The sequence below is a fragment of the Fomitiporia mediterranea genome (genome assembly GCF_000271605.1).
Source record: "Fomitiporia mediterranea MF3/22 unplaced genomic scaffold FOMMEscaffold_6, whole genome shotgun sequence".
In the NCBI taxonomy this organism is placed as follows: Eukaryota; Fungi; Basidiomycota; class Agaricomycetes; order Hymenochaetales; family Hymenochaetaceae; genus Fomitiporia; species Fomitiporia mediterranea.
Window position 1 is genome coordinate 1 of NW_006760391.1, and position 59,247 is coordinate 59,247.

General features: G+C 38.6%; 16 protein-coding genes across 16 annotated transcripts; 7 read left to right on the forward strand and 9 right to left on the reverse strand.

Annotated features, from left to right (window-relative positions):
- Positions 1-14,911: 14,911 nt before the first annotated feature.
- On the reverse strand, positions 14,912-16,033 carry FOMMEDRAFT_167777 (uncharacterized protein; the record flags this gene model as incomplete). The annotated part of the gene is made up of 2 exons (XM_007266199.1): positions 14,912-15,731; positions 15,792-16,033. 2 exons carry the CDS (start codon positions 16,031-16,033, stop codon positions 14,912-14,914), a joined length of 1,062 nt encoding a protein of 353 aa, XP_007266261.1.
- Positions 16,034-17,733: 1,700 nt separating this feature from the next.
- FOMMEDRAFT_19869 (uncharacterized protein) lies at positions 17,734-19,051 on the forward strand. Its single transcript, XM_007266200.1, has 2 exons — positions 17,734-18,441; positions 18,493-19,051. The coding sequence occupies exons 1-2, from the start codon at positions 17,853-17,855 to the stop codon at positions 18,948-18,950; spliced, it is 1,047 nt and encodes a 348-aa protein (XP_007266262.1). The 5' UTR covers positions 17,734-17,852; the 3' UTR covers positions 18,951-19,051.
- A 117-nt stretch (positions 19,052-19,168) lies between these two features.
- Positions 19,169-20,368, forward strand: FOMMEDRAFT_140517 (glycosyltransferase family 2 protein; the record flags this gene model as incomplete). Its single annotated transcript, XM_007266201.1, has 6 exons — positions 19,169-19,320; positions 19,407-19,506; positions 19,561-19,595; positions 19,652-19,727; positions 19,780-19,805; positions 19,863-20,368. The coding sequence occupies 6 exons, from the start codon at positions 19,169-19,171 to the stop codon at positions 20,275-20,277; spliced, it is 804 nt and encodes a 267-aa protein (XP_007266263.1). The 3' UTR covers positions 20,278-20,368.
- A 362-nt stretch (positions 20,369-20,730) lies between these two features.
- FOMMEDRAFT_53760 (uncharacterized protein) lies at positions 20,731-21,291 on the reverse strand (the record flags this gene model as incomplete). Its single annotated transcript, XM_007266202.1, has 1 exon — positions 20,731-21,291. A coding segment is annotated over one exon (561 nt), but the record flags the coding sequence as incomplete, so codon positions are not given.
- Positions 21,292-21,564: 273 nt separating this feature from the next.
- FOMMEDRAFT_107466 (acetyl-CoA synthetase-like protein) lies at positions 21,565-23,838 on the reverse strand. The gene is made up of 7 exons (XM_007266203.1): positions 23,681-23,838; positions 23,356-23,607; positions 23,065-23,293; positions 22,812-23,005; positions 22,127-22,756; positions 21,980-22,064; positions 21,565-21,925 (listed from the first exon to the last, which is right to left on the reverse strand). Exons 1-7 carry the CDS (start codon positions 23,745-23,747, stop codon positions 21,640-21,642), a joined length of 1,743 nt encoding a protein of 580 aa, XP_007266265.1. The 5' UTR covers positions 23,748-23,838; the 3' UTR covers positions 21,565-21,639.
- Positions 23,839-24,711: 873 nt separating this feature from the next.
- On the reverse strand, positions 24,712-25,857 carry FOMMEDRAFT_140519 (acetyl-CoA synthetase-like protein; the record flags this gene model as incomplete). The annotated part of the gene is made up of 3 exons (XM_007266204.1): positions 24,712-25,083; positions 25,137-25,221; positions 25,284-25,857. 3 exons carry the CDS (start codon positions 25,855-25,857, stop codon positions 24,798-24,800), a joined length of 945 nt encoding a protein of 314 aa, XP_007266266.1. The 3' UTR covers positions 24,712-24,797.
- Positions 25,858-26,797: 940 nt separating this feature from the next.
- Positions 26,798-27,016, reverse strand: FOMMEDRAFT_133855 (uncharacterized protein; the record flags this gene model as incomplete). Its single annotated transcript, XM_007266205.1, has 1 exon — positions 26,798-27,016. One exon carries the CDS (start codon positions 27,014-27,016, stop codon positions 26,798-26,800), a length of 219 nt encoding a protein of 72 aa, XP_007266267.1.
- Positions 27,017-29,021: 2,005 nt separating this feature from the next.
- FmMnP7l (manganese peroxidase 3) lies at positions 29,022-30,383 on the forward strand (the record flags this gene model as incomplete). The annotated part of the gene is made up of 5 exons (XM_007266206.1): positions 29,022-29,132; positions 29,193-29,888; positions 29,946-30,112; positions 30,175-30,248; positions 30,316-30,383. The coding sequence occupies 5 exons, from the start codon at positions 29,022-29,024 to the stop codon at positions 30,381-30,383; spliced, it is 1,116 nt and encodes a 371-aa protein (XP_007266268.1).
- A 1,105-nt stretch (positions 30,384-31,488) lies between these two features.
- On the forward strand, positions 31,489-32,709 carry FmMnP9l (manganese peroxidase 2; the record flags this gene model as incomplete). The annotated part of the gene is made up of 3 exons (XM_007266207.1): positions 31,489-31,599; positions 31,655-32,591; positions 32,645-32,709. The coding sequence occupies 3 exons, from the start codon at positions 31,489-31,491 to the stop codon at positions 32,707-32,709; spliced, it is 1,113 nt and encodes a 370-aa protein (XP_007266269.1).
- A 1,828-nt stretch (positions 32,710-34,537) lies between these two features.
- On the reverse strand, positions 34,538-35,882 carry FmMnP3l (manganese peroxidase 3; the record flags this gene model as incomplete). The annotated part of the gene is made up of 5 exons (XM_007266208.1): positions 34,538-34,605; positions 34,669-34,742; positions 34,799-34,965; positions 35,021-35,716; positions 35,772-35,882. The coding sequence occupies 5 exons, from the start codon at positions 35,880-35,882 to the stop codon at positions 34,538-34,540; spliced, it is 1,116 nt and encodes a 371-aa protein (XP_007266270.1).
- A 1,238-nt stretch (positions 35,883-37,120) lies between these two features.
- On the reverse strand, positions 37,121-39,532 carry FOMMEDRAFT_122540 (P-loop containing nucleoside triphosphate hydrolase protein; the record flags this gene model as incomplete). Its single annotated transcript, XM_007266209.1, has 6 exons — positions 37,121-37,277; positions 37,342-37,440; positions 37,504-38,105; positions 38,158-39,190; positions 39,247-39,369; positions 39,434-39,532. The coding sequence occupies 6 exons, from the start codon at positions 39,530-39,532 to the stop codon at positions 37,224-37,226; spliced, it is 2,010 nt and encodes a 669-aa protein (XP_007266271.1). The 3' UTR covers positions 37,121-37,223.
- Positions 39,533-39,917: 385 nt separating this feature from the next.
- Positions 39,918-40,650, forward strand: FOMMEDRAFT_155847 (uncharacterized protein; the record flags this gene model as incomplete). The annotated part of the gene is made up of 3 exons (XM_007266210.1): positions 39,918-40,183; positions 40,254-40,326; positions 40,390-40,650. The coding sequence occupies 3 exons, from the start codon at positions 39,918-39,920 to the stop codon at positions 40,648-40,650; spliced, it is 600 nt and encodes a 199-aa protein (XP_007266272.1).
- A 1,174-nt stretch (positions 40,651-41,824) lies between these two features.
- Positions 41,825-42,833, reverse strand: FOMMEDRAFT_167784 (heme oxygenase-like protein; the record flags this gene model as incomplete). The annotated part of the gene is made up of 3 exons (XM_007266211.1): positions 41,825-42,201; positions 42,267-42,710; positions 42,783-42,833. 3 exons carry the CDS (start codon positions 42,831-42,833, stop codon positions 41,914-41,916), a joined length of 783 nt encoding a protein of 260 aa, XP_007266273.1. The 3' UTR covers positions 41,825-41,913.
- Positions 42,834-43,099: 266 nt separating this feature from the next.
- On the reverse strand, positions 43,100-44,343 carry FOMMEDRAFT_155850 (Homocysteine S-methyltransferase; the record flags this gene model as incomplete). Its single annotated transcript, XM_007266212.1, has 3 exons — positions 43,100-44,045; positions 44,098-44,240; positions 44,296-44,343. The coding sequence occupies 3 exons, from the start codon at positions 44,341-44,343 to the stop codon at positions 43,100-43,102; spliced, it is 1,137 nt and encodes a 378-aa protein (XP_007266274.1).
- A 666-nt stretch (positions 44,344-45,009) lies between these two features.
- FOMMEDRAFT_28309 (Pkinase-domain-containing protein) lies at positions 45,010-47,238 on the forward strand (the record flags this gene model as incomplete). The annotated part of the gene is made up of 3 exons (XM_007266213.1): positions 45,010-45,348; positions 45,399-46,037; positions 46,093-47,238. 3 exons carry the CDS (start codon positions 45,010-45,012, stop codon positions 47,236-47,238), a joined length of 2,124 nt encoding a protein of 707 aa, XP_007266275.1.
- A 535-nt stretch (positions 47,239-47,773) lies between these two features.
- Positions 47,774-49,337, forward strand: FOMMEDRAFT_19878 (ribosomal protein S2). The gene is made up of 3 exons (XM_007266214.1): positions 47,774-47,823; positions 48,177-48,951; positions 49,005-49,337. Exons 2-3 carry the CDS (start codon positions 48,177-48,179, stop codon positions 49,118-49,120), a joined length of 891 nt encoding a protein of 296 aa, XP_007266276.1. The 5' UTR covers positions 47,774-47,823; the 3' UTR covers positions 49,121-49,337.
- Positions 49,338-59,247: the final 9,910 nt, after the last annotated feature.

A 59,247-nucleotide genomic window follows, 5' to 3' on the forward strand; every position in this document is an offset into this window, starting at 1 on the left:
CCAAGCCTAACCCTAACCCTAACCCCTAACCCTAAGCCTAACCCCAAGCCTAACCCTAACCCTAACCCAAGCCTAATCCTAACCCTAACCCAAGCCTAACTGTTTAATATAACTTTTATTATTATACTCTAATTATTAACTAATACTAATATGTTAGTATAATATTAATATTTTATATTTACATTACTCTTTTTTAAATAGTATTTATAATAAAAAAGAATAAAAGTATTATTAAACTATTTAATATAGTTTTTATTACTATGTTTTAATTATTACTTTATCTTTATAAGTTAAATTATATATATATATAAGTTGTAAAATTGTATAAATTATAAAGTTACTATTATACTTATAAAACAAATTATAAGAATAATTAACTAAAAGTATAATTATAAGTGTTAACATTAGTATAAATAAATAAGTAAATTAAAAAGATAAATATACTAGAATAATATAAAGTAAGTATAAATAATATACTAAAGTTAAAATTTAAAGTGTTAAACAAACTAATTTAGACTATAAACAAAACTATGTTTATATACATATATTATATACTTTAACTATATTTTATAATTAAAAGTATAGTAAGTTAAATAATTATAAATAGTTATAAAAGTGTATTTTTAAAAGGTTCTAACTTAAAGAGAGAAAGTAAAATAGAAAGTATAAATAAACTTAGTAAAAGAGTAAATAGTTAGTTACTACTTTTATTATTTAAAATAGTATTATAAATAGTATTAGAGAATATAAAAGTATATTAAGTATAAAATAGTAAATAAAGAAAGAGAGTATATATAGTATTAAAAATAAAGTAGTATTATAAGAGTAATTGTATTTAAACATTATTATAAATATACTTATAAATTATTACTTATATTATAATATAGTAAAAAGTATATAAATATATAAAGTTATTAAAAAAGTTATTTAGTATTAGTTAATAATATAAATACAAATAAAAAATAAAGGTAAGTATAAGAAAAGAAGAACAATAATAGAGAAACAATACAAATAGTAGAATAAAGAGTAAAAGAGATAAAAGAGAGATAAAAAGTTAAGAGAAGAAAAATAAGTAATTATTATATAAGTTATTATAAAGTAGACTAACTATTTATACTTTATATTAAGTAGTAAAATGTTAGTACTATATTAATATAGTATTATTAAAATGTTCTAACTTAAAGAGAGAGAAAGAAATAGAAAGTATAAACAGACTTAGTTTAGAAAAAGTAAATAATAGTATATTAGTATAATACTAATATTAAAATAGTTTAAAGAGAGAAAGTAAAGTAGAAAGTATAAATAGATTTAGTTTAAAAAGAGTAAGTAATAGTATATTAGTATAGTACTAATATTAAGATAGTTTAAAAAAAGAGAATAAAGTAAAAAGTATAAATAAATTTAACTTAAAAAAGGTAAGGAGTAATATGTTAGTATAGTACTAATATATATAAAAAACATACATATTATATACTCTAATATTAGTATTATACTAAAATGTCTTTTTTAAAACATTCTAACTTAAAAAAAGTAAGTAAAATAGTTATACTACTTTTTATACTATTTTTTATACTTTTATCTATACTTTTACCTTTTTATACCTTTCTTATATTTATACTTTTTAAAAAAATATTAATAATACTTATTAACACTTATAATACTTATATAACTTAAACTAAGTTTAAATATAAATATATATATATTAATAGTATACTTATTTTAAAATTATAATATAAGGACAGAATTCTTATTTAAATATAATCTTATATAATTATTTAATATAAATATAATATTATATAAGAGTTAGACAAGAATTATAAAATAAATATAAAAGTTAAATAAGAATTATAAAACAAATATAAAATTAACTAAGTATTCTAATAATATTAAAAGTTATTATAAGTAAGTAAAAATTATTATAATTACTAATATTATTCTTAATTTCTTAAATACTTAAAAGTTTTTTCTATTTAATAAAATAAATATTAGAAAATTAATAAGTTTATTTTTCTATTAATTAAAATAATTATATGTATATTAGTTTTTACTTATTTTGTTTTATTTTACTTTTTACTTTTCTTTCTCTTAATATTTCTTACTTTCTTCTTATTATTTCTTTCTTCTTTTTTATAATTAACTTTTATTATAAAGTTTATTATTATAAGAATAACTCTTTTAATATTTATTATTATGTTTAATATAATTTACTATTTTACTAAATAATTATATTATATTTATTATATTTAAAAACTTATACTATAAATTATTATAAAATTAAGATTTACTCTAATAATAATATATATATTTTCTTATTTCTCTTTATTTACTAGTTTATTTTTATTATTCTGTTTTTTATTTTTTATACTATTTTCTTATATAATTTACTTTATTATATTAACTTTATTTTCTTTTATAAGTATTAATAATATAAGTATAACTATTTAATAACTTTTCTTAAAACAAGTTATATTTTTAGTATTTTTATAATATATTATATAAGAATTATAATATTAGTATAATATATTAACTAAATAATACTATTATATACTTATTATAATTATTTTAATAAAGACTAATACTTATTTATTTTTTATATTTCTTTTACTATTAGTTATTAACTATTAACTATTAATAATTATTTTATATATTATACTATTTATTTATTATATATTTTTAGTTAGTATATTAAAATTATTTATAATATATAGTAAAAGAATAAATTGTTTAAAAAAGTATATAAGTTAAAAATGTTATATTCTATAAATATAATAGTAATTATTTTTAATATATTTAAAACTATTTTATTATATATTTTGTGTTTCTATTCTTATATACTTACTTACTCTATTTTTAGAACATTATCTTTCTACTTAATATTAATAATAATATATTAATTCTTTTCTTTATTTAATATACTTTAACTATTTTAAGAGTAACTCTTAATACTAATTACTAATAATATTAATAATAATAATACTATTATAAAGAAACAAACTAATTATTATATAAAGTTATACAAATATTATTTAACTAACATTAATAATATAGTTTAATAACACATTTATATATATATATATATTTTATGTTTTCTTTCTTTACTATATACTTTACTTACTAGTTATTATAGTTAGTCCTTTTTTTCTAGTCTTTATACTAACTATTAACTTATTATTTTATTTTTATTTATTTTTATATTTTATTTTGTTTACTTTATATAACTACTTACTAATACTTGTTTACTCTTTTTATACTCTCTTTTATATACTTTATTATAGTCTCTTAAACAAACTATATAATATATAATATTATATTATATTATTTATAAATGTATTAACTCTTATATGTTTAATAATTACTTCTAATGTATTACTCTCTTATATTACTCTTTATACTAAATTATAGTTACTATAGTTTATTTATTTATTCTCTCTTACTATTATTCTTTTACTCTTACTCTTTATACTTAATTATATAGTTATACATTTTACTTATATTATGTTTTACTATATAATCTTTATAAGCTTTCTTAGTTTCTTACAATACTTATATGTGTTTACTTACACTTTCTATTACTATTACTTTTATAGTCTGTCTAATTAGTATACTCTCTATCTCTTTATTTATATATTATGTGTTTAGTTTAGTTAACTTATATTGTTATAATGTTCTAATATAGTTTTTTCTTACTAGTTTAATAAGGAACAAGAATCTAAACATTTAGATAACTTTAGTAAGTAACTAAACAATAGTACTTATAATAATAATAATAATAATAATAAAGGACTAAGGCTCTTAGGTTCTAGAAACACTTTTTTAGCTAAATAGTTTAGTAAATCTTTTAAAGGAACTATAAAAGATAATATAAGTATAAGTAAAAGAAATAAGAGTAGTATAGAATTTAATAATAGTTCTAGTAAATACTTTTACTTATAATTATTTATTCAAGTATATTATATTTGTTTTCTAATTTAATAATAATAAAAAAGAATAATTATTATATAAAGTATTTATTGTTTGAGTAACTCTAGTAAGAGCTTGTATTCTTACTCAAGTCTTATATACTTACATAAGTCTTATATACTTACACAAGTTTTGTATACTTATATAAGTCTTATATACTCTAATAATTTATAAAAGTATTATAAATTTTAGAAGTCTTACAGACCTTTTAAAAATATGTCTTAGTAGTAGATACTAATGTAATAATTATTAACAGACTTCTATATCTTTTATATATTATAGTTATTAGAATAATATACAATGTATTAGTAGAAAGTGTAGACAGACTTAACTTAGAAGGGTGAGAGGTAGTATATTAGTATAGTACTAACATTAAGGTAGCTTGAAGAGAGAGGGTAAAGTAGAAAGTGTAGACAGACTCAGCTTAGAAGAGTAAGAGATAGTATGTTAGTATAGTACTAACATTAAGATAGTTTAAAAGAAGAGGATAAAGTAGAAAGTGTAGACAGACTTAGTTTAGAAGAGGTAAGGAGTAGTATGTTAGTATAGTACTAACATTAAGATAACTTAAAGAGAGAGAGTAAAGTAGAAAGTGTAGACAGACTTGACTTAGAAGGAGTAAAGAATAGTATATTAGTATAGTACTAACATTAAGATAGTTTAAAGGGAGAGGATAAAGTAGAAAGTATAGACAGACTCAGTTTAGAAGGGGTAAAAGATAGTATGTTAGTATAGTACTAATATTAAGATAGTTTAAAGAGAGAGAGTAAAGTAGAAGGTGTAGACAGACTTAGCTTAGAAAAGTAAGGGGTAGAATGTTAGTACAGTACTAACATTAAGGTAGCTTAAAAGGAGAGGGTAAAGTAGAAGATATAGACAGACTTAGTTTAGAAAGAGTAAGTAGTAGTATGTTAGTACTATACTAACATCTTACATTTGCTTTATTCTTTTTTAAACAGTATTTGTAATAGAAGAGAATGAAAGTACTCTTAGTCTGTTTAATATAGTCTTTGTTACTATACTTTAGTTGTTACTTAGTGTTTACAAGTTAAATTGTGTATGTATATGTATTATAAGGTTAGGTAGGTTGAGAAGGTTGTACTTGTAAGACAAGTTGTAAGATTGACTAGTTAAGAGTATAAGTATGAGTATTAACATTAGTGTGAGTGAATAAGTAGATTAAGAAGATAAACACACTAGGATAGTATAAAGTAAGTATGAGTAGTATACTAAGGTTAGAATCTAGAGTGTTAAATAAGCTGATTTAGGTTACAAGCAAAACTGTGTTTGTATACACACATTGTATACTCTAACTATATTTTATAATTAGAGGTACAATAGGCTGAGTAATTATAAATAGTTGTAAAAGTGTATCTCTAAAAGGTTCTAGCTTAAAGAGAGAAGGTAAAGTAGAGAGTATAGACAGACTCAACAGAGGAGTAAGTAGTTAGCTACTACTTCTGTTATTCAAAACAGTATTATAAACAGTATTAGAGAATGTAAAAGTATATTAAGTATAGAACAGTAGGTAGGGAAGGAGAGTGTGTATAGTATTAAAGACAGAGTAGTACTATAAGAGTAGTTATACTTAAACATTATTATAAAGAGTAAGGAGTAGGAGGGATAGAAGAGAGACAAAAAGATAGGAGGAGAGAAATGAGTAACTATTATACAAGTTATTATAAAGTAGACTAGCTACTTACACTTTATATTAACTAGTAAGATGTTAGTACTATACTAACATAGTATTACTAAAATATTCTAGCTTGAAGAGAGAGGATAGAATAGAAAGTATAGTCAGACTTAGTTTAGAAGGAGTAAGTAATAGTATGTTAACACAGTACTAACATTAAGATAGTTTAAAGAGAGAGAGTAAAGTAGAAAGTATAGACAGACTTGACTCAGAAGGAGTAAAGGGTAGAATGTTAGTATAGTACTAACATTAAGATAGTTTAAAGAGAAAGAGTAAAGTAGAAAGTGTAAATAGACTTAGCTTAAAAGGAGTAAAGAGTAGTATATTAGTATAGTACTAACATAAGCTATAAGAGACATACACATTGTATACTCTAATGTTAACACTATACTAGAATGTCTCTCTAAAACATTCTAACTTAAAGAGAGACTATACTATCTCTTACACTTTTCTCTACACTTTCCTCTACACCTACTCTCTACACCTCTCTCTTATACTTCTCTCTCATACCTTTCTCTCATACCTTCTCTTACACTATTACTTATACCTCTCTAAAAAACTATTAATAATACTTACTAGTGTCTATAATACTTGTATAACTTTTAATTTATTTAACTAGTCTTTACTTTTATATAAAGTATTATATAATAAGTTCTTTATTTTTATTATTATTATTAGAAAGAGTTTTATTATTATTTAATATATTATTATTATAATTATTCTTCTTTTTAATTCTAAACATTAGTTTGTTTATAAATTGTATATTATATTTAATAGTAACTTTATTATTATAGTATACTAAGTAACTTTTATTATTATTATTATAATCTAACTATTATATGTATTAACCTTTAAATTATAGTTTATACATTTGTTTATTCTGTATAATATAATATATACTAAATTCTTATATATTATTTATTTAATAATGTTTATTATATTATTTATAATATAGTATTATAAAATTAATAATAACTCTTAGTATTCTGTTATAAATAAACATTTAATATTATACTATATATACTTAGAATTTTATAAGTAACTTTGTTAATAATAGACACATATGTATACTATTAAAGATAGTCTTATATATACATTTTATAACTCTGTTCTATTATAATATATTGTATACTATTAATTTACATATTATTTCTTAACTTTTAATATATATAATAAAGTCTTTACTTAGAAACACTATATTATTATTATTTTAGAGAGTTTTAACTCTTATACTATACTATATAAAGAGTCTTATTATATACTTTATATATTCTATAAAAGTATTACTTTTATACTATATAAATAGTATAGTTACTTATTATATAGTATTATTTATAATAGTAAAAAGATATTTATACTTATTATAAACTTGTACTAGAGTAAGTTCTTAAATGTTAATGTAAAGATAATCTCTATAAGATTGTATAAAAAGTATTATTTGTATTTTTAGTATTTTATTATATTGTATGTTTACTTTAATACAATTTATACATTATACATTTTTATTATCTATTATTCTTTAACTTATAATTTTAGAATACTCTTATATAAGTTTGTATAAGTAATTAAAATTAATATAACTCATTTATTAATATAAATTAATAATAGTAATTGTGTTAATAAATTATTTATTATAATAAGAAACTATTATATACAAGTTATTTTATATATGTATTTTACTAATTTTTGTATAAGTAAAAGAATAAATAATACATTTATTATTTGTTTTTGTTAAAACATATTCTACTTTATATAATAGTACTTTATTAATAAGTATAAAGTTTAGATTAAGATAATAGTATATGTTTTATAGTAAAATTATATTTACTTTAGTATACTTATTAGCTTTATTTTATAGTTTTATATTAAATGTTATTACTTTACTTTTACTAAGTATAAATAATAATTTATTTATAATTGTAACATTTATTAGAGTTAAGTTCTAAACATTTGTAAAATAGAACAAGTATAGAGTAATGTATACATTTGTACTAGAGTCTAATATATTAATATAATGTATTAGTTTAGTATTATTATAACATATTGTATTAATATATATGTTTAGATTATAATTAAACTTCTTAATAATTTCTTTTATATTATTAAATAAGTTTATAAAGTTGTTTACTTGTATAACACTATTCTCTTATACTTTAAATACTGAAAATATATTAGATTTAGTAAATAGAGTAGATTTAGTAAATAAAGTAGATTAAATAAGTAAACTGTTAAAACTTAATATTAAGACTTTTATAATTGTAAACTCTAACATTAGTGTTTTATTAATATTTTTAATAAATACTGTTTTGTTATTATCTCTAATAAATACTACTATATTAAGTATAAGTTAAAATAGTATAATAGTAGTAGTAAAAGTAGTAATTGTTTACTTATACTTTTTCTTTTAAGCTTCTATTGTTTTACTTGTTAGAGGATTTTGACAGTCTTTTAACATATATTTATACTTATTATAGTTGTAGCATTTAACTTTATTATAAAGCTTTGTTTTACCTTTAATTATATTTTTACCTTTTGTTTATAAACTGTCTTATTTAATATCTTGTTTTGTTTAAGAGTACTAAGAATAATACTTAATATATATGTTTTATAATTTGTGTATTAACTTAACTAGTATTAGAACATTTTTCTAAACTATTATAACTGTTAATAGTTAATTATAATAAGTAATCTACTTGTCTAGTATTATTACTACTCATTTATACTTATAAGGAGTAGTAAGGTTAATTACTAAAATGTATATATTATTATTAAGAACTTTATTATATATAAATAACTGTTTATAAATTTGTTTAATGTTGTCTAACATTTTATTAAACTGTAATACATATCCTTTTACTATAAACAATGTAAATATGTTTATAGTATGTATTATTATTGTTTAAATATTATATTATTAAGAAAGTACTTTTATAAGACTTTTAACACTTGTATGTATTATAAAGTTTGTATAAATTGTATTAGTTATTGTTTTTATTATATAATAATATAAAACATTATTTGTATATATACTAACATTATTAAAGGAAGGAGAATTGTACTCTAAATAGTTTAAGAGTATTATAATAGTAAGTATACTGTATATGTGTAAGTACTATATTTTGTATCCTTTTATACTAACTAACTTTTCTGTTCCTTTAAAGAACTTTATAATGTTAGAGTCCTTTATTATAGTGTTAATAAAGGTATATGTTATAAACAATATTATAATGAGTTTAAGAGGAGAGAGAGGTCTAAGACTTAGTAGTTTAGTAAGAGACAAAAGTGTTCTATAAGAGTAAGTGTGTAAAAGTATTTAATAGGAATTAAGACTTATAACCTTTTAACAAGTATAGTAAGAGTGTCTTAAGTACTCTCTCTTATTAAGACATTAAGTAAGTGTTTACCTTATATACTATATAGTAAAGTTTGATAGTTTAAGACATTCTAAGTGTAGTAACTCTATATAAGATAATTAAAGATTTTCTAATTTAGAGTATAATCTAATAAAATCTTTTTAATTGTTCTAAACTTAATTCTCAACATATTAATATGAAACTTATTGTAAACTACTCTAATACACTTATATTTAATTTAGGAATACAGTTTAAGATTAAGAATAATTTATTAAGTGTAAGAGAGAATAAAGTAAAATAGTTAGTTTTATACATTTTAACCCTCTCTTAATAAAATAGAATAAATAATTTATTCACAAAAAATTAACTATGTAAATTAAGTATTAATGTATCTAACTAGAATAAACAGTTTTCTAAACTTATATATTTAGTTTTAATTTAGAGAAAAAATAAAAATGAGTGTTATATAGAAAATTCACATTTTGTACTATATCTCAGTCAATTTTTACTCAATTCTCTCCTTTTTTGTTAGAATATAAAAGATATTTTATATTAATAAATTTAGTAACTTAAATTACACAAAATGGTTAAGTATTAATTAAGTTATAGTAAATTTTGTATTCTAACATATTTAGTATAACAAAATATTATAAAACACATTAGTACTAAGTATTTTAAAAACAGTAGTAAGCTAAGTCTACTTATAACTACTAATCTAGTAGGACAGTAAGAGTAACAGTTAGTGTAAGAGGGTTTATATTTATACTATAAAGAAATTAATACTAAACTAAAAAAGGTAATAAATAGAAGAAAGATAGTAAAAGTTTAAAAGAGTTTAGAAAGTTTAACATTTAAAAATGTAAAAGGGTTAGGACAAAGAAAAGAGATTAACATAATAGTATATACTAATGTTTAAAATGTAGAAAAGTTATAAAGTAGTAATAAGTAGTTTTAATTTAATGTTAGTAATAATATAAAGAGGACTTAAAGGCTTAGTAAGAAGACCTAAACTATAACTATCTTACATAATAGAAATACAGAATATAAGTACTAGAACATAATTAGAACTTATAAAACAGACAGAGAGAGAGAGTAAAATAAGAGTAAAGTATATAGAGTAAATTTAAGAGTATAAAACTATTTAGAGTAAACAAGATTAAAACTATAAAACTAGTCTAATCTTATACACTTATATATACTAAACTATATAAGAGTACTTAGGAAATAGTAAGTTACTAAGAATAATTAAAAAGAAGATTAAAGATAAAAATATAAAGAATGAAAGAATAAAGTAAGAGACTATAAAATAAACAAAAAATAAAGAAATAGTTAAAGGAACAGAATAATAAAGTAAAGAGAAGTAGTAGTAAGAGTTTACCTGTATATAGTTTATAAACAGTACTACTAAGGAACAAAAGTTTTAAGTTCTAGTATAAAAGAGTATAGAACTCTTAAAACTAAAAATGTAAGAGTAAAGAACTGTAACAGTTTATAGTATTAGAAACATTCCTAATTCTTTATTAGAAGCTAGTATTCTATATAAAACAAACTAATACACTTTATAATACTTTCTAAAGTAACTTTTAGACTAACTATTATAAGAATAACCTTTCTTATATACTACTTCTTTTAATCCTTCTTTTAAGCCTGTTTTACTATAAGTATTACTTTTACACTATTATAAACTTTTATACAGTCTATTTCTAACTGTTTTACAAGTTTGTATACATGTTCTAACTACTTATAGAGTTTAGTACAATCTGTTACTTTCTTTCCTAAGACTAGTTCTAAGGTTAGAAAGTAATCTGTAGAATTAGGGATTTAACTATTTACTAAAGTTATTATATACAACCTTTCTATATATATTACAAACTACTTAGAATGTGTTAGAACTAAATTTATAAGTGTAAGGTAAAGCTTAAATTAGAGGTCTGAGTGTAAGTTAGTTTTAAAAAGTTTGTAAAGTCTATTAGAATTAAGGTACTAATCTTTTAAAAGACTAAAGTTGATTCTAATAACTTATAACTACTATTCTTAGAAATTGTAACTATCTTACTATATTACTAGTAGCTTATTCTAAGTTTGTACTACTTAGTTTATAGAGAGTATTTTACACTAAAGCTCTTAATAGAATGTGTTTAGTATAAGCTCTTTAAGTCTAAACTAGTTATACTTATACTACTAGTATAGTTTACTATTTTATAAACATTCTATTATAACTATAACTATACAAGTTATAAGGACAGATTTAGTAAACACATACTTGTAAAATACAGAGATTTATAACTAGAGAGTATATAGTGTTAAGTCTTTTAGAGTTAGTATTAGAAACTTTGTTATACTTTCTTAAACTATTTAGACTTTAATAAATATAGTATAGAACATTATAACCTTCTAGTAGTTTAAGGTGAGTAGCTTACTAGTATTACTTTCTAGTTCTAAAAGGTCTGAACTACTTACTAAATTTAAACTTAGAGTTACTATAAATAGTAATAGTATAAAGAAAGTAAATACAGCTTTTCTAGTTAATAGAGGAGTAACTATAACAGCTTCTAAAGATGCTTAGTGTTAAAGAAAACAAGACTTAGTTATATACAGTTAGAAAGAGAGTCAAACTTGTTTTAAAACTGTAATAGTGTGTTTAGAAAGGTTAGAGAGTTTTACTAACAGTAGAGAGTGTTTAAAAAAGTTAAAAGAGTTTTACTAACAGTAGGAAACATTTGAGAAGGTTAAGAGAACCTTACTAACATGTAGTATAATAAAGACTACTTTGTTAATATTTAAAAAAAAGTAGAACAGTATTAAGAAAGTGTTAAATACTATTACAAACAAGTTCTATTATGTTCTAAGTTTACTAACACATACAAAACACTAACAGAACAAAGGTATCTTTGTTATAGTTAGAAATAAGAACTAGTCTATATATATATAAGAACTCACCTTTGTTACAGTTAGAAATAAGAACTAGTATAATAAAAGTAAAAGATTAAAACTATATATATTAGAAATAAAACAAAGGTAGCTTATACTTAAAAGGGAAAACAATGTAAAAGATAAAAGGAGAGTATATACACTTAAGAATAAAGAGTATGTAACTTAGACAATAAGGAAACATAGTATAAAGACAAAAGAGAAAATATGTATAACTCTAGAATCTATACTAAGAAGGTTTAGACTTAAAAGAAGGTTTAGGTTCAGAAATATAGTTCTATACTAGAAGAAGTATAGAATAGTACAGAAACTGTTATAAGTTATAAGATAGACTTACAACTATTTAAATTCCCCTCTGTATCTAGTATATAAGTAACTGTATTTATAGTTTTCTAAGTTTTAGAAAAGTGTAATACTAACAGGGAAATGTTATAATTAAACAAAAGAAAAATAACAAAATATACAAAAACAAATAAGAGAACCTTTTATTAAAGGTTAGAAAAAATAGAGTAAAAAATATATAAAGAAAATTTAAGTAGTCTGTATTCTAACTATAAGAAATGTTACACAAAAGGAAAAGTAAGATTTACATTAAAAGAAGTAGAAAGTTCTTATACTGTTACTATTTAATTAGTATAAACAAAGTGTAGAGAGTTTTAAGATTTCTGACTGTCTTCTAAGATTATTACTTTGATTACTCTAATGTTCTATCTAATTAAAGGATTATAGTACTTTAATCTAAGTAATAATAATATAATAGTTTACTAAGCTATTTACTATAACACAACTTGTGTTCTAAGCCTATAATAAGTATATAATTTATATATTCTATAAAGTAAGTAGTGTGTGTAAGTCTATTCTAAGACTATACACATTTATAGTTCTGTTTACAAATACTTATAATACAGAATAGTTGAGTGTTCTTAGAAGACACTTTTATAAACTATATAAATGTTTAGAATTAATTACTATAATTGTCTGTATATAATATACAGTTCTTAGTATAATACTAATTGTTTTACTAGTTTATAAAGAGTATCTTACTTTAAAGCTCCTTATAAAACTTATCTAAAGTAATAGACTCAAGTTAAGTCTGTCTGTATTTGTACTATTAGTATAAGTAGCTATTTTAAAGGTATTCTATTATAATTGAAACAGTCTAAACTAGATTAATTACCTTTATAGTTATATACTCTTAGAATACTAATATTTATAATTAGAGGACTAATAGTGTTAGATTACCTAGTATTAGTATAGAAGGCTTTATTATATTGTTTTAAACTACTTAAGCTATAGTTAGTATAGTGTAGAACATTTTTCTAAATGAGTAGCTTAGATTGAGTAGTTTACTATTATTATTATCTAGCTCTGAATCTTCTAAACTATTCTCTCTACTAGAACTGAGACTAATAAACACTAGTAAGAGAGTAGAGAAACTGTAGACTGTGTCTCTAAAGAAGGGTAGTATAGTTATAACTGTGTTAGACACTATCTAGTACTAAGAGCCTTAGAACTAGGTTATATATATTTAGAATACAGACAGAACTTGTTTTAGAACTGTAAGTAATAGTTACAGTAAGACTGTAAAAACTTAGTAATTGTTTAGAAAGGTAGAACAGTCTTACTAACATTAGAATTGTGTTCAGAAAGGTTAGAACCTTACTAACAGTAGGAAGGTGTTTAGAAAGGTTAGTAAAACCTTACTAACACATACTGTAATAAAGACTACTTTGTTAATGTTAAAAAAAAAGTAAAACAGTACTAGTAGAGTACTAAACACTAAGCTTAAAGATTGTAGAATATGTAAGGACTAATAGGATAAAAGTATCTTTGTTACAGTTAGTAAACAAGAACTCAGAGTATATAATAAAACACACCTTTATTATAGTTAGTAAATAAGAACTAGTACAACAAAGGTGTAAATATAAGCTTTATATACTAGAGGAGAAAGGAAAGTAGTTTAGACTAAAGGAATGTATAATACAAGTAAAAAAGGAAACTATATGTATAGCTTAGGATTAGAACTAAGAATGAGTAGCTCAGGACTAGGAACTATATATATAGTCTAAGACTGTGTAAGAGAGTTCTAGAACAGAACTCTCAGAACCTTCAGAACTGTAGTAAGTTGTATAGTAGGCTTACACAAACTAAACAAATATTATATATTAAACCCTCTCAAATTTGTTAAAATGGCCAATTTATTTTTAGTATAATAAGTTTTAGTAAGAGTAGAGTAAGGGTGAGACTTACAAACCTGTCCAGGTACATGTAATTTAGCCTTTTTAAGACATTTTTTTCAAGTAAGTTTAAAAGCTTGAGAGCTCTTGAATCTTGCCAGACTTTTAATATAAAGATTATAAATACAACTCAAGTAGTCTAAGCTAGGTAAAACTGCTCTCATAATTAAGTAACAAGAGTAGTAAGTACATATATTCAGTATACTAAGTCTCTTTACTATAATCTAACAAAATTATAAGTAAAATAAATTTCTTTTACTTAGAAAATATTTATAACTTGTATTTAACTATTATTTACATGAGCCATAAAAGAAAAAAATCAACTGATAACCTTAATTCATTAGTTGATTTACATTTCTCAGTACAGGGTCACAAGATCCTATCCCTGTACTAGGCAGAACTTTCAATTGCAAAAAAAAATAGAATTGAGACTGACTATTACTCTCTTGTGAAATGCTTGTACAAAGATCTAATCTTCTCAAGTTACTAGTATAGAACAAGTATCCAAACAACAGGAAGCAAAAGGAATGTATCAAACTCTGAATGAACTTTTAGGTTGTATTTACTCCTTGTTTGTCTGTCAAGCCAATAAATGCAAGCTGTAGATAACCATGGATACATCAATACAAAAGGACAGGTAATGGAACTAGTAATGGGTATACAATGAGTCTAGGCTTACAATACAGAATAATGTGGAAGCATACATTCAACTATTCCAATGTATAGTAATACCAAGTTCAATCGAAAAATGAAAGACTCGTGACAACACCGTCCCATTCATACCGTCCATTTGCCTGCATTACACGTCTCGTTTCTAACCATTGAGGTAGCCATGGCTCTACTGTGGGATTCTCAACATTGTCGTAATAGACAACTTCCGACGTCTGATATCCTGCGACCCTACTGTAAGAGTGTTGCGATTCAGCAGTTGGTGTGCAAGGGTAATAATTAGCAGGAGGGTATGATGGAGGATGTGTCGAAATGGAGGAGTGCTGATCCAGCAGCTCGGAAGCAAGAGACGGAGATGTTGAAAGAGTAGAAGCAACAGAACTTTCAACATCAGAAACAGGAGCGAGATGCGATGACGAAAACGACGCCATATTTGAGGTTGAGGCGTAAGTCAATGGCGACCTGTGTGCTTCAACCGAGTCAGGTACTCCGTGACGCGTAGGCTCACGTTCCCAGTCCATCCCTCCTTCCGGCTGTGTATCGTTCGTGTGAAGCCAGCACCTTACTTTCTCGGCCTGTGAGGCACGCCCGACGTCTTTCTGGTCGCACATTGCATCTGTCGAAGAAGATGCGATCGCGTTGATGCTCTCCTCCTGTGTGCCAACAAACTGGGTCTGTGGCTCAGGATACGTCACTGCCAGGTCTAATCTGGACGCAGCATTCGTGCCCCGCGCCTGACGTCGATAGAATCCGTGTGCACGCTTCTCGTGTCTGATAAGTGCGGGAGCATCGCTAAAAATACGCAAGCATTTCTCTGACGTCTCGCGGCCCAAATCAAAGGGATTATCGGAAATGCGTGGTAAAGTACAAGTATGCTTGATCTTCTCGCTACAGGCATAAATGCTGTGAGAAACGTACATGCAACAATAGAAGTGGAATATAGCTTACTGTACTGCTGCGATATGCGTTTTTACGTTCGACTTTTGGAGTGAAGAGAACCTGCAGCCGTTGTATGGACACTTATGTTCGAAACGTTCACGATGGGGGTCGTGTACAATCATGTGTCGTTCCAAGGCGTACATTCGCTTGAACACCTTGCTGCAAATTTTGCACTGTGGCTTGCCATCATCCCGAATGCCAGCTTCGGGTAATGGTAAAGGAGGCTCAAGGGACGAAGGACGCGATGTCATCCGGAGGACCATGCAAACTCGTTATTCGCGAATTATCTTGAGTTATCCAAACGAAGTGAGGCAAGCGAGGCAAAGAGGAGGATGTGGTTAAAGGGAGAGAAAATTTGGTAAGACATCTTCGGAGGAAAGACATTTATGTTTGTACAGAGAATGTGGCTTGTTGTATCTTGAAGCGCGTGTCGCTTAGACTGAGCCATCGATATCACTGGAGAGGAGAAGACGACAAGCGAAAGGCCCAAAAGCGTAACAAAGGTAGATATATACTTAAGTATAGATTCATGATGTTGTTGACGGCTTGTACTTTCTCTTGTACTTATCTGGAAACGTTTCCGGCTGGCCATTGAAACACCAAGCGTTTAATGATGACAACTCTGTGGTTACCACGAAGAACGAAGAAATCTCCAATACGCTGTGTATACCATATCATTGAGTGGGCCATGCAGGAGCACTACGTCTAGGAAACGACTTTACAGTATGAGTATGGGGCTTTATTGAGTAAAAGGAAAGACTGGAACGGGAACAAGGGGGACGACGTCTCTCTCTTCGCCGGTGTTACCAAAATAGGCAAGTCTTGTTGGCAGAATACAGTCGAACGCAAACAGGGAAAGAGCCTGTCACGTGCCCACAGAGCCTGTGTGGTATATTGGACTGGACTGGATGTAATAATATGACTAAATTTCAAACTCTTCCTTCCTAAGGTAGGGAAAGTATAAACTCAACCGACCTCATGTAACCTTAATTGCCTTTTTTGGCCTCACACTTAGACAACGAAATACCATCTTCCACACACCACAAATTAAAAATGTAATTCCATCAAAATATTTGTATTTAAAGTAGCTACAAATTGATGGTTTTATTTTTCAAAAATATTAGAAAATGCCTGACTTATTTCCAAAAGAAGCTTTTTTTGACTTAAACACTCTAGAATGTCCTTAGCAACATTCTGGCAAGAAAATAACTTTTTTTGAGTTTTTAGGTTTTTGATTTTTGCCACCTCAGGTAACCATAATATTACAAATAATCGCCTTATTTGGTATATACATAATTATTAGTCATCATTACAGCATCTATATCCACATGACTTCTGTACACTACTAACACAACTCAGTCAATAATGCCCTGCCAAAAGAAAGTAATACAAGCTAGAACACAAAACCTGTACAGTAAAGGAGGAGCTGTATCATTTGACTTGTTCAGAAAGTAAGTATCTTTTTCAAATATTTATGTATGTAGTTTTATTGAATTTCTTTCATAGGTTTGTAACTAGATTCATGGATGCATACTAGAAAGGCTTGACTGGCAAACAAGCTTAATAGGCAAACCAGAAATACTATAGTCATAGAGTACTTCCTAATAATATTTTGGCTGACTTATAAGTGTAAATACACAATGTACTTTCTACTTGACATATTTAAAAGCTTTTACAATTTTCTTGAGACTGAGACAAAAAATCATATCTTCACCACGATTTTTGCCGCTAGGGTCCTTCCTAATGTAGTAAGTGGCTGTGTATTCAGGGTCGTGCACGTGATACCTTGGGTTTGTCGAGTTTATACTTTCCCTACCTTACCTTCCAGTGTGTTAAGATGACGAGAATAGCATTATGAGGCTGCTGTTGCTAATCAGCGACTGTCAGCTAAAACTTAGCAACGCCCGTTACCAGACAGACTCGAACGTTCCGGATAATTCCACTGCCTCCTCTGCTGCACTCGCTCAACTATATCATATCAGTGGTATATGTTTGCACTCCCCAAATTGCAAGCATTGAAGAGTACTACTGTCTATAGCTGAGGTCCACAAACTGGCCCTCACGGCTCCAATGGCGTCGACCTGGGCGGCATCAGAACCGCTCAGACATCCCTGGTTCACAACACCCTCGCTCAAACGCAAGCACTCGGACTCCTCAGACGATGATGGAGCGCGTGACCTCCTGTTAGACAGCGACCAGGATACAGCCCCTACTTTCTACCCGACACCGCCGCCCGAGAGCACGGGTCTCCAGGACAGCACAACTGATGGTGAACTCAACAACGAGCGGAAGCGCCGAAGGTGCGATACCATTGAACGGCGTATGGCGCGTATGTACATCGACACTCGCACCGGAGAGATGATGCCAATGAACGACTCTGAAATCGTTGAGTGTGACCAGGCATTACGTGCTCCGCAATTGTCTTCAGTGCAGTCCACCGCATCCAACCTGTCGTATGCGTATACGGCTGGAAGCACCAGCCCGGTGTCGCAAAATTCCATTCTTCCTCAGTATGCGGTTGAGGAACCTGCTTCTCCCGAGTTTCGATCGGACGCGATGTTCGGACGGTCTTCAAGTCAGCATACTAATGACGAGCCTACTATTACCGAAGTACGTATGAAGGGTGCAGAGCCAGCGTGGTACGAGCGCGAGAAAGATCGTAAGTCATCATCCATCCTATCGTGGAGTACTTATTCTAAAGTTGGTACAGGAATAGTAATTACGGACCTCGACGAAGCAGCAGCGGAAGGGGAGGAACAAAAGGACTTGGTAGACGAATACAAATCCGAAGCAGAGCCTCACCCTAATGCATCAGACTGGGCAGACTCAAATGCAGACTTCAGCATTTCCTCGGTACTTCTCGACCACATCAAGCGTCAGTCGAATTTTCCATACACCCCGAAATCTCAGAGGAAGGAAACCGACGGTGCGCTGGTGCTTTTCAAGCCCCCTCCTACTTCGTTCTTCAAGGGTCCAAACGCAGACGAGAAGGTTGAAGAAGGAAACACACCGAAGCAGGAAAGCGGAGTACAGGTAGAGGAGATAGATGCGGACGAGGCACGTCAATTCGCATCTTTTGGACATTTTACCACTGGGATTGTGAGCATGGATCAGGAGGAAGGTGACACGGGTGAATCCATGGACATGGACGTGGATATGGAGCTGTGATCTCCCCATTAATCAAAAGTATATATTTTCCCGTTTCGTTCGTCTAGTTTTTGTTATATTTGCTGTTATTTAGAGCTTTGTTGCATTGTATCCGCTTTCCGAATGTACTCAATGTTGATTAAATTCACGTGACACTCGACACGTCACGACGCGTCAATCTTCGCGCGTCTACACTTCGTTACTGTACTTAGACTCATATCCTCCCCGCTGTGTAGTACATGAACCCATTTGAGAGCCCAATCTCTCTAGAAATGCAAGGGGAACACGACTCACAAGACACGCACAAGTACTCCATCATCCTCCCTACCTACAATGAACGAAAGAACCTGCCAGTCATCACTTGGTTGATCGCCAAGACGTTCGAGGAGAAGTGAGTTGACCATTCCCTCTTTTATAATTGATAATGCTTGAGGAGGAAGAGCAAATTGTGCTAATGAAACGTGCTTCGTGAATAAGTAAATTGAGTTGGGAGATTATCATTGTAGACGACGCAAGTCCGGACGGCACGCAGGACGTGGCGAAGCAGCTCGCACGGGTATACGGCGAAGATAAAATCGTAAGTTCGCTTCAATCAAGCAGATACAGGCCTCGTTTTAACCTTTAACATCAGGTCTTGAAACCGCGAGCCGGGAAGCTGGGCCTCGGGTATGTGCCTAAGTGCCTGTCGAAAGACTTTGACTACCTCTGACAATTCAGTGAAGCACGGCATATATCCATGGTCTTGATTTCTGCACTGGCGACTTCGTTATCATAATGGACGCCGACTTTTCTCACCATGTAAGTCCAGTGTAAGCAAAGTTATATTACTAGTCACTCATTTTACTTCTAGCCAAAATTCATCCCTCAGTTTATTCGGTGAATATCATATGTATTTCTGCTGAATTCAAAGAAAATTGACTTTGCATATATCAGGTTACAACGAGCATACAACCTCGATATCGTAACCGGGACACGATATAGCAACCATGCCTCTCCTCCATTACCGGGCACATCTCTAGGCGGTGTCCACGGATGGGATCTCAAACGTAAACTTGTATCCCGTGGTGCCAATTTCCTCGCCGACACCGCCCTTGCTCCAGGAGTCAGCGACCTCACAGGTTCCTTCCGATTATACCGCCTTCCCGTCTTACGAAACATCATCACGAGCGTCGTTTCGCGCGGGTACGTGTTCCAGATGGAGATGATGGTTCGAGCAAGGTCTGCAGGATACACGATCGGTGAGGTACCCATTACATTCGTGGATCGGATATTCGGGGAGAGTAAGTTGGGAGCGGACGAGATTGTGGGATATGCAAAGGGTGTATGGTCCCTCTTCAAGGGTGTCTGAAGAGGTCTCCGCGTATTTTATTGTATTTATATTCGCATAGTAATGCGGATTGACGCACGCCTCATCGGGATTCTGTAAATATACAAGGCTGGCAAAGATTATATCGTGCTTGAAGGCCGAGTACGCCTGCTAGCAGTTGACAACATTGGGTATGTCGGAGGATTGAATAATTTCTCCGATTCTCTTGATGAAATACGACTTGTTGAGGATCTGTTTGCTGCAATTCTGACAGCGAAAACTCCATAACCTCAAGTCCTTGGTCCAGAAGTTCGCACCTGACAACTCGGATCCTAACGGACATGTCTCAAGAGACGCAATAACAAGAGAGCGCATAGCGTCCCACTGCCGTCCAAACAAATCCGTCTTAGTTCCATCCTCCTCCGTTGAACATCCGCATTCCCATTGGTAAACAACAAAGTTCTTGTGTTCCCTATACTGCAAATCGAAGCACTTCAATATCGCCTCTTTACGTTTCGCATGAAGTTCCAAAAGGTTACAGAGCGGACCAGAATCAATCATTCGCAAGATGGCGAAGTTCTCCGGGCGTAATATTTGCTTTGAGAGTGTCGCAGTCGACGCAGCACGTGCTTCGTCAACCCACTTCCATCGACAAGCGAGTGCATATAGTCCAAGTGGAGCAACTTGTAGTGTTTCTGAGTTCGATACGATTGCGCGCACAGCTGCGAGTGCCCGAGGCATATCGTACTTGTCTGCTGCATTCGTAACGGCCCAGGTAAAACTGAGAGTGTCCAGCCTCGGGAAACGTGCTACTCCATTCGAATCTTCTCCACTAGTGCCGGTCGTTGGATATACAAGGTCGAGTAGGAACGCGATTACTTTACTGTTCTCCGTCAGTGGGATCGCTTCGTCCGACGATTCAGTCTCCGCGCGTGGAATATCAAGCATCTGCCTGAAGAAGCCTGAGGCGAGCTTGAGAATGATCGAATGGACGCGGAAGTAGACATCGTCCGACGTTTTGAGAATGATATCACCATCACTGTATGTGTAGGATGGGTGCAGATTGAGCTTCCCTCCTGACATATTTTCTTTGCTAGTCGAGTTGACAGAGTGGAAAGGAGCAATATTGTGACCCAATTAGAGCCACTTAATTTACCGCGCAGCGTGACAAAATCTTATGCACGTGTTCTGTCACGTCGCGTTTGTCTCACTTTCGTGTCATGTAAACTGGTACCACTACGACTACGTCTTTGCTGTCGTGATCTTATTCATTCAGAATTATTCAAGGTAACGCAGACACCCTAGCTTCAAAGAAGGCCGAGCCAGACGTTTCCTATGCGCATATATGGACTTTGATAAGATAACACCAAAACATGCTAATTAAGTATCCCCCCAGGAAGATTCCTACAGCCTCGCTCTTATCTTCCCTCTCTCTTCCGATAACCAAACTTTATCATTACAATCTTTTGCCCTAGCCCTATCCCGTAACTGTCGTCGCAAGATTTTCCCACTCGGATTCTTCGGTATAATGTCAACGAAGACGATACCGCCTGTCAGATGCTTGTAGCTAGCGGAATGTCTTGCGGAAAATGTCAGTATGTCGTTTGCAAGGGCCCGGAGTACTTCCGGATTGGTAGATTGGCGCGAAGGTGAGGGAACGATGTATGCGCGCGGATGCTCAGTCCCTTCTCTGCCGTCCAGTTACGTCAGCATCGACATCTTAGGACGGAAAGACTGCACTTACCCTGGTATACCAATGACAGCAGCATCCTCTACATCTGGGCTCTTGAGGAGCATATCTTCAAGTTCAGCAGGCGCAACTTGAAAGGCTATAAAAGAACTCAGTATTGATAGCTTTCTAAGGACATGATTGTTGCAATTCATTACTTACCCTTTACTTTTATCAGTTCTTTCTTCCTGTCCACAATGTGCATTATCCCATTTCTTTTCATGATACCAACGTCACCTGTCTTGTACCACCCATCTTCTGTAAATGCCTCCCGAGTCTCTTTTTCCTTTCGCCAATAACCAGGGAAGATCTGCGGCCCCTTCAATAATATTTCTCCTTCCTCGTTAAAACCAAGTGACTTAGAATAGTCCGACCCATCTGCAGGCACGATGCGCGCACTCATGCCAGAAAGGAGATATCCAACTCCCGAAACGTCTGGATCCCTCTCGTAAAGCATGAAGTTGCAGGAACCACACACGCCTTCGCTCATACCCCATCCCTGAGATATTTGCACACGTCCCTTCTTGTACGTATTCATCGCAGCCTCAGCCTGCAGCTGTGTCTCTTTGCCAAGTGGAGCAGCTCCACATAAGATCGAGTGAACCGAGCTAAAGTCCGTATTACGCACATCGGGATGCTTCGCGAGGAGTACGGCTACGGGCGGTACAGCAGCAAATGTAGTGATTTTGTATTTTGGGATGTAGCGGAGCAAAGCTTCGAAGGAAAAGGAAGGCATGACGTATGTAGTATCTCCATTTCGAGCCGCATTGAAAACATATTGCTGCTGACCAACTTAAAATAACAAGATTTATCAGGAGATATTATCAGACTGTGGAAAGTGACGCACAAGCATGGTAGAAAGGCAGGAAGCAAATGACAGCGTCGGTGTCTGGCATATCTTCTCCACGTTCCCGCAATACCTGCCGGCTAATATCATGCACCTGACGTTGTTGCTCACAGTGTGCGACGATGTTGTACACAGTAATCATGCAGCCCTTCGGAAGGCCTGTTGTGCCACTACTGTAGTTCAATGCAGCGATCCTGTTGGTATGGGTGAGCTGGTTCTGACTTTAATATTAACTAGACGATCGTATACATGCCGGCTCCGCATTGCTTCCTCCGTTGTTAACCGCTCCCAGTCCATCTCGCCAAAGTCCAAGAGATTTCCCAAGGTGCGAACTCCCTTCTCTGAGCTTTTCTCTAATGTAATCAGATACACCATCGACCTTGGTAAGCCCAGCGCATCAACGCAGTTCAGAACGAGGTCCAGTGTCTCTTGAACGGCAAAAATCGCCTTTGCGCCTGTGTCCTTAATTTGGTACGAAAGTTCTTAAGAGGCACCCATTGTCATTCGCCCTCATACAACTACGGAAGTTTTTTAATCAACTAACCAGACTGGGTAAATCTCGGACTGGCACCGGACAGTGTCGCTCCAGAGCATAATATCCCGAGTATCAGTGGTGGGATGATAATGCTGTTCGTCGCGCTCATAAGCACGACATCGCCAGGTCGCACTCCAACGCTTTCACGAAGTCCACGTCCAATACGCCTAGTGAGATTGACGAGCTGTTCGGCAGTGATAATCTGTGATGGATCATCAGCATCGACAAACACTGGTTTATCCCAACCATGTTGCCAATCATCTTCGCCAACAATCGAGAAAGAAGTTCTGTCAGCTGTGACACGGGATATGACATGCTCAAACGAGTAGCATACCGAACATATAGGACAGAATGTCCTTCTTCGGGATGTCAAGCGGTGGACGGGGTGACGTGAATATCATGGTGGTACCGGATAATTGAACTTGAGGGATACCGACGACGGCAGGGAAGCAGTGTCGTCGTACGGACCGCTGCTTACGGACTGGAAGCCATTGGGGTCGGGCCTTACACACAAACGAATGACCGGGATCAAATCTGTCGGCATTCAATGCTCCGAGGGTTCCGGGCACATGCTCAGATGATTCATAGTTTGGGAATGAGAAATGCTTATCCACGTGAAGAACGTCACGTGCTGTCTGCTGTCAACTTTCTCTCTACTACTAGTCTCTTCCTCAAATTGCATCGTAGGCTCCGACAAACCCGCATCCTGACGTGTGAGTTTTACTCCCCCTCTCAGAGTAACTTCTACTTCCATTTTGGCGCTCTTTTCCACGTGAAAGGACATAGCAATAGCTTCCGTCATGTATTTTACGTACTCTGGGTCCAACCTCACCGATGTTCCTTTCTCAGTCTTGAAAGTTCAGTGCCAAGCCCAAGTCCCTATGTCTGGAGCTTTCCGTCTCACAGATTTTTTTTGGCCAGCAAAAGGGAGACTTGCAGAGCCAATAGATGTGCCACCATTGTCTTGTCTCTTACACACGCGTTTCCGACTCCACAGGTCCGTATATTTTCCTGCCATGAGAATACAGGAACAACTATTGAAGATCGCATGTAATGTTGTACTCTTGTACAGACACATACGTGCCTTCCGGATTTTGCAGCTTCTATATGTCATCTCGACCGAAAACTTCACTGAGGATGACACAATGCCTAATGGTCAAAGATACGAAAGCGAAACGCGCTTGCGTATATATTCAGCTGGCCTTAGCTCAAGAATTCCGTCTGTAGCTTCATGATGGCTAATTTCGTCACTTGTTTTCTCCCATTAATCGGACACTGGTTGAATCGCTCAAGTCACACTGGATTTGTGTCATTCTCACTTTATATCCTAGCTGCAAAGAAGCTAACCCGGATGATTCCTGGGCTCGTATATACACTTTGACGATTGATTTACGAACGCACATTCTAGAATCTGATAACTATAAACACTCTATTTATGCACTCTAGGATCCCTACAGTCTCGCTCTTGTTGTCCCTCTCTCGTCCGATAACCAAACTTTATCGTTACAATCTTTCGCTCTGACCCTGTTCCGTAGCTGGAGCCGCAGGATTTTCCCACTCGGATTCTTCGGTATACTGTCGACGAAGACGATACCGCCCGTTAGATGCTTGTAGCTGGCAGAATGTGTCGCTGAGAATCTCAAAATGTCGTTTGCAAGGGCTTGGAGTGCTTCCGGACTGGTGGACCGGCGCAGAAGTGAGGGAACAATGTATGCACGAGGATACTCAGTCCCTTCTCTGCCGTCTAATTGAGCCAAAGCATCACATTAGGGTGGAAGGACTGCACTTACCCTGGTATACCGATGACTGCGGCGTCCTCTACGTCTGGACTTTTGAGGAGCAAATCCTCAAGCTCTGCGGGTGCGACTTGGAATGCTATAAAAGAACTTAGCATTGAGGGCTACCAAGTACATGGGACGTTGCAACCCGCTGCTTACCCTTTACTTTTATCAGTTCTTTCTTCCTGTCCACAATGTGCATTATTCCATCCCTTTTGAAAACACCAATGTCGCCTGTCTTGAACCAACCGTCTTCTGTAAACGCCTCACGAGTCTCCTTCTCCTTCTGCCAATAGCCGGAGAAGATTTGCGGGCCCCTCAACAATACCTCCCCTTCCTGATTAAACCCAAGTGACTTAGAATAGTCCGACCCATCTGCAGGCACGATGCGCGCGCACAATCCAGAAGTGAGGTATCCAACCCCCGAAACGTCCGGATCACGCTCATGGAGCATGAAGTTGGTATTAAAACACACGCCTTCGCTCATACCCCATCCCTGAGATATATGTACGTGTCCCTTCTTGTACGTATTCATTGCAGCTTCGGCCTGCATTTGCGTCTCCTTTCCAAGGGGAGCAGCCCCAGATAGGATTGAGCGAACCGAGCTAAAGTCCGTCTTACGCACATCGGGATGTTTCGCGAGAAGCACGACTACAGGTGGTACAGCAGCAAACGCAGTGATTTTGTACCTTGGGACGTAGCGGAGAAAAGCTTCGAAAGAAAAGGAAGGCATGACGTATGTGGTATCTCCGTTTCGAGTCGCGTTGAACACGTAATGCTGCTGACCAACTAAGAATTTGCGATGTTTTAGTTGCGCGGATATGAACGGACAGTGGAAGGAAACATACAAGCATGGTAGAAAGGCAAGAAAGCAAGGATAGCGTCGGTGTCTGATATGTCTTCTCCTCGTGCTCGTAATACCTGTCGGCCTTTATCATGCAGCTGCCGTTGTTGCTCGCAGTGCGCGACGATATTATATACGGTAACCATGCAGCCTTTCGGAAGCCCCGTCGTACCGCTGCTATAGTTGAGTATAGCGATTCTGGTGATATGGATGAGCTGATCTTGACTATTTTGTCAATGAGTAGATCGAGTACTTGCCGGCTCCGCATTGCCTCCTCCTTTGTCAATCGTTCCCAGTCCATCTCGCCAAAGTCCAAAAGGTTCCCCAAGGTACGAACTCCCTTCTCTGAGCTTTTCTCTAGTGAAATTAGATAAACCATGGACCTTGGTAGGCCTAGCGCATCGACGCTTTTTAGGGCAACGTCAAGTGTGTCTTGGACGGCAAAAATTGCCTTTGCACCTGAGTCCTTAACTTGGTACGAAAGTTCTTTGCAGATATACATTGTCATTCTTGTTCTTACGGTCACTAAAGGTTTTCAATAGACTAACCAGGCTGGGTAAATCTCGGACTAGCAGCAGACATTGCCGCCCCAGCACATAATATACCGAGCATTAGTGGTGGGACCAGAATGTTGTTCGTCGCACTCAAAAGCACGACATCGCCAGGTCGCACTCCAATGCTTTCACGCAATCCGCATCCGATGCGTCTTATGAGATTGACGAGCCGTTCGGCAGTGATAATCTTTGATGGGTCATGAGCATCAACAAACAGAGGTTTGTTCCAGCTATGCTTCCAATCATCTTTGTGAACGATCGACCAAGAAGTTCCGTCAGCTATGACACAGGATGCGATGTCCTCGAATGAATAGCATACCGAACATGTAGGACAGGATGTCCTTCTTCGGGATGTCTAGTGGAGGGCGAGGTGACGTGAATATCATGGCGATAACGTGAAGTTGAGGGGTAACGGGGAAGGCGGGGAAGTAGTATCGTCGTATGGTCTGCTGCTTAAACCATTGCATCGGTCTTGCACGGACATTTGTCGGCATCAAATGCTCTCCAAAAGGTCATGCTTACATGGATTAGGAATAGGGACTAGCGTTGTAACCGACTATGCTTCCCGTCTACCAACTGCGCGTTGACTTTACCGACTCGGGGGTACAAATTTCTCTCGGATACCGCGGTAAACTGTGATAAGGCGCGTCTGCCAAAGTACCTGCTATAAATCTGCAGTATTTCTTCTAATGTAGAAATTTTATTACTATTTAAGAAATGGAGATTCACTCTAGATATACGGGTGTTTCCAAAAAGTGTTCGGACACCCCTTCTGGAAGAGGATCAGCGTCTATTGATCAAAAGTTGAAAGGTTTGTCTTGCAACATCAAGCAGCTCAATAACACAATTGTTCTTGAGTAAACTAAACTATCAGCAAGCACTGGAATTAATGAGCGATAAAATTTTCTATTTTTCGACACGTATATGATATAAAACGTGTAAAGAGATCAACTGCCGTAAAGGCTCAAAATACTTGTCCATATTTGGCCAATTGGGAATGATGGAAAATGCCTAAACAGAAAGCAGATTGCACGTGTGTCACGTGCTATCTGTTTCGAACTTCCTCCTCTAAGTCCTCAAGTTGTGTACGACTACGTTTGCCAGCAAACCAGTATCCGGATGTTTAAGTCTGCTCCTCTCACAGTAATTCTGATTCCTCGCAAAGTGTCCCCCGGAACGTGAAAGGACATAACGATAGCTCCATCACGTACTGGGTACTTTGAGTCCGACTTTCCCGATGCTTCTCATCTTTTTCTCCGTCTTACCAAGATATTCTGTGCCAAGCGTACGTCCCTATCTTTGAAGCTTTACGTCTCACAGCTATTCCTTTTGGTGCCAGTGAAAGGGAAACTCTGGAAGGCGTTGCACACGAACTCAACCAATGGATGGGCAACCATTGTCTCGCATCTCACGCACGCGTTTCCGACTCCACGGGTCCATGTATTTACCTGCCATGCGAATACTGGCACAACTATTGAATGTTGACCCTTATGTCGTTCTCTTGTCCAGATGCGTTTGTGCCTTTCGGACTCTGCAGCTTCTACGCGTCATTTATCCCGGAAAACTTTACTGAAGATGACACGATAATTAATAATGGAATATGCATCCGCCAAACGCGATTGCTCATCTACTCAACTGGCCATGGTTCAGGCATTCATTATGTGACTTTGTGATGATTAATCCCTATACTTACTTTCTCCTAGTAATGGGATACCGGTCGAATCGCGCAAGTCACGCCGCACTTCAGATATTCTCTGCATATTTCACGGCATCTGTTACAGCCGGCAAATATTCCTAAAAAGGCAATCTTGTTGTAGTGCCTGCCGAGGTCTGGATCTACAACTCTGATGGTCCTGACTTGACTATAGCCTCAACTGATTCATGATATTCTAGACTTTAAGCAGCTTCGCTATTATGGTCCGACAGGTTTGTTGGCATAGCTTTTATCACACCGGGTACAACAAACAAGCGACACAAGTGATTTTTCTGTCTCTTTACTCTCACTGTGGCGAACCTCTGGTGCTTCCGTCCCAACTCCCTGTCTTTGGATTGGTGTACTGTACCGGGCGTACGGAGTACTCTAGAGAATTGCTAGCCTCCGTACTCATGGGTTGTCAAATCACGAGGCCGATCCGCATGGTTCCAGAACGGCTTCCATCCGGTTTTGTGCAGATTTTCATAAAGACATGTCAAGGTACCGAGAAGCTGCGATGAAAATAGCTCAAAAACACCTTGAAGTCTAGAGAATTATTCCTTTACTGGTCTATGACTGGTCCCAACAACTTTGTGATGCAGAAAATGTGCTCTCATCGCTGAGAGTATGCCTACAGTAATGTCTCGCCATCTTCATGGCATCTGATATTTTATCGGCATGGACTTGGGCAATAAAATTATCTGTCGAGGTAGTGTATAAATACAGGTGAAAACTGGCTTTTTACTCTTCACTCGTCGAGTCCTCTCCACTCCTAGGCTTTACAGTCGTCAAAAAAAATACTCAGTATGGTCTTCAAGCTTGTCATTGCTACTGTTGCTCTCGTTGCTGTCGCTGGCGCTGCCAACTACAAGCGTGTCACTTGCCCCGACGGGGTTAATACTGCAACAAATGAAGCAGTTCGTATCTCTGACAATTAGTCTTGTCCTATCCCGCTAACTAGCCAAATGTTTATTTAGTGTTGCGCTTTCTTCTCTCTCCGCGATGACTTGCAGAACAACCTGTTCGAGGGAGAGTGTAGCGAGGACGTACATGAGTCCCTGCGCCTGACGTTCCACGATGGTGTCAGTTTCTCGCTGTCAGGCAAATTTGCGGGTGGCGGAGCAGACGGCTCGATTCTCCTCTTCCGTGACATCGAGACCAACTTTACTGAGAATGCAGGTACTGACGATGGTGCTGATGCTCTCGCGCCATTCCTTACTCGTCACCTCGTCTCTGCTGGCGACCTTATCCAGTTTGCTGCTGCTGTCGGCATAACAAATTGCCCTGGCGCCCCTCGTCTTCAGTTCCTCGTCGGCCGCCCTAACGCAACGGCTCCTGCTCAAGACGGTGCCATTCCAGGACCGGCTGACTCTGTGGATACCATTCTCTCCCGTTTCGCCGACGCGGGCTTCACGACTGCAGAAGTTATACACTTGCTTGCATCTCACACTGTAGCTCGCTCGGACACGATTGTCCCAGATCATCAGGCGGTTCCCTTCGACAGCACGCCATTCGACTTCGACACACAGTTCTTCCTCGAGACTCTGCTTAAGGGAACTGCCGTCCCGTTCAACCGCACGGAACCCAACACAGCCGGGGGTGAAGTCGACTCTCCTCTTGCTGCTGAAGGCGAGATGCGTCTGCAATCCGACTTTGCTCTTGCTCGTGACCAGGTAAATTTCTATTATTACGAGAGTTTTAATTCAACATGCTAATCGTCATTACTAAAGCGTACGGCCTGCGAATGGCAGAGCATGGTTGACAACCAACGTCTCATGATGGAGAATTTCAGGACCGCGATGATGAAGCTCTCGAATGTCGGACAGGACACAAGCAAACTCGTTGACTGTTCCGAACTCATCCCCGTCCCGAAGCCGGCCGTGAAGTTGCACGCCACGTACGTGTTGCTTCATGTTCTACTTCATAAATCACTACTAACGGTTAGTTCCGCGTCACCAGCTTCCCTGCAGGCACAAGTCGCAATGAAGTCCAGCAGTCATGCCCGTTGCCGTTCCCAGTCCTCCGTACCGATCGTACGTGTTTTCCCATCCCTTATGAGTGATGACTATTCCGTTTACAAGCTGTGTACCGCTCCTTTAGCCGGCCAGGCCACTCAGATTCCAGAGTGCCCGAACGGCGACCTCAACCTTGCTGACTGCCCGTCCTAAATAAGTTATTAACTACGAAAAAGGTGGTGCCAATAATTAAATCAAACAAGGGTTTCCCTGGTCTCTTTGGTGTGTATAGGGTCATTTTGTGTGTGAATATGTATTGTGGTATTTAACGGATGCAGTGTGTGGAATGAACGAATGGATGCATGCATTAATGATGCTTATTTAATCAGTGTGGGAAAGTTCTTTGTTCAAATAATTGGTTCCGTTGCATCTGTTCTCGACGTTCCTTCAATACACGGCCTTACCGCCCATACGTGCACGACTTCTTGAGTACATCAATGCGTAGCATCTACAGTCGACAGTCGCCAGACGCCGTTATCGCGTATCATAACCCGTCGTGTTCCTGATCTGTGTGTCCAGACATGGCTGATCTATGTGAACCCGTACCGCTTCCGTTTCAGATGATCATAGCTTTCGTCCCAGGCTCTTTCTTTGTTCCACGGCGTTGGAATCTGCAGCTGCCAATTAAACGCAAGTAATATCATGTATAGGCATTCGGATCCGACTTCTTCCAACGGTTATTTATGACGGTGAGCGCCTCAAGGGAATGCGCACGCTTATTGTGGCAGTGGGCCACATGAGGCGCTGTGATGCCCTTCCCACAGACTCCATATCCAGAGGCGCGGTTTTCGGTACCTACCACGGCCATGGAGGCGGCTCAATTCGTCCGCGCTCTCAGGAGCTCCCGTTTCCATGTTCGTGGGTGAGTCCGCCTTCAACTTTCTGTGTTTCTTATGACTGTTTCGGGCACGCGCGGTATGTTTCCGTCATAGTCGAGATTAGCGAACACAAAGCTATGTTGTCACCCGCGCGACATTACTACTCGCCGTACTCTGAGTGGTCGGTAGCTCCTCCATGCTCTGTCCCATCGCTGGGAACACGACAAATTGAATTGACCAGCTATGTTTCGTGACTCAATGATCACTGCGGTTTCGCCTCCAATACTGATTATTGGGCTATGTCTTGGCGACAAATGACAGTATGATACTGAGCTCTGCAATGGTATAAAAGCAGGCAACATTTCCTCGTACTTTCTCCAGTCTACAGTCGACAAGCTTCACCCTCACTTCCTACTCCCAGTCCTTTGTCCTTTAATAACATGGTCTTCAAGCTTGCTGTCGCTACTGTGGCTCTCGCTGCCGCTGCCGGAGCTGCCAACGTCAAGCGTGTTGCTTGCCCGGACGGCAAGAACACTGCAAGCAATGAAGCTGTCAGTCTGCTCCCCTGCTCTTACTAGATAGTCTGATACTGACATCTCCACATAGTGCTGTGTCTTCTTTGCCCTCAGAGACGACCTTCAGAACAATCTTTTCCAAAACGAGTGTGGTGAAGAGGTTCATGAAGTCGTTCGTCTGACTTTCCACGACGCTGTTGGCTTCTCGAACAGCGGTAAATTCACCGGAGGTGGCGCGGATGGTTCAATCCTTCTCTTCGGGGACACCGAGACCAACTTCGCCGCTAACAACGGCACCGATGAAGCGGTCGACGATCTCGCACCTTTCCTTCAGACTCACAACGTCACTGCAGGTGACCTGATTCAGTTCGGAGCTGCTGTTGGTTTAACGAACTGCCCTGGTGCGCCTCAATTGCAGTTCCTCGCCGGTCGTCCGAATGCCACTGCACCTGCACAGGACGGCACCGTCCCGGAGCCTCAGGACAGCGTCGACGACATTCTCGCCCGCTTCTCCGACGTCGGCATCAACTCTGACGAAGTCATTCACCTCCTCGCTAGCCACACTATCGCTCGTTCAGACACGCTCGTCCCGAACCACGATGCAGTACCATTCGACTCGACTCCCTTCACTTTCGACACTCAGATCTTCTTGGAAGTCCTGCTCAAGGGTGTCGGCTTGCCCTTCAACGAGACCAGCAGCATTCCAGGCGCTGAAGTCGACTCTCCTATCCCTGACTCGGGCGAAATGCGGCTGCAGTCCGACTTCGCCTTGGCGCGTGACTCGCGCACGGCGTGCGAATGGCAGAGCATGGTTGACAACCAGCAGCTTATGATGAACAACTTCCGCTCCGCAATGATGAAGCTCGCAGTTATCGGCCAAGACACTAACAGTCTTGTAGACTGCTCTGAAGTCATCCCAGCCCCCTTGCCTCCTGTCAACAAGCCCGCTTCGTTCCCCGCCGGCACCGACCAGACCGACGTCCAGCAGGCATGCACAGCTACGGCGTTCCCAACTCTTAGCGCTGACTGTGAGTAATTCCGACAATCTGTTTCATGATATCCTTACTAATTCTTCTTCCAGCCGGCCCCGAGACCTCCATCCCTGCCTGCCCTGATGGCGGCTCTGACGCAGACAACTGCTCTTAAAGTAATGGTTTTACTTTCTGATTTGCTATGTAAGATTGTAAATACCTAATGCCGTGTAGCGCTGTCTTCAGGATTGGAAGGGAATTGGCTTGTCACTGTAGAGCACTATCATAATTATTGTCTCGTCTGGTTTCATTCATGACTACCTCTGTTCATACCACTCATTAATATTTAAAAATATGAATTTATTTGAACACTCCGTATTTTCAACTAAGGATACGCAAAGCATTGATTATTACGAATAACGTAAAAGAAAACTTATAATACAGTATCACGAAAGTATCCGAATGAAAACAGAAGACTAGACAAGATACCGCCTCGAGATAATGATGGATATGTTTGGTATAAATCACGAGGCGTCTTTGACAGTGTTTGAGAGCATAGGGAGAAAGCACATGCATTACGTTGTCAGATATTCAACCGTGTCGACCAAGGCCCTTTGCGGATTTGCTAACTGCTTTCGCTTCCTGTTGCTTCATTCTGTACATACGCGCTCTGCACAGAAATGAACATATGAGTCATCAAACAGAGTGTAAAAAAAAGTATAGATCACTCACTCTTCCTCGATCTCACGCTCAAGGTTCTTGACGTGCTCTTTCGCCTCGCGCACAGACGCACGCGCTTCGACAAGAGCACGATCAGCTTGACGTTCTGCTTCCTCTGCCTCAGCAACTTTCTGCCGCGCGGCCATAATAGATGGATCGTTTAGATGTTTTCCGTTAAATCCCATGCCATGACCAGAACCGCTTCGGGTACTTCTGTGGGTCACAGAGTCGTCGGACGAATGTGAGCGACGACGAGAGAAGAAACCACCGCTGCGTGTGCTAAAGCGGGTGTTGTTGTGGTCGTCGGCGTAACCGTTCGCATTGTTATTACGTGCGTTCATCGGAGTACCGTTTGGCGATGTTGAGCGATGACGACGGGATAGGAGGGAACGTTTGCGATTAGGCTGGTCATTGTACGCCTGTGGTTCGTCAATGCCTGGTTCCGGTTGGTTCTTGTGTCCAAAGAGAGGCATGATGTTACGGAAGCTTATAAACCTAGCAGAATGAATAAATAGTCCGATTTAGGGCCAATGTCACAAGAAAGAAAGTAGCAAACACACAATAAGCAGGATTGAGGAAGCGAGGAAGGTCAACAGATACGAGGGTTGGATACTTGTTGCCGCCTAGTAGCATTCGGCGGAACCATTTTATAAGGCGTACCAGTGCGCCCCACTCATGCCCCACATTCTATATCAATTTATGGAGCCCCGTTCTGACGTCAAATAAATCCGAGATACACACAGTCGATGAAACAAAACTTACGTGAAGATGATCCACATTACCAGTTTCAATTAAAGAAGAGGAGCCCGTCGTCCAAGGTTTTCGAAGTCGAAGTACACAAACCCAAGTGGTGCATTGGGAGAATTTCATCTGTTGCTCCACAAGGAAACTGATTGGAGCATTTCAAGGTACGCTTTATCAGAGGGCGCCAAAGATTTATCGCTTTCAGATAGTAGGCAAATTAGGAGTCCTGACACAAGTGCTTGCCAGAGACACGAGAATTTTGAGTCGCAGGCAGAATTACCAAAAGAAGCACCGTCCATGAATAGCAAGTCGGATGCCTCATTTGGAGGTGCATCACTTGGCGGATCAGTACCACAAAGAGGTCTAGCCCTGCTTCCTTTCATCCTTGAGGAAAGACCCTGCACAATATATTACCAGGAAAAACACAGTGTCATTGCAATGCAGAGACAGAACACAACGAGTCACGACAGTCTAAAACAATATTCAATTTGCAAATAAGCAACACCCAGGAGCCGGAATAAAGGTAAAAGACGGTTCATTTAAGATGGGCAGTCAGCAGGGTTGAGGGAGCCGTCAGGGCACTGCGGAATCTGAGTCGGCTGGCCCGCTATAAAATAACGTATATACCATAAGTAAAATGAACTTCGGCTGGGAGCATTCAAGCACTCACGATCAACGGCAAGGCGCGGGAAAGGCGCCTTGCAAGACTGTTGAATCTCCTTAGGGCACGTACCCGCGGGAAATCTGAAAGCGGACAACTATTTATACCCAAATCAAGATGGTTAGAAAGCGAGACATACGTGGCATGCTCTTTGGTAGCAGGCTTTGCTTCTGGAATGAGATCGGAGCAGTCAACGAGCTTGCTCGTGTCTTGTCCTACTACCGAAAGCTTCTTCATCGCATTCCTAAAGTTTTCCACCATGAGACATTGGTCGTCGACCATACTCTGCCATTCGCATGCCGTGCGCTAAAAAGCAGTAATCAATACTTCCACGTAAAATAATAAAATGGCAGTGACGTACGAAATCGCGAGCGAGGGCGAAGTCAGATTGAAGACGCATCTCACCCTCTGCTGACAGAGGAGAGTCGACCTCACCACCAGTAATGTTCGGCTCCATACGACCGAAGGGGACACCGGTACCCTTAAGCAGCGTCTCAAGGAAGAACTGTGTATCAAAGTTGAAGGGTGTGCTATCAAACGGGACAGCCTCATGTCCTGGGATGATTGTGTCCGAACGCGCAACGGTGTGGGATGCCAGCAGATGAACGACTTCTGCGGAAGTAAAGCCAGCGTCTGCAAAGCGGGAGAGAATGCTGTCTACAGTGTCAGCAGGTCCCGGGATGGCACCGTCCTGGGCAGGTGCCGTTGCGTTCGGCCGGCCAGCGAGGAATTGAAGACGAGGTGCGCCAGGGCAGTTAGTCAAGCCCACAGCAGCAGCGAACTGGATAAGGTCACCAGCTGAAACGAGATGTCGAGTAAGGAAAGGTGCAAGGGCATCAGTGCCATCCTCAGTGCCCGCATTCTCAGCGAAGTTAGTTTCAATATCGCTGAAGAGCAGGATCGATCCATCGGCACCACCGCCCGCGAACTGTCCTGTTAACGAGAAACTAACGCCGTCGTGGAATGTCAGGCGCAGAGATTCATGCACGTCTTCGCCGCACTCTCCCTGAAACAGGTTCTGTTGCAGATCATCGCGTAGGGCGAAGAAAGCACAGCACTAAAGGCACGATGATCAGAATGTCAGGAGATCGAAGTAAAAATGATTTACGCACAGCTTCATCTGACGCAGTATTGCCGTCGGGGCAAGTAGCGCGTTTGATATGTGCGGCCCCGGCAAGGGCTGCAAGAGCGACGACAGTCGGGATCACAAGCTTAAAACCCATATGGAAACCTTGGTGATGATCGTGATCCTCGATGAAAGAGAGGGACTCGAAGAGTGAAGGATGAGGACTGTGTCAACACCTACTTTTATACAGCCCGGCTCGTACTGAAGGAGCTCTGTTAGCTGATGTCCAGTTTGGTTACAAGAACGGAAATACTGGACAAAGAAAGGCCGTCCGGAGAAGCTCACTCCCAACGGTGAGAGCGCATCTTCGGTGATCTGTTCCGCTCAGCCATTCAGAATGCTGCGAAAAGATAATAAACCGAACGGTTCAGGTTTATTCTTAGCAAAGGGTGCTTACACTGAGCTAGACATTCTGGTGACCCGAGGAAATACCTCTGAACCGGGATCGGGATCCGCCAAACGATAGCGTACCGAAAGCGGGAAACCAATAGCGATCAGAAGAAGTTCCGACTGGTAGACACGCAGCGTGAAGGGGCCAAAGCAGCCATATTCCAGTGTGAGCGCACAATTGAAATTTTCATACAACCTTCACATGCGCCACGGAGAGACAAGCGTCGTTCGACTCAATTCAATTTACTGGAGACAGAAACATCGTGCATTGGTCTACAAACGGTTAAAATCCGTTTTTTCCGATTTATAATGATTCGGGTATTTGTGTCGAATGGTCCAGCTTTTTTGTGACCAGCAAATTTTTCGTCATGACAGTGCGAACCCATTAGCGGCATGAATCCAAGATAGCAAGAGTAGCGAAACGCTTGCATTCTAGTGTCTGCATGGCTTATGCTAAGCGCAGTCCTTGGATTTCAGGGTCTCTCCATAAGGGCTTCAGTTCGTTGCGTATGTCAGTATAAGGCAACAAGAATTTGTCCTCAGATGAGGCAGATCAATGTGCCGCGGACGCAGTCAAATCCAGAATGAAGGCAAAGTATTGTAGAAGAAACCGTACGGTGAGAGCCATTGTCCACTCTACCGCCTGCTGAATTTCAGGGATGAGGGACAAGAACGGAGCCCATCCCGTGAATAGTCCTTCCACGCACACAACAGTGGTAACCCGATCCAGAGACATAAATTCGGAAAGTACGCTAGCGAATAAGAGTCGAAGCAATGGTCAATGCCAACGAAACATTGTCAAATGTTTATGGGAGTTTCAAGTTTAATGTCAGCCGCAGACGTGGTAACTTAGGAGTATCCGGAAGAAATGGTTAAAGGTCAACCGGGTTTATAAATTCGGGATACAAACGTGGCGTGGGAATCCATCCTGCAACAGTATGAAGGTTAGAGTAAAGTACAGACATGCATTGCACGAGCATACATAAACAAGAACTACGAAAGCAACTACACACATCTAATCGAAATGTGAAACAAGAAGGATAAGCAATCAACGCCTGTTGGTCTTGCCCATTTTTCGTTTGCCCGTGTACATCCACTTCGGCTGTTAAGGGAAGCAAATATGCGTCAGACTAAAGATGCTCGAAGCGGAAGACGTAGATGCTCACCATCTTTGTCTTGATAGCACGGTCAGCTTCTCCTGCCTTCGCTTGGTAGTTGCGCTCACGCTGTCCAAGGTTGCGCAACTTAATCGCCTTCGCAGCTTGCTGTAACGACGGGCGTAGAAAATCAGTTGCAAACGTCACAAGAAATTCAATGAATCTACGAACCGCATCATCACGCAGACCCGCCAGTTGTCTATTCGTCCGCGGTCCCCTTCCGGACAAGACGACAGCACCAGAGTTCGATTTCGCCCGTTTCTGCGGCGTCCTATCCTCTCCATCAACATCCATCCAATCTCCCTCATCTCCTTCCCCGTCTTCGTCACCCTCTTCATCAATATCCATCCCCTCTTCCTGTGCACGCTTCCGCTTCAGGCCCTGCGCCTTTGCAAGTAACGCTGCACGCTCTTGAATCCGACTAGGATCATACCCGGCTTTCGTCAGGCTCTCCGACATGTCACTCAGCGTGCGCAGACCCGCAGTCCGTGGGAGTCGAGCACCATTTTTCAGTGATTTCTTCGTCGCTTGCGATTCCTTGCGCTTGGTTTGGGCGGCTTGGAGCTCCTCTGCCTCACGCTCGTCTTCCGAGCCGAGTTCAAGGTCTGAATTCTCGTCGTAGAAACCTTCTTCGGCGAGTCGCTCTTCCTCGCGCTCGAGAGCTTCGAGTTTCTCTTCAATGTCTGGATCCACGAAGTCCGCAATATTCTTGCCGTCCATAATTTCTGGGATAATGTCGAATTTCCATTCGTCACTTTCAAGCATATAGTTTTCTGCGCGCATATTAGCAATGACCCAGATAAAAGTGAAATGAGTGACACTTACTCTTGAGGTTGATAATATACACTCCTGCTCCACCATCCGCATCCTCAATGTCACGCTCCAACATGCGGCGTTCCGGGTCGTTCTTGTCAAATTTCTTTTTCGACGAGACTGCTTTCGGAATGAAAGGTTTCCGTTCAACGTCGTCGCGTGGTTTAGGTTGAGCAACATGGATTCGGTTAATGACCGTGTTGATCTTGCTACCTTTCAACTTTGTCTCCACGCGATGTGCAAGCAGGGCGTCGCAAGCAGCGTTCTTGACATCCATAACACCTTCTTCAGAGTAGCAAGACACCTGGACACATTTGACACCTTCCGAGTTTACTATTTCGTCGACCAGCGCACGCGACTCGGGCGGCAAATCATCAAGACGACAAATATCGGTCTTGTTGACTACAAGAAGGACCGGTTTACCGCCAAAGAGCGGCTTGATGGAGTGGAAGAGGCTACATTGAGCCTGGACGGAATAACCGCATTGCTCGCTAGGGTCGATGAAATAAAGTACGCATGCCTTTAAGTGAGCCAGTGCAGTAATGCTCTGCATCTCGATCGTGTTCATGTCCTCAAGCGGATGGTCAAGGATCCCAGGTGTGTCAATAACCTGCCATCGCAGGTACTTGTAGTCCAAATGACCCACGAAAAGCGACTTGGTCGTGAAAGCGTACGGCTGGACGTCAACATCCGCACGTGTGACCTTGTTTAAGAAGGACGACTTGCCCACATTCGGATAGCCGCATAATAAAAGTGTACGGGTATTCGGGTCGATCGCGGGAAGACGAGCAATGTGCTGACGGACCTGCTCAAGATATGCAAGTGGATCCTTCTGACGGCGCATAATAGTTGCCATCCGACCGAGCGCTGCACGTTTCAGCTGTTTGCATCTGTAAAGACTGTCTCCGAATTTGAGTAGTCGCACGTAGTCCTTTGCAACCTGGTCGATCAGATGCCTGCATGTCCGCAGTTGACCCAATGCCAGCTTGTAATGGTTTTTGTCATACAAAACGTTCATGAGTGAAGCCAAGAAAGGATGCAAGTCCTGCGTAGAGTAGACATCAAGATAACGAAACCCTCAGATACATAATAAAAACGCACATCGAGCACAGGAAACTCCGTCAAAATCGCCCCAAGCTTCTCATCAAACGAATCCTGCGTGAACTTAACCTTGCGCATATAGAAGTTTCGTATCCGACTGATCTTAAAGTTCTTATGGATAACCTGTGCAAGAGCATATTAGTCGCTTTTTTAGTGGAAGAACTGAGTCGGCCATTCTGATGCTCACTGTCGGTGTTTTCCTCTGTGTTTTGTTTAGTACGATATCAAGGAAATCAGATGCAGTCGGAACAGGCGCAATGGCCTTCAGACCCTTTGTTGTAGACATGATGAAAGACAAGGAGAAGTGCCTCAATAGTTTCAGACTTTCAGCAGCACGATGCGGATGAAATTTGCGATACCTTCACGTGATCTGCTTTACATGAGGCGAGTCATGAGTAAATCAGCCTGACCAGGTGCAACTGTGACCCTTTGAACCCCTCTACTGTCTGAATAACAAATGCAACATACGCCCAACAATGATCATCAAGCCTGAACGAATATAAGATGACAACATCTTGATGAATCTATATTTGGTTGACCGCTCATCCACATGCTGCTTACCGCTCATCTATAATCTATTGCCAGCCAGAAAGCATAAGAATGGACACTCACAGCCCAACCTCTATTTCCCTAAAGTACAACGCCCCTCTACAAATTATCCTCCTTCTGCTATGGACATCTGGGAGAAATACAGCCTTACATCCACAGACCCTTGTCGTACGACCCTTACAGATGCACAAAGTCCACAACAAATTGTCTACCAGGCGACTACGGACGAGTCAGGATCAAGGCCTATAACGACATTTGTTGATGCGTCAGGAAACGTAATTGCATCACTGGAGTGGCACCTGCACTTGAGTGACAAAGTGAGTGTACATGGACGTGAGATGGAGAACGTGGGGAAATGGTTGAAGGGTAAGAAACTGGGGAAAGGACGGTTCGTTCCATTAACCGAGAACATGGTTCGCACTGGATATTTGACTAATCTCTTTTTATGATGTTCCCAGCGGTTTCTCCTTTACAGATGAGCAAGGCCATACATACACATGGGAGAAAGCTGAAGATAGTCCAGATATTCAAGTATGAGAACTCTCTGAAAATAGATTCATCTGTCCTTCAGAAATCTCTGACCATATCTCAAAGGTTTTTGCAGATGATGATAAAACAATAGCCATAGCAAAGTTTATTCCTCCCGCATTGGAAAAGACGCCTGGGGGAAAGCCGACGACAACATTTGCGAGCATCCTCATTTCTAAGCATGCCAAGCAGATAAGTGACGATGTCGTATTGTCAGCTTTGTTGATTGAGAAGGCAAACCGAACGTCTAGGAAGGATTTGTTTGCTTCGGATTCGGGCTGGGGTGTATTTGGTTTGTTTAATGCCTTGGGTAGCATTGCATCCTGAAGTATAATGATATGCGTGTCTCTTATATGGTATACTCCGAAATCTATTGAAAAGAGTGGGTTTTCATCCATGGGCATTGCAATCTAACCATAGCGACCATTATTGGCCTTGGCGCATTGTACTATCACAGTTTATTCGATATGTTTGCCTGCATTAATTAATATAGTTCGACCAGAAAGTGACGTTCAGTCTGCATTAGCGCAATAGTTCAACAACTTTGCATTGCATAGTCTTCATAATTTGATACGGACATACGGACAGACATTTTCGCGGCCTTAAAGATAGACAGTGTTGAGCGGAGGACATGTTCCTAACGGCCATTCTACGCTCTCAGGCAGTAATATTGCATTATTTTATCCAGTGGCGTACGGTTTCCTACTTCAGACGCCTCATCTAGTGGCGTATCATTTCTTTCTGATGCAATTATTACTTTGCTCTTACTAGCACACGACGAATGGGGAAATTATTAAAAACAAAGATGAGGCGTACAGTAACATATAAGACAGAGCCTCCAAAGGAGTCCACTTCATCACCATCAACAATTAACAATGTCGAAGAGGGAAAATCAAACAAACCCGAGCTCTGATAAGGGAGCGTCCAAGGATGAGCACAGGAGTTCAAGCAGTTTTGCAGGTAAGCCTCGAAGTTACACCACAATAGTGATATGTGGCACTGATGAAACATCTCCAGAGTCGTTCAGTAGGGGTTATAATGACCATCAGGACTTCCGTGTTGACTCAGGCCCTGACAGCACTACTGATAAATCTGGTGCCAATTCAAAAGATAAATCAGGGTCAGACTTTTCACCAGCACAGCAATCAGTTTTGGAATCGCTAGCAGATCATATTAATAGGAAATAAAAGTAGAGCTCCTAATGACAGGGTGTGAGTGAGGTAGTCAATAAAAATATACTAGTAGTATAGCACACTCTGTAATTTTATATGAGAGCAACAGAACACAAGCTTAGCCTTGATAACCTGGATTGAGTGCTACTTTCATATGTATGAATCAGTGACATAGCATACATGTGTTCCAATACTATTACTTACTAATTGCAACTTCCTTAGCACAGAACACTCCATACCCTCTCTCAGCAGTAGCATAATACTGATGATACATATACTAACACAAATTACAACATCTTAAGTAACACACAGCAGAGCCGTACATCAACAATAATTCAAGGTTGAAGAAAATATTTTATGTCTAACATTCAAATATCTTTCCTCATTATGTCATACATTACATGTCCACCTCCAAAAATCAAGTATTGATCCGCATCTGTACGTCCTCACCAGCTTGCGGCCAAAACTCAATCTCCAGCTCTACAACCCTCTCCCATACTCTCTTTGCACGAGCGCCTAATTCCGAATCAGGATCGATGTTCAAGTCGTCCACCAATTCAGCCAAGTCATCAACAAACTTGATAAACTCCTTATTCGACCAGTTCTTCGCAAAGTCATGTATCGCTTGGTTGGTACTGTTCTGAGTAGCAGCGGCTGCTCGGTCAGGTAAACCCTGAGCGACGAATGTCCATGAGTCTAAGTAGAGCTGGACATATACACAGCTGATGAGTTCCGTCTGTGACTGAGTAGAGCATGGATGCTTGCACTCACTTTCTCCATTGCCCAAAGAAAGACCAATCCTTCTTCAAGGCTTCCCCAGCCTGACAGGCGAGCCATCTCAGCACAATACGCCCTCGTTGCAGCGCGCTCCTTCCATCCTTCAATATTCAGCCCGTACTTCTGTGCAGACTTCATGAAAAAGTCCGCCTCTCGTACGACGTTCTCAAGTGAATACGTCAACACAGATAAGATTCGCTGATTCTTCCTCTCTCTTTCACCATCTATACTGTGTTCTGATGAGAATGGGATTTTAGTGATTAGACCACCGATGAACCGCGGATAACCATGCGCTGCGTATATGCGGTCTTGAGAAAGCCAGAGGGAGAGGAGAGCGCTGTCGAGTGATTGTGTACGTGCGGCTTGGAGGAATAGGTGTTGAGTTGCGAGTTTGTAGTTCTCAGGGTTTGTTATCGATAATAGGTGTTCGGTGAGAAGCTTTTAATGTGTTTCAAAATTTAAATGATTGAGATTCTGTCCTGTGGTCAAGAGACTTGGAATATTGCGTACTGGTTTCTTGGATTGCGGCCCCTGATGGTTCTGCGCTTCTGCTTCCTGCATGTCTGGGTTTCTGTTGCAACTGGCTGTCTTAGATCAAAGTTCGATAAAGAGCTCTCTCGATGCATGACGTTGACAGATTGAATACGATAGGTCACGTGGAAGAAAGCCAAGAGTATTGAATTAAAAAGAAGACTTGCTATCGTTCGTCATACCGAACTTCTTTCGGCTTCTGTGTTAATTATAATCTGTACACAATATGTATCTAAATTTAGATAAATTCCGGGAGTATAAAGAAGGCATTCGTGCATTCAGTAAAGGTAGTCGCCCTATTCACTACCCCTCCCTAAAGACTTTGCTAGCAAATTGATATGTGCTGGAGTCGTCTTGCAACATCCGCCAATGACTGTCCCACCCCAGCTTCCCGTTTCCTGTTCCCTCTTTGCGATAGACACCAACCTCTGTGCCCATGAAATGTGGAACTCTTCTGTATCAACCTCCTCTCCTTCGGGTTTAGTCCACGTACGTTTAACGATGTCGTAAACACCGCCTCCATTAGGATACAAGACCAAACTGGGTTTGCGATTTGGCTTGATTTCGTCAATGGCACGTCGGAGCTTGCTGACCACCTCATCAAGGTCTTTGATATGTGTGCAATTGATCCCAACGCCGCTGGGTACTGGTAAATCTCCAGTACTGTCCGGAAGTAACAATGCCTCAGCAACGTCTTTTCCACTTAGCCTGTCACCAGACCCCGATTCTTGAGGATGTACACCACTCGGCCAGACTGTACTTATCCACCAAGGTTTTTCCTCTTGTCCCCATTCTCTCAAACGTGCGTTCAGTCGAGCCATCGCTAATCGAATCGCTTTGACCTCGCGCGCGAGGGGGATAGTCTCAAATGCAATTCCGTCAATTAGGTTCCATACTTCGTCGTCTTTCTTCATCGCAAACACTCTAAGACGGTCGTAGTGGAAGTTTCTTAGGGATAGGATAGCTGCTTCCTCCGAAACGGCGGTGTGAAAAGCGTTTGTATTTGGTCCATTGGCGGAAAAAGCACGTGGACCGTATGGAGGTGGGTATATACCGTCGAATTCCTGGGCAGTCGTTAAAGCGGCGCCAAATGGCCCAAGTGACAATACCACTTTGGCTTGTTTCCTTTGTTGGTGGAGATCTCGAGCTTGTGTAGCGAGCTGGACTGTTTTACGCATCAAGTTGATGGCGTCAGGCCTGGAGTAGCCTGCTCTGTCGAATGTTTTGAATGAACATTGATAACTGCACAACGTTTGAGTGTTTATAACATCGGACTGGATATTTGAAGCCTCACGTAGCTGTGAGAATTATATCCGATCCGGCGTTTAGGAATTCGGAGTGTGCTTTAATAATCACGTCTGGCTCCTTTTCGACGAGCGACGCTGACCAAAGTGGACTAGAGATATCCTTCTGGAAGACGTCCTCGAGAGTGGTTCCCTACGCGTGTATTCTGTTCAGTGACCTAAATTAGAAATACTTGTCTGATACTCACGAATCCACCGTCAAGAAGCAAAATTTCGTCACCAGAAGTGAAAGCCATATGAACGCTAGTGCCAAGCGACAAGCTGTGTTGCAGAGTACAGAGCTGATTCTTAAATCTAAATCTAAATAATCTAAATCTGCATCAATAGATGCATGATGCATGGCGATCCACCTTAGATAATAATTATTTTGACGCGTCGACATCACGTGCTGCCATAATTTCAGCCACATGGGACGAGCCTCAATTTCGTGTGTCTGCTGCAGTCTGCTGCTACAAATACTCGATTAGACGCGCTCCGTCTCCGTCCCCCTCGTCTGCCGCCATCATCAGCTGTCTCTCTGCTCGACGACAACATCCTCGGACATCTGGTAGTGCACTGCCTCGCAGCGGCGACCTCCCATCTCGCTCACACGCTTCTACTAGTATTACGTTACGACATATCAGCTTCCCTGTGCTCCGCCCATCCCATCTTGGTGCTCAACCCCGCTTTGTATATCTTTACCCTTTTGAGGACAAAAAGGGCCCAGTCGGCCACGAAGTCTTCACCGGTATTTAAAATCAAGCATCAGGACGGCGTGCTTTTTTTGCCCCCGTTCCTTCTCTCCCTAAGAACGTTTTCCTGCCTGTTCAAGCTCAACTGGGTGAGTTCGCGTTCGGGTCTTAGCCACTCTCTGAGCCGGTGATCGCGGTACACTGACATCAATATGTATTGATAGTATCATGATGTACGACCCATCCCAACACGACGACGCAGAAGCAGATCCCTACGCGTTCAGCCAACAGTTCGAACAGACACAGCAGGCGTCCCAGTCACAACAACCTGATGTGTTTGAAGGGTGGGATGAGACCCTCTGGGGTTTACTCATCCCAATGAGTCGCTCCCTCCCGCGCATTCATTTGCGGAAGGATAGGAACTCGCTGACGTTGGGACGCGGTTCTGAGAACATTATCGTTCTTCCTCACCTGAAGATCAGTAACAAGCATTGTATGCTGAGGTGGGACTCGAGCCTCAAGGGTGATAGCAGCCTGACGGTGATGGACAAGTCGAGCAATGGGACATTCGTAAGTTCACAATGCGCAATCTATAACTGCTCGTATTTACGTTCTCGTAGATCAATGGGTCCAAGGTTGGGAAGGGCAGATCCGCGATTCTGAAAGATGGAAGCGACATCGCGTTTGGTTCATGGTCGGACAGTAACAAGGAAGATAATTACAGATTTGTCTTCCGTTACATGGCGGATGGGCCACCAGCAAGTGGTCTCGACAGAGACTATGATGTTGGATTTGAGCTCGGCCGCGGATCATTCGCTACAGTCAAACGAGCTATATGCCGCGCAGACGGCAAACCATACGCCATAAAAATGATCAGTCGTACCAAGCTTCGCGCTGATGGCGAATCAGCCACAACCGTGTTCTTAAAAGAGATCGAAATCCTTCAGAGGCTGCATCACCCGAATATTTGCCAGCTAAAGGAGCATTTCCACGACACGTCGAATGTCATTCTCGTTCTCGAATACGTAGACGGCGGTGACTTGTTGGACTATATTATCAACCGTAATGGAGTCTCCGAAGTGGAGGCACGCCATTTCGCGTATCAGTTATGCAGGGCTCTCAAGTACATCCACTCGAAGGACATTGCGCACCGAGATCTCAAACCCGAAAATATCCTCCTAACAAAGGACAATCCTCCAATTCTCAAAATTGCGGACTTTGGCTTGGCGAAGGTGGTGGATAGTATGACACGGTTCAAGGTATGTTCTTCCGACCTGTACATGTTAGGAATGTTTATCTAAACCACTGTGACAGACGATGTGCGGTACGCCGATATACTTGGCTCCAGAAGTCATCCTTCGCAATCAGGATGATACATACAGCCACGTCGTCGATAGCTGGAGTGCAGGCGTAATCACATTCGCTATGTATGTTCCGTCTCCCAAGACATTTCTATATACTACCGATCAGAACCTCATCACGCAACAACACGACAGGCTTGCGAACTCCAATCCGTTCCTGGAGGACGACGCGTCTGTGATTTCAATCCGGTTCCGAAGCCGCTATATCGATTGGAGTCTCCTTGATGATAAGAATATCAGTGTTGATTGTCGTAAGTTTATTGAAAGGTTGTTGGAGGAGAACCCAACGGATCGGATGACGTGTGCGGAAGCGCTTCGACACCCGTGGCTTGCGCCTTTGGCAGCTAGCGACCCGAAGGTTTTGAGCGACACGCCCAATGACAGTATGATGTCCGTGCAAGCTAATGCCGGATCGTTCTTGGACGAACCTGTCACGACGCCGCAACCTCCGCGCCATCTACCACTTCACGCCGAAGGACAGCCTGCGCAGGGGGAGCAGAAGAATACAGGCGTTTCTGGTGAATTCGAGGAAATGAAGATGGATGACGCGTCTTCGTTCAATACCGAGACTACTGTCAAACCCACTCCTGAAGCTGGGCGAGAGTTAGGCGGTGAGGCGTCTTCTAAAGCGAAGAGCCAGCGGCGCGGGCTTGAGAGGAAACCGATGCAGTTCGCGGAAGTAGATGAGAACGGTCAACTGTCATCGTTCCGTGTCTTCCCAAAAAGTCCTCCTAAAGAGGGTCCTGACTACGTAGATACCTCCGCAGAAGACGAAAATAATCATAAAAATCTCAAGCGCAAGGAACGTTCCGATACATCGATGGCCGACGAGACTGGTGCTGGTGCCGCGAACGGTGCGCATAAAGAACAGCAGAATGGAAATGGAAACGAGGCCGGTGCATCCTCAGATGTTGTGTTGACGCCTGTTTCTGAGAACGGGGAAAGTACGGATGGGGGAGATGGACGTTTGGAAAACGCGACCGCGCGCAAGAGGGTTGCTGTGGGACCTGCTGTTATCCGTGAACAGTCTGATGCTGATATGAGCGAGGGCGGGCCTACGAAGCGGTCAAGGGCCATGCCGGCTGATGTCGCAGCTTAATATCATCAGTCAGGACGTACACTGAATCTCTTCGTGTATGGGTTTTCTATTCTCTATTCTCTAACTAGCTCGCTCTGCGCTGTCTTTCTTATCCTTCCTGTTATTTTTTTTTCCCACTGAACATTTATCGCCCAGTAAAACAACTGTCGAAACAGCTCACTCTATCTAGACTGACTCTTCCCCTCCTCCCCTTCTTACGCTTTTCTTTTTCTTTCTCTTTCGACTCATACTGTTTGTCGTGCATTGTCGTTGCCGTTTTGCTATCCAAGTCCCTTTTATTTTTTTGATTTCTTGTATAATGGTGTTGGTGAACATTGAGCATTGAAGATGTACGTTATGTCAAGGGGAAGGATTTTCTGGTTTCCTGATTTCCTGTCCTGTAAATATTTTAAATAAAGTCGATTTTATGTTTTATTTGTGCGTGCTAAAGTTAGATTCTTGGGAAGTGGTTAAGAGGTGAGTCGAAGAGGCGACGCACGTGCACAGCCTCTACTCTGTAGCACGAAATTGTTTGGACATTGTCGTACACAACGGCTGAGTATTCGTCTTCGACACGTTCTTTGACGTCCGTGCATTTGTAGCAACGTGAGTATCTGTGTTTTATGTGTGTCTTCGTGATTGGGTTGTGCTTTTTGTGGGTGGTGTGGAGGGAGGAAGATGGATGAGGGATGTTTGGTATGGATGGATGGATACACTCTGTCTGCGTTGGTTTGGTTGGGTCTGGTGTACTGGGATTGGATGTTCTTGGTCAGAGGACGCTTTGAATCCGGTTTGCCATTCGCATTGCAGACACGCGTTGAAGGGGGTTATCAGATGTGTGCATTCAGCGTTCAGCGTTCAGCGTAATTGCAACAACTCCATTCACTCAGGCTGGATTCGAGGGGTATCAACTCTTTCATGACAACATTACTGATTACTTTACTTGTCATACTGCATAGATGGCGTCGACGAAACTACCCTCCGTCCTCAGCGCAACAGAAGACGAGATCCAACTTCTCTTAGCCGCACAATGCCACATCGGCTCAAAAAACTGTGACAAGCACATGGAACCATACGTCTGGAAACGAAGGCCTGACGGGATTCACATCATCAACATCGGGAAGACTTGGGAGAAAATTGTATTCGCGGCGCGTATCATTGCTGCTGTAGAGAACCCACATGATGTTTGTGTCGTTTCTGCGAGGCCTTATGGACAACGTGCTGTTTTGAAGTTCGCAGCGGCTACGGGTGCGCAGGCTATTGCTGGACGGTTCACACCTGGGAATTTTACGAATTATATTACGAGGTCGTTTAAAGAGCCGAGGTTGCTTGTTGTGACTGACCCTCGCGTTGACGCTCAAGCAATTCGGGAAGCGGCGTATGTTAACATTCCGGTCATCGCTCTCTGCGATACCGATGCGCCTTTGCAATTCATCGACGTAGCTATCCCGACGAATAACAAGGCCCGTCATGCTGTTGGTCTAATTTGGTGGCTTCTCTGCCGAGAGGTCCTACGCCTTCGCGGGACTGTCCCGCGTACGAAGGACGGATGGGATGTGATGGTTGATATGTTCTTCTATCGTGACCCTGAGGAAGTTGAGAAACAACAACAGGAGGAAGCGCAGAATAAGGCGAATGCTGCTGGTGAGCAGGAGGCTGGAGCTGCGAATGCGGAGTGGGATAATACAGCTGCTCCTGCTGCTGGAGCTATTAACCCTGCTGTTCTGGAATCTGGTACGTAACTTGCACCTATGCTTTCCCTTATTCTTGTCTAATTGTTGTTGAAGGTAACCTCGATTGGTCAGCCGAGCCTGCGCCGGGTGGAGGAGATTGGGCTGCGGAACCGGCAGGTACAGGTGGATGGGGCGCTGATGCGAACCCAACGTCGAGTGGTTGGGACTGAGTGGATAGTATCACGTTTATCTCTCTAGTCACTCGTGCCCTACCCTACATGTCATATCATATCAAAATGTTCATGCGCTCCTTCGCATATCCACTTCGCGATCTTGTATGTTGTTCTATGATCAGCAATGTATGTATGGTATCGACACATCCGATGCGAATTTACGTTTTTATTTCACTTTTCTCTTTGTCCCTGGACGGATTGTCTTGTGACCCAAGAAGTACGTTCTACGGGTTTACCAAGTAGCCTACAATGTATGGATAAGCAATTCTAACTTAAGTATTTCTAAGGATAAACTTAAGGAATGTCTAGATCTATCTTGGCCGCCACAAACCCTAGGCCTGAGACTACATTCAATACTCAATACTTGAATTATGCTCATTACTCCTTTGCTTTTTTAATTTTATTTTCATACTAGCACTAGTCTTGGCTTGTCTATTTGGTTCTATACTTTAAAGTGCAAGTGACTTATAGACTATGTGTTATGATTCTCCACTCCTGTACCTTTAGTTCTAAGGGTTCTACACCCTTCCATACTAGAACTCAGGACTTCTGTCCCTCAGGGGTGCTGTCTATGAACTATATGTGTGCTGACTCTTACTACTACCCTTCCTTACTTTATCATTCCATTCCTTTGACCACCCCTTCATTCTTAGTTTATTCTATAGTCTCTTACTCTTTGTCCATCCCTTCATTCTTTGTACCTTTATCTTTAACCTTCCTGTTGAGAGGGGGTTATGTGAGAGGCTTAGAGGGATCACACAAAGAGGGGGGATAGTGGACTCAGCTTGCTCTACTTAGTGTCATTGTCTGTTGATTCAGTAGGTATATATAATATGTAGCTATGTCTCAGGTACATCTGTTACTTATATGTGTCATTCCATATATGTTAACACTCCCCTTCAAACATATATTAGTTTAATAATATGTTTGTTTTGTGACTATTTGTTTATTTGATTTGTAGTTATTTTTATTTTTATTTTTAGGGGTAGTTATAGTGCTGCTACCACTCCCCTTCAAACATTTATAAGTTGGCCAGACTTATAAGATGTTTGATTTGCAGATTGTTCCAACATTTTTATTAGTATTGTATCTGCATTACACATTGTGTCTGTATTATATTTGCTTGTGTATCACATATAATAATATCATTTGTATAATATAAATGCATTGTTTGTTGTAAGGATTTGATTTACTGGTTTGTATTTTATTATCACTACATTGCTGATCATGTCAGATCATTGTACAGTAGGACCCACAAGCACATATATTCTCATTGTAGTTAGTTACACTTCCTCCTCATGTATCTACACATGTATACCCCTATAAAAGACAGTATTGACTGCTGGGTAAAGGGGATTCTTTTCCCCTGACCCCTTGCTCAAGTACTAGGTTATCCTAGTCAGTAGTTGAGTGAACTAAGGGCAATTAGAATTCTCTTGTGAGGAACAGTGAGTTTCCTTACATATTTTTGACTGTACCCACCTAGCACTGAAACCCCTTGCTGGATGCTGAGGAACTGAAGGGTCTGATCAACCCTAGGTCTCCCTTGTCATCTAGTACCCATCAGAATTTTTAGTGAGTAAAGTTACAATTTTCGAGTAGAAACAGAGACTACTTACTGGATTGGCCCCTAGTAGGTTCACAATGCTTCAGAACACTGTGGAATGCTTCTGGAACACATTATCACATATTGATATGGACCAGTACTGGATATGCTGGAGGTTCACATTGATTGGATGGGTCAAGGACCAGGCATCTGTGATGGCAAAAAGGAACAAACAGGTGTGTATTAAGTTTACAGGCAATGGACAACAAGATTATCCATTAGAGATTGATTACAATGTAGCTGCCAAGCCTTGACTGACGATTCCTGGAGGGTACCCAAGTCCAGATATCAATACTAACATGCTAGGAAGTAAGTCCTCATCCCTCATAGGCTAGAGGCAACCTGATGAACCTATACTAGGTGATAAGTCCTTGTCTACACAAGGCTGGAGGCACCCTGATGAACTAGTACATACTAATAACATAGAACTAAGGCATGTAACTGTACCAGTACATATAGTTAGACAAACACACACTGTAGAGCAGACACTAGTGAGTATTGACACTACTAGACTTGCAGAAATAGTAAATAGTGGTACAAAGAGCAGAAATGCTCAGGCAATTGTTCTTGAGGATTCAGACAGTCGAGTTCAGGATGAACAGGTGATTGGATTCAAGGATTTGTCCAATCAAGTACAGAAGGTTGAGTTTGAGGATTCAACTCACTGAGTACAGGCAATTGAGCTTGAGGATTCACTCAATTGATTTCAGGCTACCAAGTTTGAGGATTCACTTGATAGAGGACAGGCAATTTGGTTTGAGGATTCACTAAGTTGATATAGAGAGCTAACAGTGAGCATCAAGGAATTTGCAAGTCAGTACAAGAGTTACAGAGTGTATATAGTTAGTATCAGTGAGAGTGTGGATAAGTATCTAGTGAGTACACTTACTTCAGAACAGAAACACATTGACAACAGCAATGTAGAGGGCAATGAGACACTTAAGACCCTTTTAAGCAGTGAAGAAAGTAGCCAGGACTCAATGGACAAGAGTAACAGACAAGGCTAGGAGAGCCAGGCATTGAAACTACAGAGAATCAATGAGGAACAAGATTTCCAGAAGGCAAGTAAGACCTTCAGACACATTGTAAGAGCCAGAGTGATTAAGATAGACATAGAACATGTTAGCCCATTCCACAGTTCAATAGACATTGAAGATTTGAATAAGAGAATGTACAAGTTCAATAGAATGTACTAGGAAGAGGAGAAAGCAACTCCTTTATCAAACAAGAGCAGACTCAATAGTATAGTAACAGAAAAGTGTGAAACGCTTCAGGCAGGCTACAGAACAAAAGCCAGACATGTTATAGTACCCACAGACAATAGAGATCAGAACTATTGATCTAAGAGTGTAGAAGAAACACTCAAGAGTCCAGACAAACAATCACATTCACAGAAAGCAAAAGGAAAGTGCAAAGTGAGAGGAATATACAAAGTGCAAGGAACAGAACAAAAACCAGAACTGCCAGACATTCAATACAATTGTGAAATCAATTCAGACTATCCAAGCAAAACAGACATTGTATTTACAGAACAGTACTTTGAGGATAGCAAAAGTGAATGCAAATTGGAACTACAAGGATCAGTACTTGATCCAGAGGGTGAAAATCAAGTATACACTCACAAAATCAAGTGTTTAACCTTATACATAGTAGATATCAACTACAAATTGCACAGGAGCAATGTACAGGAGTACTATAATAGATACAACACCCTAGCCAGGTCCAGGAATAAGAGAGAAAGCGAAATACCTGGATATATACAGTCTCAAATAGAAACATTGAGTTTTTCAGGACATCAGAGTATCCCTTGCAAAAATAAAAGGAACAAACAATCCTATAGCAATACTTCACAATTGAAAGCAGTCCCAGGCAAGGCATACAGTAGTGGTATTAGTGAGAACAATATTGATTCAGAGTGCAGCAAACTACACAGTTCAAAGCCACATATCAAGTGTAGCAAGTATAAGAATAGCTTGAGCAGTAGTTTAAGAACAAACAATAGACACAGGCATACAGTGTAGAAAGGATTCTACAAGACTACAGATACACATGGCACATGGAAAGGACTAGGAAACATGCATACAACCATTGTTTCAAGGAATCTAAGATGCTACAAGCACAAGGCAACACATATATGGACACTTCAGAGCTACTATTACCAATTCTTAGAGCCACAAATCAAAACAACACTCTTAAGAAATACAGGCTGTTCACAGACAACAGGAATGTGTACCAGGACATTAGGAAAGGACCTGAGAATGTTAGACAATCAGAATATAACCAGCCAGATAGTATTATGGTTTACAAGGTGATGCAAATAGTAAACTGTGCAAGCAGGACAACCTATCAAGCATTACTAGACTATAAAATATGACTACTCTTGGATACTGAGAAATATTTCAATCTAAACGATTCACACAGGTATTCTATTAAGTTAGAAAGCTACATCACACATTAGAAGACAGAAATCAGTACATTGAGTAAGGAAAAGTGTATATACATTGAGGATAAGAAACATCCAATTGTACCTTATAGAACAATGTTCTATGCAAATTACTTCAATTGTACTCATTATAGACTGTTTCTTCAATCCTGAAGATGGAAATGTCTGTTCCAATGTCAACTGACATAGTTCCTTTGTAGTACTCAATACTAATCCTGTATCTCTTCCTGTACTGAATAGAATCGACTGTGTATGTGTATGTCTGTGTCTTTCTATCACTGTCAATGTAGTTCCATGCCTGATGCTTATTCTGAAGCAGTATCAACACTACAAAACTATTCAGTTCATGATGAAGAATTGTTCAGAAACGTCAGCACCAGATTGGAATACAAGGATCTATAGTATACATTGTATCTACAGCAGAACATAAGGTATTACATTGTGAAATACACCTTCAGACAGCCAGGATTCATTGGAATAGACTCAGGACACTCTATCAGACGTATTATGAGTATCACAGGCACTCAAATGGATGCACTAGCACACATATACTCAGGATACATAGTAAGAATCAAGGTATTCAAGCTACAGAATGACAATTACAATCTACAGGATGTAGAACCACTACAATCTATGTAACATAAGGATAGTAAGACACTACTGAGATCAGGAATGGATACACTTTGTATGGAACAAAGTACAGAAGTTCAGAGGGCGACTTCAAGCTAGAGAACAGGTTCAGAACCTGGACAATCTGCTCAATCTGCTCAAACAGATTATCACACTGCTTTAAGGGAAAGCAAAGGCAATACACATACAGCTAGCAAATATCAGAGTGATAATGAATTAGTAATGATTGATCAGACTATTCAAGCATTCAGGAATGATACTTCAATGCTACAGAAGGAAATAGAGTATTAGGAAGCTCTAGGACATCTATTGAACAATGATACAGTTCAATCTACTCTAGGAATGAGTAGTTACAATCAGTTTGAAGTACAAAATCATGCAGAGAACCTCTCCAGACAATACAGATATGTTTCAGGACAGTACCAGAGGTTTTACACCAAAAATGAAGTCATATTTCAATGAGAGGGTGAGAGGCACATACATTGTATTGTATACACACTCTTTGAGAATACAACCTACAGGTTTGAACATACATTTTTCTTACTTGGATTGTTACAAAATGATTTTGTAAAGGACTTCACAGTACTAGACAGTATCAGTACTACAGGAAACAGGACACACAATAGGTACACAAGGAAAGAATACATTAGCACAAGGACAAGGACACAGAAAGACAGGAAGTCAGTGCTAGAGCACATTGATCCACACATGGATTTGCTAAATGAACAGAGAATTGGCAGCATATACTCAGGACTTCAGGCAGTACTACTGTACATACAGACAGGACATTTCATTGAGACATACATGGAACAACACAGTATACAGACAGCTACAGTACTCAGGAAAGTAGAGAATGCTACTTGGACACATTGTGATAGAACATTACACTATGAGACAGTGAAAGTATACTTGGACAATTCAGGAATCGAATCAGTCAACTTATGAAGGCACAAACAAGTTGAGACACAAGGAAACAGTATGAGAATACAGTAGGACACTCATTACACACTGAGATACTATACATATACACACATATCTAGTAATATTAGGCTCATACCTCAGGATCTCATTGAATTCAAGACAATATTCTCATTCGAAGACAAATATTACACTCTACATTACACTCCACAATTAGTATTTGGACATTGAGCTCAACAGGATATCCAGTTTTGCATCACAGTTTGTTATTGCAAGCAAAAGAGCACACATTTGGAGACATTCTACCAATACGAGTGTAAGGCACTACATTTGCAGGAACTAGTCTATTGGAAAAATCAAGGACATAGCAGAGAAATTTTGGAATACATCTCTACTACCTATTATTGTATGACTATTCTACAGGAGCAGAGAAACACACAAGGTCAGCTAGAAGCTGTAATGCTAATACATTCTATTGAGGAAGAAGGCTATAGCTTTGTCAATCAGGGATTTACCTCTGCACTTCCTGAAGACACAGGAGAAGAGAATATTTGCAATTACCATGCTGCTGGAATTTCCACTTCTGTACATATTGATCTACACTGTGTGTCTCAGAATACTCAAGAGCTGAAACACTATATCTCCCCAGGAACCCTACTGATTCTCTTCGAAAAGTGTTGTATTGATAGTAACAATCAAGAGGAAACTTTTCTACTAATTGACTGTACAGTAATATTGACTACATTTAATTCTATTAACGTTTTATCTAGTTTCACATGGTTTGGAACCATGCTATTCACTGTCCAGAATGCTACCACTGTCTCAATACTCACCAGATCGACTTTGGATCACTTCAGAGAGGCAGTACTACATCATGATGATGTTTCCTATATGCATGGGCAAGGTATTTTATTATTTACTTGTTACTAACTACTACTTTAAGTAAGTTCTCTGTCTTTTCTACTAATTTTTAGCATTTAGGACTAAATGCTAGAGGGCGAGTGTAAGGATTTGATTTACTGGTTTGTATTTTATTATCACTACATTGCTGATTGTGTCAGATCATTGTACAGTGGGACCCACAAGCACATATATTCTCATTGTAGTTAGTTACACTTCCTCCTCATGTATCTACACGTGTATACCCCTATAAAAGACAGTATTGACCACTGGGTAAAGGGGATTCTTTTCCCCTGACCCCTTGCTTGAGTACTAGGTTATCCCAGTCAGTAGTTGAGTGAACTAAGGGTAATTAGAATTCTCTTGTGAGGAACAGTGAGTTTCCTTACATTTGTATTGTATATTTTGGTCCACTGTGTGTTAACTTTGTACTTTGTTAGATATTTATTAAGTTTTCGTTTGCTGTCGTGTCATTAGTTCTGTAGTTCGTTCATTGTTATATTATTAAATAGTTGTTCATTGTCTTGTAGACTGTTTGATGTGATTGAAATTGTTCAGAGTTAATCCAAAGTTTGTGTGTAGTTTACTGTTCAATGACAGTATTGTTTTCACAATAAATCGTTTGAAATCGTTATTAATATCATATGTGCTTCAGAGACCTGCAGAATCTCATGAGCACTGTGTAAGATTGTAAATTGTGTGTTTTATTTATTAAATTTGCTTGAGTATTACTAGTAATTTCTTTTTACTTCACTGTGAAACTAATGAATCATGCTAGTAAAATGTATATCTGGTGTTGCAATGATATCCTTCTTTAATCATTGCTGTCTGTGTTTGTCTACATTTGTATATGCATTAAGCATTCAGTAATAACTGATTTATGTCTTTGGATTGAAGCTTTGTATCAATTGTATATTAGTAATATTAATAATACTATTTGTTTTTGCTAGATTGCTTCATTCCAAGATTGATGAGGTTTTATACTAACATATATTTGTTACATAGATATTATATCTGGCTGCAGGCAGCTTGCTATGTGTCTAGGTGCATTATATATGTATTATATCATGAATGTATTGTTTGTTTGTTTGCTTTACATTATTGTTTATATTTATATATTAATGTTGCATTCTGTAATGAATTGTTTCTGATGCATCCTAAGTAACTATGCAATCTGTTGCATTATTTCTTCAATAGCCAACATAATTATCTGTTGTAAATCGTTAGTAATGTATGTTCATATTATTTGTTATTAACAGTGTTATTGTGAATTGTTGTGATTGTGATGTCATGAATATTTATTAGTATTATGGCTATTGTTCTTTGCTTTTTCTTTTTGCAAAGAATGATGTATTGTAACACAATCTGTATATAAGTGATATATTGGATTATGTTTACTATAATAGTCTCCTAGCATACTTTAGTTAATCTAGTGGTATGTGCAATTGTAGTATTCGTTCAACGTTTTATTTGTTAATTGATTTGCTAGGTAAAGTGTTTTATATATATTGGTTTTATTTATTTTATTTGAATCATTATATAGATATACTTATTAGTATCTATCCAATGTATTTCATAATGTTATAATGCTGTTTACACTTGTATTAATTGTACAGTGAGGGCAAATTAATTGTTTGTACAAGAATCAATTTAATAGTTTTATTTGATTATATGTGTGTGCTCCATACTTGTTTGTACAGTTATTATCTTTGTATTGTTTGATTGTAGTTGTGAATTATATTGCAATTATATTTGTATTATTGTATGGATATATTATTTATCGTTTTATGTATGTTCCAAAGTATTATTTTCGTTATTCATCACTTTTATTTATGAACTATAGTCTGAATTGATGAATTATTTTGTTATATGACATAATAATTGTCTGTATTTTATTTATTTTCGTATTAAACATTGTTAAGTTAATCAGATTATTATATTAATATTATTTGCCAAGTATGAGCATTCGTTTTGTAGTGGAATTATTATTTATTTAATGTTGAAGTTTAATTATACATTGTATTGACTTCCATTATTTGTTCTGATCAACATTATTTTGTGTTGTGTTGAATGATTTACCTTTGTGATCTGTTATATCTGTCTGTAACTTCTATTGCTTATTGTTTTTTTAGGATCAGTGATAAGATTGATGTTTCTGCATCATGAATATTCATTTGTTCATCTGCAGTTTTGTGTTGTGAACGTTTGCACATTTGCTGCAAAGAACACTTTGGGAATATGTGCCATTTCTAGGCTTTATTATTATTAATTTATTAATTATCTGTTTGAATAACTTTTATAAGCATTGAAAATGTTATATGATGTATAACTTTTATATTCTTTAATAAAGTATTTCGTGTTTGACAGATTCGTCAGATTCATTGTGGATTTCACTTAGTGACATAGTTAATATGTCTGTATTAAGAATTCAATGTTCATCATTAGCATGTATATTATTCAATTACTCCCCTTCAATTCAAGAAGATTATTCTTTGAGTAATTGACAAGTAGTGTAAGTACATAAGTACATTGTTGATTTCCTTTCATGTATTTGTAATCCAATGAGTAGTGTTAGTACTTTGTTATTTTACTTTTGTACGTTTGTCAGTATGTGTTATAATATAACAGTATATTTTAAGTTAACTTGTGATGTTTGACATACATCATTTTGTTTAAACATTACACTGTAATGTTGTACTGTTTGTTTTATAAATTTTAATGTGATGTTTGTAATATGTCTGTAATATTTCAGATGTGCTAAGAAATCTCTCTGTGTGTTTGCAGTTACAACATCAGTTGTGCATCTATTCATATCTCTGATAAGATGTAATAGATATGCTTATGTCTGCTTTTCTTTATATATTATACTGTCTGAGATAATGTGTTAAACGTTTTATTAATTTATTTAATCTTATTATATTATAATTGTTTTCGTTTGTAATCATTATAATAAGTGTGTCCATTGTAGTTTTTCTGTTGTTTGTTGTACTAGCCATATTGGCATAGTACTTCACTTGTATATAAGCTTTGTAGCTTCAATATAAGTTTATTTATACTTTGTTAAAGTATATCTACATTCTGTACAATTAAATATGTTCTGTTACATTGTTGTAGTAATGGTAGAGGTATTATTCTACTGTTCACTATTATTATACATTGTTATTATATGTTTACACTATCATAGGTGTAAAGTATTGTTATTTGTTTAAAGACTATAATTGTGTACTTGTTCCTGTACCATAGTTACTGTAATGTACTTTGTAACTTTATTATTATTATTATTATTATTAATTCGTCCATAGATAGTTGTATGCTTTCATAAACTGTATTAGTGCATAGATATCAGATGTCTTAGATATCAGATGGATATCTGCTAACTTGTTTTATCTCATATCCAACATGTCTGACATATCTGAGACATGTCTTACATTAATTGTTTGGCTGTGATATCACTATATGTGTTATTATTTTATTTATACTATAATATATGTGCATTTGTTGACAGTGTCAATCATTTGTGCTATTATAATATTAATAGCAGATGAGTAGTGTTTGCTTTCTCAATCCTTCTAACGTTTGTCCATAGTATGATCAGTTATTTATAATAACATGATCTCTGTAATATTA

What these genes read in the sequence shown, in the direction of transcription:
- FOMMEDRAFT_19869 (XM_007266200.1), top strand. Translation starts at nt 17,853, where the DNA reads ATGGCGTCGACCTGGGCGGCATCAGAACCGCTCAGACATCCCTGGTTC. An exon ending in GTACGAGCGCGAGAAAGATC is followed by an intron (nt 18,442 to 18,492) that starts GTAAGTCATCAT and finishes AAGTTGGTACAG; the next exon opens with GAATAGTAATTACGGACCTC.
- FOMMEDRAFT_107466 (XM_007266203.1), bottom strand. Translation starts at nt 23,747, where the DNA reads ATGATATTCACGTCACCCCGTCCACCGCTTGACATCCCGAAGAAGGAC. An exon ending in CATTCTGTCCTATATGTTCG is followed by an intron (nt 23,608 to 23,680) that starts GTATGCTACTCG and finishes TTGTTGGCGAAG; the next exon opens with ATGATTGGCAACATGGTTGG. An exon ending in GAGGAAGCAATGCGGAGCCG is followed by an intron (nt 23,006 to 23,064) that starts GCATGTATACGA and finishes CCATACCAACAG; the next exon opens with GATCGCTGCATTGAACTACA.
- FOMMEDRAFT_19878 (XM_007266214.1), top strand. Translation starts at nt 48,177, where the DNA reads ATGGCGTCGACGAAACTACCCTCCGTCCTCAGCGCAACAGAAGACGAG. An exon ending in CCCTGCTGTTCTGGAATCTG is followed by an intron (nt 48,952 to 49,004) that starts GTACGTAACTTG and finishes TTGTTGTTGAAG; the next exon opens with GTAACCTCGATTGGTCAGCC.